This window comes from Eschscholzia californica, unplaced genomic scaffold (assembly GCF_041429995.1).
Source record: "Eschscholzia californica isolate CP2 unplaced genomic scaffold, dmEscCali1.0.p SCAF_4, whole genome shotgun sequence".
NCBI classification, from domain to species: Eukaryota; Viridiplantae; Streptophyta; class Magnoliopsida; order Ranunculales; family Papaveraceae; genus Eschscholzia; species Eschscholzia californica.
In genome coordinates this window covers 44,637,502-44,701,528 of record NW_028238461.1, presented here as the reverse complement: position 1 = coordinate 44,701,528, position 64,027 = coordinate 44,637,502, and the positions used below count along the sequence as shown (strand labels likewise).

The 64,027-nt window shown below is 36.3% G+C and overlaps 6 protein-coding genes and 1 pseudogene across 8 annotated transcripts; 2 read left to right on the top strand and 5 right to left on the bottom strand.

Annotated features, from left to right (window-relative positions):
* Window positions 1-10,854: 10,854 nt before the first annotated feature.
* On the bottom strand, window positions 10,855-12,420 carry LOC147545045 (Putative AT-hook DNA-binding family protein). The gene has a single exon (XM_086637568.1). The coding sequence runs from the start codon at window positions 12,068-12,070 to the stop codon at window positions 11,048-11,050; it is 1,023 nt and encodes a 340-aa protein (XP_086493694.1). The 5' UTR covers window positions 12,071-12,420; the 3' UTR covers window positions 10,855-11,047.
* Window positions 12,421-19,402: 6,982 nt separating this feature from the next.
* Window positions 19,403-20,961, top strand: LOC147545044 (Eukaryotic aspartyl protease family protein). Its single transcript, XM_086638253.1, is given in 2 exon segments — window positions 19,403-20,007; window positions 20,010-20,961. Coding segments are annotated over 2 exon segments (1,290 nt in total). The 5' UTR covers window positions 19,403-19,478; the 3' UTR covers window positions 20,771-20,961.
* A 250-nt stretch (window positions 20,962-21,211) lies between these two features.
* Window positions 21,212-33,101, bottom strand: LOC147545043 (rho GTPase-activating protein REN1-like). 2 transcript variants are annotated; one of them, XM_086638251.1, is made up of 25 exons: window positions 32,841-33,101; window positions 32,594-32,640; window positions 32,432-32,500; window positions 31,927-31,963; window positions 31,188-31,264; window positions 30,377-30,444; window positions 30,194-30,272; window positions 29,463-29,607; window positions 28,899-29,021; window positions 28,223-28,300; window positions 28,073-28,128; window positions 27,905-27,974; window positions 27,017-27,101; window positions 26,543-26,786; window positions 26,133-26,354; window positions 24,899-25,207; window positions 24,534-24,583; window positions 24,245-24,305; window positions 24,072-24,155; window positions 23,841-23,954; window positions 23,596-23,756; window positions 23,297-23,366; window positions 22,706-22,903; window positions 22,355-22,552; window positions 21,212-21,529 (listed from the first exon to the last, which is right to left on the bottom strand). In XM_086638251.1, exons 2-25 carry the CDS (start codon window positions 32,621-32,623, stop codon window positions 21,368-21,370), a joined length of 2,790 nt encoding a protein of 929 aa, XP_086494377.1. In that variant the 5' UTR covers window positions 32,624-32,640; window positions 32,841-33,101; the 3' UTR covers window positions 21,212-21,367. The 2 variants fall into 2 exon arrangements, with proteins under 2 accessions (XP_086494377.1, XP_086494378.1); XM_086638252.1 differs by having other exon boundaries at window positions 30,381-30,444; window positions 32,841-33,031.
* Window positions 33,102-43,617: 10,516 nt separating this feature from the next.
* On the top strand, window positions 43,618-45,995 carry LOC147545042 (uncharacterized). The gene is made up of 5 exons (XM_086637343.1): window positions 43,618-43,783; window positions 44,069-44,781; window positions 45,012-45,171; window positions 45,256-45,611; window positions 45,693-45,995. Exons 1-5 carry the CDS (start codon window positions 43,640-43,642, stop codon window positions 45,880-45,882), a joined length of 1,563 nt encoding a protein of 520 aa, XP_086493469.1. The 5' UTR covers window positions 43,618-43,639; the 3' UTR covers window positions 45,883-45,995.
* Window positions 45,996-46,720: 725 nt separating this feature from the next.
* LOC147545041 (uncharacterized) lies at window positions 46,721-47,455 on the bottom strand. The gene has a single exon (XM_086635784.1). It carries the CDS (start codon window positions 47,453-47,455, stop codon window positions 46,721-46,723), a length of 735 nt encoding a protein of 244 aa, XP_086491910.1.
* Window positions 47,456-55,060: 7,605 nt separating this feature from the next.
* LOC147545040 (protein CYTOSOLIC ABA RECEPTOR KINASE 5 pseudogene) lies at window positions 55,061-55,674 on the bottom strand (annotated as a pseudogene).
* Window positions 55,675-60,381: 4,707 nt separating this feature from the next.
* On the bottom strand, window positions 60,382-63,120 carry LOC147545039 (uncharacterized). 2 transcript variants are annotated; one of them, XM_086635258.1, is made up of 4 exons: window positions 63,026-63,120; window positions 62,837-62,936; window positions 62,261-62,334; window positions 60,382-61,518 (listed from the first exon to the last, which is right to left on the bottom strand). In XM_086635258.1, the coding sequence occupies exon 4, from the start codon at window positions 61,496-61,498 to the stop codon at window positions 60,587-60,589; it is 912 nt and encodes a 303-aa protein (XP_086491384.1). In that variant the 5' UTR covers window positions 61,499-61,518; window positions 62,261-62,334; window positions 62,837-62,936; window positions 63,026-63,120; the 3' UTR covers window positions 60,382-60,586. The 2 variants fall into 2 exon arrangements, with proteins under 2 accessions (XP_086491384.1, XP_086491385.1); XM_086635259.1 differs by having other exon boundaries at window positions 62,837-62,907; window positions 63,026-63,114.
* Window positions 63,121-64,027: the final 907 nt, after the last annotated feature.

Here is a 64,027-nt window from a genome sequence, read left to right as displayed (position 1 = left end):
GATTTTACATTATGGATCTAATCCTTTATATAGGTTTACAAGAAGAGTTTAAGAAAAATAAAACTATATCTAAGTATGTGTTTATCTAAACTACATCAATCTTGGTTGTAATAGGAATCCTAATCCTACTAGGATTACTATAATTGTGTGAGCCTAATCCACTCGGTTTAGCCGAGTGGAGTGAACTCTAACACTCCCCCTCAAGTTAGAGCGGGAATGGAAGTAACGCCTAACTTGCCAATAATGTTCTTGAACGGTTCTACTCCAAGTGGTTTGGTGAAGATATCCGCTAACTGGTTTTCTGAAGTGGTGAAGCGAGTGGCAATGACGTTGTCTTTGATCTTCTCACGAACGATGTGGCAATCTATTTCAATATGTTTCGTACGTTCGTGGAAAACGGGGTTATCAGCGATATGGAGTGCAGCCCGATTGTCACAGTAAACTGTCATCGGGTCAGTGTGATCAATTCCAAAATCAAGTAATAAATACTTGAGCCATTGTAGTTCACAGGTGAGAATGGCCAAAGCTCGATATTCTGCTTCTGCAGATGATTTAGCAACCGTTGGTTGTTTCTTTGATTTCCAAGAGAGTGGACTATCACCCATCATTGTAAAATATCCAGTAGTTGATCTACGGGTTGAAGGGCAGCCAGCCCAATCTGAATCACAGTATCCTGTAATGTGGAGAGAGCTGTCTGCGGATAAGAAGACTCCTTTATCAAGAGTACCCTTCAAGTATCGTAGAACACGATGAGCTGCGTCTAAGTGTACTTGGCTAGGTGTTTGCATGAATTGGCTCAGGTTATTTACGGCGAAAGTGATATCCGGCCGTGTAACCGTTAAGTAAAGTAGTCTGCCTATGAGACGACGGTACACTGACGGATCTGGTAAAGGTGTACCATCGGTGGGACTGAGACGTAATTTTTGTTCCATGGGAAACTCAGAAGGACGTGCAGCGGTGAGTCCAGAATCTTTTAAAATATCAAGAGCATATTTCCTTTGACATAGAAAAATGCCTTGTGATGAGCGAGATACTTCGATACCAAGGAAGTACTGCAGACGACCCAGATCTTTGAGTGAAAAGGCTTTATTCAAAAATATTTTCAACTGGGAGATAGCATGATCATTATTTCCCGTGATAATTATGTCGTCTACGTAGACGAGAACAAAGATTTGAGTGGAGTGAGAACGGAAAGTGAAGAGAGAATAGTCGCTTTTAGACTGAGAAAAACCCCGTTCAATAAGAACGGAGGAGAACTTTGAAAACCATTGACGGGAGGCCTGTTTAAGACCGTATAAGGACTTATGAAGACGACATACTTTAGACTCCCCCTGAGATGAAAAACCGGGAGGGAGTTTCATGTAGACTTCTTCATGGAGATCGCCTTGAAGAAAGGCGTTATTGACATCCAATTGATGGAGATTCCACCCTTTAATGGCGGCAATAGATAATAGAACACGGACAGTAACGAGTTTTGCGACTGGGGCAAAAGTATCGTTATAGTCGAGTCCCTCGATTTGGGTGTAACCTTTAGCTACAAGACGAGCTTTATAGCGTTCGATGGAACCATCGGAATTGAATTTAATTTTGTATACCCATTTGCAACCAATAGGTCGCTTGTCGGGTGGTAGATCAGTGATGGACCATGTCTTGTTTTCTTCCAAAGCAGAGATTTCCTTGGCCATAGCCTCTTTCCAATGAGACGATTTCATTGCTTGAGTGAAGGAGGTAGGCTCGGTAGTAGACAATACAGAGGAGAGGAATTGTTGATGAGATGTGGAGAATGAATTAATGGAGAAGTAGTTTTCAAGTGGGTACTTGACGGAACTTGTGTTGGAACACACATAATCTTTCAAGTGGGACGGTGGTCGGCGCAGTCGTGATGGAGGGCCGGAAATCTCAACCATCTGGTCGGAATTATCCTCGGGCGGTGTTGGGTCCGTCGAGTGAACGTCGGGTATAGGTCTGTCCATGGCTGCTGGAGACACTCCAGAATGGGGAGTGTCACTAGCGGCCGCTGAAGGCACCTCGGGCGATGGTGCCTGGTGTAATGGACCGGGAATGGAACCCGGTCCAGCAGGGGTGTCTGAAGGCACCCCTGAATCGGCAATCTGCCGAACAGCAGCTCCATCGGTGGTCTGCTGGACGTCTGGAACAGCAGCTCCATCGGTGATGGTGCTGTTGTGTGATGCCGAAACAGTGGAGGTCTTGCCGGTCGTTGGGAAGTCGAAGGTGTCATCATCTTCGATGGAAAGGAATGGTTCCGGATCGGAGTGGTTCGGTGTTGCCGAAGAGTATGAGGGAGACATTGGAAATTTGTTTTCAACGAACGTGACGTCTCTAGAAACAAATATTCGTCGTGTGGAGATATCGTAAACACGATAACCCTTTTGTCCATTGGGATATCCAAGGAATATACCGGCGGAAGAGCGGGCGTCCAACTTGGTTTTAACCAAAGGAATTCGAGCATAGCAAAGACATCCAAAGACACGTAGATGTGAAAGGTTAGGAGAAACACCCATGAGGATTTCATGGGGTGATTTTCCATTGAGAATGGGTGTCGGTAATTTATTGATTAAATAAACTGCGGTGAGAACACATTCTCCCCAAAAAGAGAGAGGAAGATGAGCTTGGAGTCGTAATGAACGTGCCACTTCAAGGATGTGGCGATGTTTACGTTCAACTACCCCGTTTTGTTGGGGTGTATAAGTACAACTACGTTGGTGGATAACCCCTTGTTCAACAAACCAACTTTGTAGAGAGGAATTGATAAATTCGGTTCCATTGTCCGATCGAAAAATTTTTATTTTACAATTAAATTGTGTGGAGACATAGGTACAGAAATTCATAATTGTCCTATTTGAATCGGACTTAGAATCCAAAAGAAATATCCAAGTACAACGTGAATAATCGTCTACAAGGGTGAGAAAATATCGACACCCGGAGGTGGATGGAACCGGAAAAGGTCCCCACAAATCCGCATGTACCAACTCAAATATGTGAGAAGAAGAAGTGGTACTAGTTGGAAAAGGTAAACGACATTGCTTAGAAAGTGGACAAACATCGCACGGTACTTTATTAGATAAATATTTAAAATTCAAACAAGGAAGTTTGGAATGGAAATATTGAAAACGACTAAAAGATGGATGGCCTAAACGCCAATGCCATAAAATAAAAGACTCATTACTAGAACTATCTTTAGTAAGACTAGAAATTGAAAAAATTGGAAGCTCCGTGCGAAGGAAATAAAGATCATCATGAAGGCTACCATGCCCAATCTCCGTCTTCGTTGTTCGGTCCTGAAAAAGACACAAATTCCGGTCAAATAAGACGGTACAACGAAGTGATTTAGAGATTTGAGAAATAGAGATAAAATTAAATTGAAAAGATGGAATGTGAAAAACATCTTCAAGATAAAATCTATTTGAAAAATAGACAATACCAATATGTTCAACCTTTACCCGTGAACCGTCCGGTAAACGGATGTATAAATCCGGTGGTGCAAGGGAATAAGAGGAGAATCGAGATATATTCGAACAAATATGCTTGGCGGCTCCCGAGTCAATGACCCAAGGAGGATGAAAAGAAGAGTAATACTTACCGGTAAGGTTGATTAGAGGGTCCTTGTTGGTGTTGCCTTGAGAATTGGTTGTGGACGGTTGCCTATTGCGGTCAAGGAGTGCCAATATGCCTTGGTATTGTTCATTAGTGAAGGATGTTGCTGAAGGCACCTCCTGGCCGGTTTTGTCAGAAACCGAGAGATTGATGGTCTCTTGTCGGGTACGGTTTCGTCCTCTTTGACCATAGTTGGGTGGATACCCATGTATCTTGTAACAAGAGGAAACATCGTGACCATGGATTTTGCAATTTTCACAAAAGGGACGAGGACGTTTTGTACGTTGTCTCTCGGTTCCATTAAAACGAGTTTGTTTAAACTCATTGTTTCCAACGGCAAGGGCCGAGTTGTTGGAGTCAATACTCATAGGAGTGACTAAGTTTTGTTGAACCTCTTCTTGCTTAATAAGTGAATGGATTCTAAGAATCGAAGGAAAGGGTTCAATCAATAAAATTTGACTCCGAATAGATGAAAATCTATCGTTAAGTCCTTGAAGAAATTCCATGGCCCTATCTTGATTTGTTCTTTCAAGTAAGGAACGACCATGTCCACATGTACAAGGCTCGGTTAGAATCAAGGAATTTAGTTCGTCTTGAAGAGCCTTGAGGTTGGTGAAATATGTAGAAACATCGGAGTTGTCTTGTCTAAGACAAGAAATCGCTCTCTTTAATTGGAAAATTTTAGGAGCATTACGTTGATGGAAACGATCATAGAGATTGTGCCATATATCGGAGGCTGTTTCATCATATAAGATGGATGATCGAAGAGGTGGATCAACGGAATTGATGAGCCAACTAGAAACGAGATCATTACATCGTCCCCATTGTTCTAGTTCATTAGGATCGGTTGGTTTTTCGATGCTTCCATCAACAAAACCTAACTTAGCTTTAGCTCTTAAGGCTTTAGTCATTCCTCGTGACCATGAGGGATAGTTATCACCGGTTAGAAGTGGTGTGATAAGAATAGTAGTGGGAGAATCCGAATGGTGGACATCAAACGGCCCACTATTGATGTTGTGATGAACTTGAGAGGTTTCCGAAGTTTCGGGAGTAGTCATCTCTTAAAAAAAATTTGAATTCTAGCTCTTATACCATGTGAAGAGGTACGTACCTCTTGATAATCAACTCGGATGGAGCCGAGGAAGATGAAGAAGGATTGATCCTTCGGTGAAGCCGAGAGGAGCAGCAGGACCTCTCGGGTGAAACAGAGAGGATGATGATGAAGATAATCGGGTGAGACCGAGAGAGAAGGTTAGAGAACTCGGTTGAATCCCGAGAGTTGATCCTAGTCTTCTCGGTTGGAACCAAAGATGATGATAGCGAAGTGTTAATCGTGAGAGAGAGAGAGAGATAGGTAAATACCTTTTCTTTATTCACAATAACATGATTTTACATTATGGATCTAATCCTTTATATAGGTTTACAAGAAGAGTTTAAGAAAAATAAAACTATATCTAAGTATGTGTTTATCTAAACTACATCAATCTTGGTTGTAATAGGAATCCTAATCCTACTAGGATTACTATAATTGTGTGAGCCTAATCCACTCGGTTTAGCCGAGTGGAGTGAACTCTAACATAGGTTGCCTCCTTCTTCATTAATGGTGGTTCCTCATTCATGAAATCTTGAGCCATCACTAAAAGCTTGTAACTAAGACAATAATGAGAATAAATTTATGTTTTTTCGCCAACAACCCTTGGTTCGAGTGGTAAGAGGTTTAGCCTTCCACTTTAGACGTCAAAGATTAGAGGGCCACTGACCATTCAAAAAAAAATTTATCTATCTTGTAGTTTTTTATGCTAATGGTGATGTTGATAGTAGTGATTAATACTAGGTTGACTTGTTTATATCGGACAAAACTACATGAATGAATAAAACATTAAATTTATTATTCAAGTCTTTATATTTGGAGTTATTTGTTACATGATCCTGTTGACTCTCTCCTTGAACTAATTTAGTAAATGAAGAACAAATACATAAATTCACTTTTTTAATGCACACCTGTACCGGATCTTCCTGTACCAAAGACTAGAAACTATTATTAAAATATTAGTTTTATGACCGTGAAAGTTGAAAGACAAGAAGATGGCAATATTACCCAAACGTGGCAACTTATCGTAACCTCTATGCTAGTTAGAATTTTAACTTTTTATTTTTGCCATGGCCTGTTATAACTTCAAGCTACGCTTTAAATAAGTTAAGCTCTAACTAATTGGAAATTCGGTAAAAACTCTATATAAATTTTCGTTTTGGAAAAAAGTGAAAATTCAATTTCTTTAGTCTTTAGTTCCTTAAGTAGTTTCATAATTTGTAACAATTCGCAAAAAAATTACAACTGCTTTAACTTGCAAAAAAATTAGAATTGCTTAAGCTTGCAAAAAAATTGCAATTGTTTGTAAAAGAGCTACAATTGGTTTGCAAAAAAAGTAACAACTACTTACATAACGAATATAACTACTTGCAAAAGGGTTACAAAAATATTAGATTTCTAACAAAACAAATTACAAACATTTGAATTTTTAATTAAACAAAATATAAATGTTAGAGTTTTAACCAAACAAAATACAAATATTTTGCAGGTACCGTTCAGATTGCTTTCTCCATATTTTCGATTATAATGACAAAATTTTGGAAAGTGGGGAGACTAAAGCAATACTGAATACATTTGTCTATGCGACGTCGACATTGTATTAAAATCAATTTCTTTTGGGTAATACTCAAAATTCTAATTTCCCACATCAGATTACTATTTGTGGGTTTTTGTTGATGGATTTAGATTACACAAAAACAGGAAAAAGATATTGATAGATAAATTCACCCTAATCAGGACACACGGTGGCACATTTACCTATTAAGGGAAATTTGATCAAACTTTCCTACAAAACTTGTGCTTTGGTTAAAAATGACTCATTAAAGCTGTGTAGGCTTCAACTCCTTGTGACATTTATTTAATTCTCTAACATGGTGAAAATACATAATTGACCTCCTTAGTCAAATATAAATTATTTTCAAAATTTTCACCCTCTCTCCCTCTAATATCTCTCTCTCTAAAATGGAACTGAAACCTACAAAAATCGAAACGATTATTTCTCATTGTCTAATTTTGATTCTCTTAAGGTGATTAGTTGATTTTCTCCAAAACCTATCGAACGAGAGAACTGAATAACTCAATGTATTCTCACTGTTGTTTCTATTTGATAATGGTATATCTGAAGATAATTTGATTTGCATGAAGGAGCTTGCAAGGAGTTTTCAAACAATTTCTAGCAGATTATAAACTTGTTCTTATTGAATCTCAAAAGAAATTTCAAAATCGTGAAATCTTTTTCAGTTTTATTTCAAACAACTTAAATTTAGTTTTCATTTATTCTCACTGTTATGAATACGACTATTAGGTGTTTGATAAAAGTTCTAGGAGAAGATGGGTCAGTTAATGAGTTTGCAAAGCCTTTGCAAGAATTTCCAAGTAGTTTACAAAGAACTTGCAAGAAGCTTACAATATATCTGAAGTAGTTTTAAAACTAAAGTTAAATGAATATCAACTCAGTTGCAATGTCTTGCAATGAGCTTGCAGAGCCTTGCAATGAGCTTACGGTGCCTTGCGAACAGCTTGCAGAGCCTTGCGAACAGCTTGCAGAGCCTTGCGAACAGCTTGCAGAGCCTTGCAAACGGCTTGCAGTGAGTTTGCAGTGTCTTGCAACTCATTTGAAAAATGTTTTGTCAATGCATTTGATAGAGTTGAAAAAAAAACGAGAGTGCAAGTAGATTGTCCACAACAATGAGAAACTTCGCAAGTATAAATTCATTATTTTTTTTTATCTCAGAAGTAATGTTTCTGCTTATTTATCAACTCGATTACTTGTCTTTTCTTTGCAGAGTCGATTAGCATTATACGTGTTCCAGTTTATTTCTAATATTACAAAGGGCGGTGATATTGAAAAAATAGAGGTTCAACTACTTGAGATGACAAAACTCAGAGGAAAGAAAGTTGTTGAAGTAATTTCATATGATAAAACACTGTTGGTCTAAATCGAAAAAAAAGTATGGATTTGTCTGGATGTGAATAATTTGATGAATGAATGTGTTTGTTAATATTTTGTTGAATGGTTTTTATATGGAAGGTGATTTATGATAATTGCATTTAGATCAGTGTTTGTCTTCTTTTTGTCTTCATGTTTGTCTTTACTTTAGGTTTTGAATAGATTGTAAACTGCTTGCAATGCCTTGCAATGATTTGCAAATTAGTTTTTGAATTGATTTAATAGGGTTGCAAATGATTTAGTCAATTGACTTTTGAATTGATTTGATAGGATAGTAAATGGGTTGCAATAGAATTCCTCTATTTAGGGTTTAGAGTCATTTGGTTCTCAAAATATGAGTATTTTCGTCATTTAAAATTAGACTTGAGAGTCTTTTAGAAAGTTTTTTTTTTTAATGTTCAGCGTGTCTCGAACCCTTGACCTCTAAGGTGGAGGTGTCTAAATAGACAAGAAGTTATTTTGTCTCTTAAACAAAAAAATTCAAGAAATTGGGTTGAATTACTAAATATAGAAAAACTATAAGTTAAATTATGATATTCATAAACGGATCCAAGATTTCAACTTAGGTGATGCGAAATTATATACATAAATAAATAAATAAATAATTTGCAAACACACCACTACAAGAAACATTAATATTAGGGACGGCCAAAACTGTCACTAACAGAGTAAAACTGGTCTGTGCTAGTCACTTGGGACGGCTTAATATTTGTCCCCGATAATAACGTCCCAAAAATTTCTGTTACTAAATTTTTTGGGAGGATCCAGGGGTGCGGTCGCTCACCCTCGCACCCCCTTGGCTCTGTCCCAGATGATATTCATATCAATATGATTGATAAGACAAAAATTGATATACTACGCGATTGGTCCGGGGCAAGCGAGTAAAGCCTCGCTTCGGGTTCAAGTACCAAATAATTTCTCAGGATGACTAAAGAAAAAATATAGCAACTCTCGTTTATTTTATCTTTATTGATAAATTACTTAAAGACATAGGTAGTCTACTTTAGCTCAACCGGTAGAAAACATAATATTAAGTCAAAACAATCCAATTAAGTTCATCTCAAGCAAAAACTTTCTTTTAACATTATATTTGTTTTTAAGGGCCTATTTTTAATTAACACTTCCACCACCACCACGATTACTAATCCTCTACTATTGTACTTCCACTACCACCACCACCACCATCACTAAACATCCACTACCACAACAACCACCAAATATTGACACAAATTTATGTGCTCTATTCTTTACATTCAACATAGTGTGAGTACATTCAACCAACTGGTCAAACAGTTATTGACATATTACTATAATAGCAACTATATATTACTATATAACAATATAATAATACATATTGTTGTTACTGTAATGGTGCAATTAGGGTCAATTGAATTCCGTCAGCATAAACGAGACGGGTTAGAACATGCATCATATATCTTTGAAAGATCAAGATAAATTTTGAAATATCAAGATACTTGTGAAATATTAGTAAAATATTTCATTTCTAGTGATAATAGTACTACTAGTGATATAATTATTATTAATTACCATTATTGGTATTAATTAATTAATTAAACTAGAAACCACCAAAATGTCAATGAAAGTCACACATTTTTTGTTTACAAATTGGCTCTCCTTTTACTCTAGAATCCACCAAAATGTCAATGAAAATCCAAATTCACAAAAGTCCTTGGATTTGCGATTGCCACAGACATTCGCGGACTTTAAAATGTTAGTGATCGAATGCCTCGGGCATTCGCAGACTTTAAATTGTCTGTGATTGAATGTCCTGGACAATTGCGAATTTTAAAAATGTTCGTGATTGAATGACGCGGACATTCGTGGATTTTAGAATCATCCAAGAAGCGCAAAATATGTATATAGAATTCTTAACCTGGTATTGAGTCATGAGAACGTTGAAGCAAGCACCTACTCTCGAAATCTAGTTTCGCTAAAACCTAGTCAATTAAAGGAAATTTCGATGATGCATACTTAAATGGTAATGTCACAGTTGCTGTTGTTTTACAAATGAACAAGGAGAGTTTGTGATGGCTCCAATAACCGACTGTCTATCTTCCTCGCCTTTGGAGGCATAAGCAAGGGCAACAAAGCTAGAACTTTTTCTTGCACTACTATTCCCCAAGTACTGAGTATGGTATTGATGGGGTGCTATGAATTTAATAAATGTATGCTCGAAGGAGTTGAATGAGGTACCACGGAGGATAAGAACCATTGCCATGGATATCTAGCCAGATATTGCTTAAAATCCAATTGAAGCTTATAATGTAGTGCATATGTTAGTAAAGTTATCTAATTTATACTTGAATCGAACTTTGAAGTTTTGTGAGACTCCTAGTTGCATTGTAATTCCCTTGGCGGCAGATTTAACACAACCTTCATTATTATTCTAGTAGCTAATAAAGAAGACAATCCCCTAATTTCTTCAAAATAAAATCTTACAATTAACAGAAATCAGATTGCGCTAACATGTTGATCTTGGTAAATGTATTTAGTTCTTGGTCCCCAAACATGTCTTACAAGGAATGGAAAAGCCAGTTTTGAAGAAAAAAATTCTGTAGAAAATGTGAATTGACAAACAGAGAAAGTATTGTTGTTGAAACTGAGAAACGTTGCGTCCCTAAAACAAAAGCAAGAAAAGTTTCAAACGCAAGCGTTATCATCGTCATTCATCACTGTCGATCCATCATCAATCATCCTACTTTTCTCTCTCTCTCTCTCTCTCTCTCTCTCTCTCTCTCTCTCTCTCTCTCTATAGAGATAGATAGATAGCAGAGGAGAGAAGAGAGACCCCTTTAGTCATGGGGTAATGAATCTTTCCTCACTTACTTTCTCTCTCTAACCACTGTAGAGTCTTGTCTGAATGTTACACTTTTACAGTAGTACTGATAAACTTGCAGGCAAATTCAACCCTAACCACAAAAAACTCTTCTTTCTTTTCTCTCTTTATCCAAAATTCAGAGAAGATGACGACTCTCTCTCTCTCTCTCTATCTGGTCATAATGAAAAATCTGATTCCCCCACTACTCTGTCCCTAGTGCCAGCAGATATGGTGGTCAATTTCAAACTTCAAAGCAAACCCATCTCTCTCTCTCTTCTTCATCTCTTGCCTCTAGTCTCTAGAGAGAGAAACAAAACTAGAGAGAGAGAAAGAAAGAAAGAAACATGAAGAAGAGTAACCTTTTCAGAGATGAACATAAAATTTTGAGCTAAACAAAAAAAACTTCTTCTACATTTCTACAGTCTCTATACTGTATCTCTCTCATCATCAAACAATAAACTACTTAAACAAACTGAACAAAAAGAGTAATTAATTAACATGACATGAAATTTCAGCAAAAACCCTAACTTGAATTTGATTATCACCATAAAAATTAGAAGGGTGGAGGTGGTGGTGGTTGTTGTTGTCTAGGTGTTGGAGCCCAAATTACATCAGAAGGAAGATGATACATTGACATTGAACATGATTGATCTGTTTGTTGAGATGGATGACTACTTTCTCTCTCTTCACTCCCACCACCACCACCACCTGATGTATCTCCTACAGCAACTAAAGAAGTATGACCACCACCACCGCCGCTTGATACTGATTTCCGACCATCATCTTCAATGGGTAAACGATGATAACTAGGGGTATCAAAAGAAGTAGCAACAATAAAAACAGTTCCAGCTGAAACTAAACTACCCACAACTGAACCCCCAAAGATCTGACCTTGTGGACCGGCAAGAGAGATGGTAAACCCATTAACAGATGATGAGAGAGAAGAAGATGGAGGTAAAATAGTTGCAGAGATTGATAAAATTTCAAAATGACCATGAAAAGTAACCGTTGATCCTGGAGTTGTTGAAGGTTGACGAAGAGTAACGTTAGTTACGGTTCCTGAACCAGAAAGTATACACAGGCCAAGATTCTGCCTACGAGTGAATCCAGTAATGGCGGTTACAACATCAACACCAGTGGGTATCTCGAGGACGTGAGGTTTCATTGCAGAATCATCTGTGGTGTTTTGGGTTATGACTAATGGTGGTTTTGGTTTGTTTTTTGAACCAGGTGGTCGCCCTCTTGGTCTTTTCACTACTTCGATGGTGGCTCCGTCGCCACTTCCACCACCACCACCACCACCATAACCACCGCCGGAACTGTTATTGTTAATGATGGGTTCTTCGTCTTTTTTAATTCTCTTATTGGAGAAGACGATTTCGTGGTTGTTGGTCAGTCCTCCTCCGCCGCTGCTTCGGCTTTCATCTTCTTCTGAAGTTTGACATTCTCGACTGAGCTGGTGGTGGTGTTGCTGTTGGTGGTGGTGGTGGTGATGTTGTGGTTGTTGTTGTTGGTGTTGATAGTGGTGAAATTTGGGAAACATGTTAGTATTAAGTGTTTCTTGGTCACCTTTCATTTCTCTCTACTTTTGTTTAGTTTATTGATTTCCTTTCACAAACCAACAAAAACAAGAACTAGAGATTGGGATAAAGAGAGAGAGAAGAGAGATTGGTTTTTGAATAAAGAAATGAAATTTATAGGAGAGAGAAAGTGAGGGGGTTAGAGAGAGAAAATGAAGGTAGATGCTTGAACTTGCAAACAAAGTTACAAGAAGTAGTAATTGTCATGGCCACTTGTTGGTATAGATGGTATGGGGGTTTTTGTGGGGTCCAGTTAACAGTAGGAGATAGAGAAAGAGAGAGCTTTATCCTAGAGAGAGATAGACTGAGGGGTGTTCCATATAGACCAGGAATAGGAGGTTATAGATAGGTGGTTGGTGTGTAGGGGTACCAACTCGGATACTTTCAACCCAAAAAAAAAAGAAATAGTTTTTTTTTTTTTTTTTTTTTTTTTTTTTAAAAAAAATTTAAAAAAAAAAGAAATAGTTAACATACTGACGACCCATTTTCTTATAGGAACAACAATTATTTTATATGGACATCAGTTTTGAAGAGACATAACTCTATTATTTTTCACTCATCATGTCCTCTAAAAATTAGATGTTTTATTTTAGGGTTAATTCCGTTGGCCCCCAATTTGTGACTAATTCACTGTTTTGGCTCCCATAAGTGTCTGGAAGTTCGATTTGGCCCCAAAGGGCCAAATTGTTGACTAAATTATCTTCGGAAGCCAAAAAGGAATTATTTCTGAAAAAACAGGTTAAAGGCATAAAAGCCACATTACCTGATTCTTTCTCCTCGACTTCATCTCATCTCTCCTCCATCACACCACCTCCTCTCCACCTCACCTTCTTCTTCTCCGGTGAATGGTTGTCAGCCAGAGTAAAAATTCTGGCCGACCACCATTAACTTGAAAAAAAAACCTTCTTTCTCTCTTCTTCTTCCATTCTCTGTCTCTCATTTCTCTCTCTAACCTCCGGAGAAGTGGTTCCCTTCGCCGGAGGTTTTCAACAAACCTTCAAGGTCTGTTGAACACACCTTTGAAGGTCTATTGGAGTAAACCTATGGCGAAGGAACCCCTTCGCCAGAGGTTTTAGAGAGACAAAGGAGAGATCGAAGGGAGAGAAGAAGAGAGAGAAAGAAAGAATAAAAGAGAGAAAGGAAGTTTTTTTAAATTAATGGTGGCAGGTCGGAATTTTTACTCCGACCGGCAACCATTCGCCGAAGAAGAAGAAGATGAGGTAGAGAGGAGGTGGTGTGATGGAGGAGAGATGAGATGAAGTCGAGGAGAAAGAATCAGGTAATGTGGCTTTTATGCCTTTAACCTGTTTTTTTAGAAATAATTCTTTTTTGGCCCTGAAGATAATTTCGTCAAAAATTTGACCTTTTGGGACCAAATCGAACTGTCAGACACTTATGGGGACCAAAACGGTGAGTTGGTCACAATTTGGGGGCGAAAACGGAATTAACTCTTTATTTTAAGTCATCATATTTTCTTCCATAAACCTTAGACTTTATTTTATTTCTTCTTCTTCATCACCCACAAATGTATGGACAGAGAAATTTTGGAGAGACATGTTGATCATGACACCAAGAAAATCAAATAAAATTGTTAAAAGATATTTTCAAAGTGAAAATTTAAGTTTGTTCCAACAGAACACTAAGATATGAGATGTTTTTTCTTCAAACTTGTTAGGTTTTTGTTTGAATCTTCCCCAAATATAAGTTGTTGAACAAAACCGACTCAATCCATGGAATATCTGCTCTTTACCTTAAAACCCCTTGAAATGAAAAAAAAAATACAATAAAATCTAGAAAATGATTTTTGGTATCAAACAACAAGCAAGTCTGCTTATGTTTCGTGGTAAACTACAAGAAATTTTCCCATAATTTCGTGAATCTACAAGAAATCTTCTTATAATTTCGTGGTGAAACCTGAGAAACTGAACCAAATTTTCGTAGGGTTTCTATGAAATTCTAGAACCCATCCCTTTCACTTCGAATTTTGCTCATTAAATCTTTTTCGATTCTTCCAAACTACAATGACGAAATACAAAATAAAATAATAAAAGTTAGGATTTTACTCCATTAATATCATCATTATTTCCTTCTATAAGAACGCATGGAAAAACTTCTTTAAGTGGAGATTGAGAGATTTTATCTTCATTATCTATCTAGGGTTTGAGAAATGTGATAGTGAAGTGGTAGAAGTTGTAGTTTACTTGTAGTAGTCGTAAAAGAATAAAAATAGGACTAAGGAAAAGAATAAGATGATAAAGAAGAATAACAGTTAGGTTTTCTGTTTTAATCTAGGGTTAATTCCGTTTTGGCCCCCGATTTGTGACCAACTGGCCGTTTTGGCCCCCAATTGTGTCTGGCAGTTCGTTTTGGCCCCAATTTCCTGTTTGGCCCCAACATATTTTTGTAAGCTTCTCCATTCTACCCTTATGGCAATTTTGTAAATTAAATGTATTTTCTTTCTCTTTGTCCACCTCACTAAGCAATTGCCACGTCATATTCGTCCACATAAGGTCGCGGGAAAATGTCGTCAGAAAATGTTAGTATAAATATATTATTTCATGTAATTAAAAAATAATAATAATATTAAAATAATAAATATCTACCAAATGTCCATCAATGTCCACAAATATTCACAGATGTTTACGAAAGTCGAAAAATATATTTTTGAAATGTTAGTATTAATATATTATTTCATGTGATTAAATAATAATAATAATATTAAAATAATAAATGTCTACCAAATGTCCATCAATGTCCACAAATATTCACAGATGTCTACAAAAGTCGAAAAATATATTTTTGATTAGCACAAATATAATATGCATTACACATTTTGTCAATGGACTCAAGATCTTAAAATGTCCCCAGGACATTTTGTCTATGGATCAAATGTCTTGAAATGTCTATAAAGACATTTTGTCTACAAACTCTCAATGTCTTGAAAATGTCTATGAACACATGTTGTCTATAATAACTCATCTGAAATGTCTTGAAATGTCTACGGGACATTTTGTCTATGAAAGTCTGTGAAAGTCCCGCTCCACTACCCCCTTAAGTTGGAGTAGATGTGGTGATGTTAAAGAACATGAAAGTGAAGGGTGTTTCTTTGAAAATAACAAAGGAGGTTGATGTTAGAGATATATATCCTCATTTGGTATAGAAATATCAAAATCAAAAGACTAATATCATAGGTGTCCTTTTACATCAAAGTTGGGTCCCTATACATGCAACCTAGAGAGAGAGTTTCTTTTCTTTCTCTCTCATGTGTTTTTTTTCTTTTTTGGTGAAATAACTTAGCTTAGATCTCGACCTTCCTCACCCTCTTTTGACCAAATTTATAGCCAGTGGAGGAAGTTTGACATTGTTGAAACAAAGACCTCTCTATTGTCTTTGGTTGGGGATGGAATGGTCTTTTTCAATAGGTTTTTTTCTCTCTCTACCTCAACCCTTTAACTTTCTCTATCTAGATTTTATGAAACATTTGAACTTTTATGTAAATGTTTGTCTGTAGAATGTGGTCGTTCTTCCAATTTAGTGAAAGAAACAAAACTCGCCCACATCCTTTGACGCTAGAAAAATGTAGATGGATTTTGTTCTCATCTTTATCATCATCATAATCATCCTCTTTCTTTTCAGACCGATTAAATTCAAATTTTTGTAGGTGGGGTCAATGAAGATGGGTTTGACATGACAACTCTATCCTATATCCATAACTATCTCCTTAATGGAGGCCATGGAGGTTTCAAATGGTACCTGTAATTCTAAATTGTATTAGATCTTTTAGTCTACATGAAAATCAATCGGTTGAAATTTTAAGTACTAAGATTTGACTATTGGTGGATTTTGTCGTCTTAAAGATATTTTAAGATATTTAGTTCCTATACTAATGGTTATTTCATGACACTGACTCTAAATAAAATGTCTCGTCAACATATTGAAGACATTTCAAGATATTGATTTTATAGACGAAATATTTAGTGGACATATTGTCATTAAAAATATATATTATGGTTCCTAATGAAAATTGACATTGACAAATTATTATCTTATTATATGAAATAGTACAATATTACTAATATTGGGAAATAGACTTTGATAAACATACTATTTGTGTACATGGATGGATAAATTTACACATGTGTTTTAATTGGTTTGCATAAATTTACATAGATAGCACAAGCTTGCATATGGATATGGGTTTGCCCAAAACCCAAGTCTGAAAGGATATAAGGGTGTCTCTTTAATCAACGTGAGCATGAAATCTCAAAAAATTTCTTCCTCATTCTAATCCTCTGGTTTCACACGGGCTTGGAATTTCCATCACAATTGGGTTTTGCAATCTGAGCCCAGTAGTTCTTTCTTTGGGCTGAATTTGGCTACAGCTGATATGGGCCCCCACCTCACTCGAGGGCCGCATGACCCCAAGCAGAAGGCGGATGTTGGGCTTGAAATTTCAAACACAATTTGGTTTGATATCTGAGCCCAATAGTTCTTACCAATATTGGATTGGATTTAGGTGGCCGTTGATCTTGGCTCCCACCTCATCTGACGTCCTCATGACCACAAACCGAAGATGCCAAAAGGATACCACTGAACTGAGTCAAAGATGCTCGTGGGTGTCAATATAACAAGGAAGATTGTAAATGCACTCACCATTGTTGTTATATACACTCACATGTATTTTTTGTTAGAATAAAAGATGTTAGTGTCACAGGTAGAATTGGTAAGGGTATATAACATTTCCCATATAAGAATCCGAGGGGCCTTAGGAATTCTCCACTTACCTAGGTATCACTGGTGCAACAAAAGGGAATTTTGCAAGCGCCTCCTAAAACAGGCAACAGCTAAAGTAGCCTAGTCAAAATTCATAGGGGCGTGGAAGGATGAAGAGCGCCTTTAGCTAATATGTAGGGGCCTTTAAAACTTTACCAATGAAAGGTTTAGTATTTTTGTTGTTGTTGTTGTTGTTGTTGAAATATTAGGGTAACTCAATCAATTTTCAGTACTTAGGATGTATCAAGCTAGTTTCTAGACTTTCAATTGAGCCACCCATGGTACCTATCAGATTCATAGTGTCTCTACTCGCTTTAATGTGTTCCACCAAATCAAAAAGTAAAGTCGGTAAACTGCTGAGACTTCGTGAAGAGACGTTTTTTTATTCTATTTTCGACAATGTAGGTATCAAATATGTATTGGAGGAGCAAAAAAATAAACATATGGGCAGCAAAATAGTGCTAAAGAAGAGAAAATCTTCGAGGAAGAAATTTGCCTACAAGGAATAGAACAATATTCTCTTCCAACTAGGGACAAAATATGGGTGTTAATGGCTATTAACATGTAGTAATGGGACATAATGGTAGAGAATAAATATACTGAGTACTGTGAGATGCTTAATATGAAGTAAGGGAAGTGAAGTAGTCACAAGCCATTTTGGATGTGAATGATCATATCCTATTCAATTATTGTACCGACCCACCAAGTTGTCCAATTACTTTTAGGATGAAACATTACAAGACAGAGAAAGAAGGATATATAGTTTAGAGAGAGAAAGAGAATATCTGATGGAGAATGAGACAAACTGCTGCTTCAATCAATCAATGGACTGATGAACTGAATATAAGAACCCGTGACAGAGTTTCTGCTAAGCTAGGGTCATTTTTTGTAGTTCAAGGACACGCCTCGTGACCTCCAAAAATTCTACCGTCACAGGCCCCCAATTCCTGTGCGCAGCAGCTGGAGTCACATGCATACTTTAGGCTAGTTGCGGGAAAGAAACCCAGAAGACCGCTATTCGATCCATTCAATCGAAACGAAAAGTGTTCATGGGTACCCGTAACGGTCAGTGGCCGACCGGTCCGAAAGAATTGGTGGACGGTCACGACCAAAATGCTATGCCGGCTAACTGACCGACCAATATAGCCCGTCCAAATACCCGACCCGTACTAGTGACCTAATAAATCCGTCCTCATTTTCAAAGGTTATACACAGTCGGATTTTATAGAGTTACGATGGTCGTTGGACATGGAAGACCAAACCGACCTCAAAATCCAACTCTTTATAAAACCGCAAGTAACTCTAACTCTCTTTTCCTCTCTTTTCTTTTAAGGTCCAGGTAAGTAAGTAACCCTAAATTCCTAACCTGAACGTTTGTCGGCTACAACTCTTGAGACTATCTCTCTCTGATTTCTCCATCTAGAATAAAATCTCTGATCATCTTAGTTCTTTTCTCTCTATATTTATATCGTTTTCTCTCTGAATCACTCTATCCATTGGAAGTTTTGCATCGAACATCGTACTACAAAGGTCTGTATAACTTTGCGTTACATTTTTCTTTGAATCTTTAGTCCTTGCTAGTTCAATTCCTACTTTGTTACTTGCTCATTCATTCATACTTACTGGTTCGATTCATATTTGTTGTCTGAGGGTTGCTTCAAGCGGATGAAATGAAGTTATATGTTTCTGTAAATTGTTATTGGAAAGCCCAAACCGAGACCGTTTGGTGTCCGACTTGCCCAATTAAACAAACAGGCTTGACGGTCAATTGGCAAACAATTCTTGAAAGTGACCGTCCGAGACCGCCGAAATAAATAAGTGGTCACCAACATTTTATGTACAAGTCGACCGATCCGTTGAAGTCAGAGCCCGGCCTCGACCGACCCGGACGATTCCCGCCACTACTTTAGGCTCTCTTTTATTTCCAGAGGAAGGCACCCCTGTTTATTTCTATAGGCGCCTCCGTCAGCAATCTTTGGGAGGAGCCTATGGATAAAAAGGGGCGTCTATAACAATAAACTGGGGCGCCTTCGAAACAAAAATAGAATCTTTATACACTCACAAATCATCAACAATAAAACAGTGGCAACTTTTGTAGTTGGAGGAAAAGCAGGGTAGCCCACTTAAAATTATTCCTTTTGGAATAACCAACTTGTCTGATAAGTATGCTGTAAAGGAGTGCAATATGACAAATGATATTTCTCCCATAAAAGGTTACCATGACTTCGACAACATCCGCGAGGAACTGTCTAACTATCAAATTAGAGGAAAAACGGATCACGTCCTTTTTTCTTACTATCCAAATCTAGTCGGTCGAGGATTATGTCGTCAATGTAATGGTAATTTTGTAGGAAACATATCATTTATCGAACAATACACATTCTTTCTTTTTCGCCATGTTATTTCTCGGCCCACCTAATCCGTATCCAATGGATTATCAGTAACAATTTAACACCAAAAATCTTCAAAATATCCTCTCCCACTGATGACATTCCATTAGGGTGTTTTGGTCTTTTTGATCACAAACTTCTCTTATATAATCCATTGAGAGATGGTGGTGTTTCCTAGTCTACACCATTATACTTCATTCAACTCAGTTGTGACCCATTCAATAGAGTTCACTTCTGAGTTATGGCTTCCTCAGCCGTTACTGCATTATTTTTTCTATCTATATTTGCAATTTCAACATGTAATGCTTTTGACCCATGTACTTCTTCGTTTTCATCGGGCGGCACAGAACTCTCTGTCCGTCACATCTACGGTAAATGTTCGCCGTTTTCACCTCCTAAACATGAGTCATGGTTCGATACTGTTCTCAACATGGCAAACAAGGACTCAGAACGAGTCACATACTTGTCAACTCAGAAAACAGTAGCAACCACACCGATTGCATCAGGACAAGTATTAAATATTGGGAATTATGTAGTCCGACTTAAACTCGGTTCACCGGGTCAACTCATGTATATGGTCATAGATACTAGCAATGATGCTGCTTGGGTACCCTGTTCTGGGTGCACAAGTTGCTCATCTACACTATTTTCTCCTAATATGTCCACCACATATGGGTCAATGGACTGCAAAATGGACCAATGTACCCAAGTTCGAGGCCTCCAATGCCCTGATTCTGGAGTGAGCCCGTGCCAATTTAACCGATCATATGGTCTCTCTCGCAAGACACTCTACGATTAGCACTTGGTGTTGTTCCAAACTTTACTTTCGGCTGCATCAACGATGTCTCTGGTCGGTCTGTACCACCTCAAGGATTACTGGGCCTAGGTCGAGGACCCATGTCACTACTCTCACAATCCGGGTCAATCTACTCAGGAGTATTCTCCTACTGCTTACCAAGTTTCAAGTCCTACTACTTTTCAGGTTCACTCAAACTTGGCCCAACAGGTCAACCTAAGAACATTAAAACCACACCACTTCTCCGTAACCCACACCGACCGTCACTATACTACGTTAACCTCACTGGTATTAGCGTGGGTAAGGTTCTAATTTCAGTTGCCCCAGATCTTCTAAGTTTTGACCCGAACACAGGTTCCGGAACCATAATTGATTCGGGTACGGTTATAACCCGTTTTGTTGAACCCCTTTACATTGCACTTAGAGATGAGTATAGAAAACAAGTTGGTAAAGAGATATCATCATTGGGTGCTTTTGATACTTGTTTTGTACCAACAAATGAAGCTCAATTACCCATTGTCACACTGCATTTTACGGATATGGATCTGAAATTACCCACTGAGAATACTCTGATCCATAGTAGTTCCGGGTCATTGGCCTGTTTATCCATGGCTGCTGCTCCAAGTAATGTCAACTCAGTGTTGAATGTTATAGCTAATCTTCAACAACAAAACCTTAGATTCCTTTTCGACGTTACGAATTCAAAGGTGGGTATTGCTCGCGAGCTATGTAACTAGTCTTTCAATCGTTATCAGACGGTTTATTGTGTTTATGCATTTATTGTATGTTTGAGTATCATGTTTTTCTGTTTGGTTTCTCCTTTTCGTATTAATGGTGGAAAAAGGTTTCCATTTCTCATGAAAATGGAGAGTTTAGTTGGTGTATTCAAGGAACAAATGAAGAAAATCTGATCTTGTTTTGCACAAAATTTGATAACTTTTAAGTCATTCCATCCTTATTTCTTGAGTGTGGATTGCACTCAAACTGTGCACCTTTAGACACTTCCAACACATTTATGAACTAAATTCTATTGAATCCATAACTCTCAATCCGAAGTAATAACATGTACGTTCGCTACTGGGGAGATCAGGGTTCAAAATTTACTTTTTCCATTTAGCAGTCGGCAAAAAACACTTGCTACATCTTCTAGTATGGCACTTGGGTTCCTGCCCAAACCCTAAAAAGCAAAAGAGATTATGTATATTTATGTTAATTTGCACTCCTATACAATAAACTAAGCATATAAAAAAATTGTTAAATAAATGAAAGTTGGTGCAACCATTTACATATAAAGAAATACATAAATATTACAACAAAAGATATACACGAAAATATCATGAAGGATTGGTCCTTGGAGGAGCCGCAACAGATTGATTATCGGATCCTCGGCTATTATCAATGTTATGAAGTTCATTTGCAATCTGGGTTCGTCGTTCCTTTAAGAAGTTGAGTCTAGTCGTTATCTTTGATAGTGCAGATGATGTTGTAACAGCCGCCTGTGGTAGCAGCAGGGAAAGATTTAACTCAGTGTTTTCAGATACTATCAACCGAAGCAGAACAATAAACGATACCCAGAAAATTGAGATAATGTTCTTATTATGAAATATTTTGAAGTTCAAACATAAACTCAAATGAATTCTAGCTTAATCATCGAGAACTTAAAGGGTACCATGTTAAAAATGTTGAGACTTGAGAAAGACAATCACGACTAGAAACTCGTTGTAGCGCATGTCTATAAATTTGCATTTTCCCTTTTCGTTGACGATATTAACTCGTACTAAGCATAAGGTAGTGTGATAATTCGAATGGAATAAATTTTGACTAAAAACTAAGGTTTTCTTTTATACCTATATAACATAAGTATAGTGTATTAAGGATTTGTTGTTGAAAAGTGCATGAATATGGGTCGATATCAACCCGAAGTGCAACCCAAAAAAAGATATGACTGGCAATGGGTGAGACTGTTACGTTTACCCTAGTCTTACAAAAGGTGGTTATCCATGTAACGGGAATGAATCTGTTTTTTCAGTTTTGGTGAGAGATATTGGAGGTGTGGGCCGTAGAGTGCAGGGATAGTGAACTCATCGTGCCATTGTTCGTTTTGGAGTAAGGTTTACGACCAAACCACATAACCTCTTGTGTTTCTGAGTGATTTTTTATTTTTATTATTATATTGCTTTTTTTTTGGTTTACTTGTTCTCCGTCATAACATAACTCACTCAAGTGATTTATTGTTTTTATTTCAAATTAGCCCGAACACAAGATTATCACTAAAAGAAATAAAGTGTAATTTCAATAATGCGCTAGATGGATAGACTTACCTCAAGCTTTACACCTGCTTTTTTGGAATTAGAAGCACCTGTCTGGGGCTCCTCAGAAGGCGACGAAGTAACCCCTTCAGTTTTTTTACTGTCTAGGCTTGTTGAGTCTTTTTCTTGCTTCAGAGTTTGTGGTTTCATTAAGCAAGATTGTATTTCTTGTGTCCTTACTTCCTCATTTTCTTCCCTGAATAAAGCATCCTGTTGTACATTAAAAGAAGCATTTATCTGTGGAATTTCTTACCCTTAAAAATGATTATTAGTATCTTCGATATAAGGTCATCAAATCTGTATTTATCATAAAAAGAGGAAGACAAGGCGACATCTCAGTAAATACTTGATAAAGAGACCTACCTCAAGCTTTCCACCTGATGTTTTAGAACTAGTAGCTGCTTCTGTCCGCGGCTCCACAATAGATGAAGTAACCTCTATAGATTTTTTATTGTCTGGAATTGCTGAGCCTATCTGTTGTTTCTGAGCTGCAGCTTTCTTTGGTATAGGTGCTGTGTCCTTTCTTGTCTTTCGCTCATTATCTTCTGTGGGTGGAACATCCTGTATAGTACATACCATTGTTTATAAAAGATGCCTACAACTTTATGGAGTTATCATCATATTGAAAAAAATGATTGTTATAACAATTTTCATCCAAATGAGGTACTGTATAAAGCCAGTTAAAAAGGTTATCAGGGTAATGAAAAGCATTTTTTGTGGCAATTCCTATTTTGTAAGAATATAACATCTATTTAACATAACAAAACGGTGATAATGCAGAAGATTATGGTTATAATGCTAAATTACATAATTTATATTGTAAAGACGTAATACGGCTCAAAGCGTCGTCGTCACTAAAGGGTTATACTTCAAATAGAAATCTTTGGTTTAAATTGTAAAGAGGCCTGCAAATCAAATCGAAGTGAAATAACATTTACATGGAAAAAGACATACCATGCTCTGCTTTAATGCTTCACGAAGAGGGGGAGCCCCTGTAGCTTCAACATCTTCTTTGTGATCTTTCCTGTAATAAGGAAGTATGTCATATATAGCAGTTGGTTGTCTATGAGCAATCTACATCTATGTAACGTAGGTACTCCTTGTTGGTTTTCTCCACTCGTCGTGTCAGATACTGGGATATTCTTGGTGGATGCTCAGAGTCATTCCAAATGGTATAATATGAGATTTGGTATGTACACATACTTGGAATCGGTCATGAAGTACTTATAAAGGAGGGGAGAGAAAGGACTTACTGTCCTGCATGATGATTCGGCAATATTTTTTTCTGCCCACATGATTCACAGAAAGATGCTTCATGTTGTCTATTAAGCAGCTCGCTGAGATCGGTAACCTTCTGCTTTAGATTCATAACATCTGCTTCTGCTTGAGCAATTTCCTCGAGCTCCGCCTTTGTCTTGCGCACATTTATAAAATGCATCAGTGGTAAACAAAATAAAACAATTCAATGCAAGAAATTTGCTTGATATGTCATAAACACCTTCTTATCAATATTAGTAGAGACAGGTAAGTGTCCCGAAGGCGATTTCAACCCAGCTTCCATAGCTGCCCTTAACTCTCTTTCTTTCTGCAACTGTTCTCGCAGTCTTGCCACCTGAACATAAAGTTGGCAACATTATCAACAAGGATAATAGTGTTACTGGTTTATAAGTATGAAACTTTCACTAGAAAAGGGATCAAAGAAACGAAGAATCTATTATAAGTTTTTTACATCTTGTTCGAGATTTAGACGAACTTCAAGCAATTTCTCCTTTCGTTTTCCTAGGCTCTCATGCAGAATGGAGTTTTCTTTTGCCTAGCATGAAGATTGTGTTAGAATTTTTTTTTTTTTATTTTGAAATTAGGAAGAGTTAATTTGGTTGAACTCAAGGCTCGGGACCTTACCTCTTCTGCTATTCTATTCTGCAGCTCAGTTTTGGTATCTTGAAGTCGTTGAATTTCAATCCTGTGTTCGAGAAAATAAATAGTCGTCCCATGATGAAATCATATGAGATTTTTAAATAAATTTGGAGATTTGCTAATTGTACAAGTTATCAATATATTTTCTGAATAAATGAAGATAAAATTTCAAATTATTTAGCTAGCCCTATCATAAAGATGGGAATTTTATAATATTCTCGAAAAAAAGGCCTAAAACGGAAGAAATTTTATAGATCATGGTCGTGCTGCTTACTCGTTGTCAATTTGGTATTCAATGGATTCCATTGGGAGGTTCCTTTTTGCCTGGAAAATCAGATAAAAATACAGTTAAAATTTACAACAGTAAAACACCTATTCGGAAAGAAAAGTGGATGCCTATGACTCAAATTGTTCAAAAAAGAAAATAAGTACTTTTGGCCAAACGAAATGTTGGGCTGGACTTTTGGGCAAACCCAACATAAAAGTTAAGAGTTTTTCGTCATAATTTCACTCTTCACAATTTCACTCTTCACATATTTTAGTTACCCATACTTGCACATGTTATAGAACTAGAATAACATAAATGACTGAAAACAAGCAATATAAAAACAATACAAAATCATGTCTACAAGTACTCACAGGGGTGCGTCCTAAAACAGTTGGGCGCCTAGCAACAGGAGTAGATTCATTTGCTGAGTTTACACTGGGTGAAGGCAGAGGTGATTGGCTTCTTGAAGCAGGAGGCACTGCCACCAATAAGGGGGATTCACAAGCATTAACTTCTAAACTAGTATTCTTCTGATCTTTCGAACTACCATTAGTCTGTATGTCAGCTTTCTGAGAAAGTGAACCTTGATTTTCACTTGGAGTCTTCTGACTGTTCTTATTATCTCGAGATTTTAAAGAGGCTTCAGGAGACCCAGTATCTGCATAGGAACCTTCAGATATCTGCGTTATGAAAGTTTTCGGTTAAGTGTGGTATCAGGAAAGATAAAACAAAAGCAGAAACGTTATCATTCTCTGCAGAAGTAAACTCGAATAATGGCATCACCACCCATCTGATGTATATATATGAGATACAGAACAGGATTATATTCATTTGGTTGTACGTGCTCAGCAAGCCCCCAAAAACAATTAAGCTAGCTGAAGAATGTTATGAAGATCCAAATTTACGTCACATTTTTTATCTTTAGGACAAGCAGCAAATAGTCAGAGCCAGGTCATGGAGTTTAGTTATACTCAGTTTACAAAATAAAATTAATTCAGAAACTTAAAGACCAAATCACGTCTTGGGCTCCTGACCAATATTATTTTTAGACTTGGGCTCCCTCTGCAAACCTACACAAACCAAGTACAGAATATGTGTGGACCTTACTCGTGCAAATCTGTGCAAACCTTACATAGAAGTTGACGCTTAAAAAACGTTTGATCCTTTTTTACAAAAGAAAATTTGGCGACGGGAGTTTTGACCAATTGATTACAAGCTATAGTCCACTGAAGTGAAATTCGACAATTATTCCCAAGAGAAAGAATATAAATGACATTATCACCTACTAAAAGCTAGTACACAAGATATCAAATTGCAAAAATGAATAAGATATTGAATCCCTACTGATATAATAATGATGGCCTACTTTGAGGCTTTTGATAAAATTAGAATCTTGCGATTTAATGATAACAGGAAATGAGAGAACTCGGTCTAATGAATCCTGGACAAACCAGATTCTTCACTTCCCAGTTCGCGTTCTAATTCATAAAGTTGACTAGTTCTCAGCCATGATCTCAAGAAAAAATCATTGTTAACTTTTGAATACTATAAGATATTATCAAACAAGTAAGCATGAAGTATATATATATATATATAATTACAAACCTTATTGTCGTAAACATCCTCCTCGGTGCCACTGCTCTCACTGAATGTTCCACTTAATGCTTCATCAGCATCTTCTTCTGTACCAGCATCCAGGTCATCTTGTGAATCGGTGTAACTACCATCTTCGAGAATCTCATCATCAGAATTTTCATCATCTTCAATGCCACTCTCATCTGTCTCAGAGTACTCTTCTGAACAAAGGGAACCATTAGGGCTATCCTCCTGCAAATGTCACAAGAAAATGGTAAACACACAAAGAAGTACTTATTTTTGTGGGGTGTAGTGATTTACCTTTTCCGTATCACAAGTGCATGAAAATTAGAACATAACCCATTTAAACAGACTAATGAAAGAGTCAAATTATGCTTCTCACTTTCTCATCGTTAAGGAATTCATAAACAAAACCTTACCCCAAATATGTCTTCATACTCCTCTAATAATGTTATAACAATGGCCTGAGCATGGTTAGCAGCTGCAGCGGCTTTCATAAGCTGAGCAGAACCATCGCCGCCTAGAGTAAAATCACCACCAAGCTCACAGTCACCAGCCAGCAGGGGACGTAAAAGTAAAGGTGCCATGCAAGCAGCTACAGCTGATGAGCTCATACGGTTCTCAGATTTGTGAGAAGCAACAACTTGCATCATCTTAAGTATTCTAAGGCCGACCAATATCATAAAAAGAAAATTGGAAGTCAAATAAGGGAACTATTGCTTGCCTTAAAGATGATATCAAGTAAGATGCATATAATTTTGTTATTGCTCATTTTGGCTGGTTATAGTTTTTGAATATGATGGACATTTCATGGAGATAGAAAATCACCAATATACAGGTGAAATAAAAAAACATTCCTCTGTAAAAACCAATATGATTTTGTTTCCAAGTACCTCTGTAGTAAAAGGCGATTTGGCTCTGGGAATGATTCAGATATTGCAGTACGCATAGCATTCACTACACCTCCACGACTCGCTCCTATGATAGTTCCACAACGGAGGAAGTAAATCACATGTAGAGGAAAACAAAGTAAACTGGTCAAAAAGAATTACTGGATAGGTGTACACAATTGTTTGCACAAGGTAATGAAAACCTCCAACTAACAAAGTGCTGCGAGATAAGAAAATTCCCCATTTAAACAATTAACAACTGGAAATCCCGTGAGAAATTAGCATTTCACCAAGCAAATAGGCAGTTAATGGTTTCAAACTCGAAAGAAGTATTTTAGAAATGATTTCAAACAGAGTTTTAAAGTAACTACAACTATAATACTTGGATTTCCCACTACCATACTGGCAACCTCTTCGCATGAGCAATATGATAAGAAACAAGAAGAATATGGATCATCTATCCCTTCAGCTTGATTAGTATTGAAAATGTTGTTTGTACTTTGTAACAAGAAGAACTAAACTTTTCTCTCATATACATTATTTTGAACGGTCTCATGTACATTATTCCCAGCACATTCTCTAAATGAACATTCATAAATTGTACGATATTTAGGAATTCACTTATAAGTTATACCTACACTTTCAAATTGAGACCAAGGTACCTAGCAAGAACTTGGTATCCATCTAGTTCGTAGTCAGAACTTTGTATTTGTATAAAACAACAAAGTTTAAGGTGAAGTTGAGATGCCAAAGTTATTTAAATTCAAATTAGGAATCCTTTTATACATATTAGCTATTCTAGCTCTGTATGAAATTACAAATCCGACTCAATAATCAAGGTACTAGTACGCAGCAACTATCTAGCTTAAATAGTCTACAAGAGATACTTACTACATGCTTCTAATAGGGCATTGCAACAAGATGCAGGTACCGGAGGTGATGGTAACTCCCGCAGGACAAGCTGGAAAAAGTAGCAAGAAGCAAATATATTAGGGAGTCAACCTAAGAGGAGAAAAGTAGATCAGTAATTTTCATTTGCTTGAGAGTGAGACACAAAACCTTGATACAATCAGCGATAACATGTGCATCTTCTTCTGGAGAAAACTCAGTTTTTCCTGCAAGTTCACGCCAGACAGGAACAACTTAAAAATGGGATTTCTCTAATAAAGTGAAATCTAGTGAGAAGTAAATGAACAAAAGCAAGTGTACCATGTTCATATTTCTTGACCCGGTGTTCAACATCATCAACGTCAGCAGCTTGTCGCAAGATACCTTCTACTCTGACCCCTGTTTGATGACACCTTCAAGAAGTTAGGGCCAAAGATAAATTTAGAAGTTTAAGCATTGAAAGTATAATTACTTCACTACATCATATAAAGCAAAATAAAAATGTGGTTCTGCTGATACTATCGACATGCTCAACTACAACAAACACGTACTTCACACTACATATTAAGAAGTCCTTACTCCTCAGTATCCTTCACTATGGATTGTATTCAAAAGCAACTGAAACAGGATTTTTTTTATGCTACATGCCTATGGAAAAGCGAAACAGGAAGAAAAAGGAACATTTCCAGAACTCAACAAGACAGGGTTTTCCAAGTGTTCATAAAACAGACAGGGCTAAGTAAATAAAAGACGGCTCGTGTTTTTTGTCAATTAAGCCGAAATTCTGTAGATAAACTTTTGTGATTACCTCTCTCACCTGAAAACTGTTTCTCTTGGTTACGGACTCACTGTCACAACTAAATCAAATGTGGTCACTACTTCCCAATATTTCTACTTATCTAGACGTACTCAAGAATGAAAACCTTGATATAGTTGATCAGGTAACTCAAGCAGTAGTAACTTATGTTTGAAAGGAAAAGAAAAGAAGAAGTCTTACCGTACTGCTCTATAAACTTGAGGGCTTTCTCCAAAAATGATGGGGTTCCATCGACATCTTCCAGAGCAAGTAAAATCGGCCTACCAACAACGGACGACTTCACTTGTTGCTTATCCCTCTCACCTACAAATGACAATACTAACAGTTATAAAAGGAACAGCTAAAAACAAACTAGCATTTCCAGAAAGAAAATACTTCTATGAATTTTATAGAATGAAGTTAAGAATAACAATATAATGAATGAAGGTAAAGTCCGCTAGGAAGTTCCACTTCTCGATGAAAGGTGGAAGCCACAAGTTTCCCAAATAAGTGTAGGTGCGGTCTTGGGCCTTCCTCGCCCCCAGTGATATTGGGCCTCTCTCACCTTGAAGCTACCTCAAGAGGTGAGGCTTTCCCTCGTACTTATAAAGTGAGTAAGTGACCACCACCACCTCTCACAACCAATGTCGAATAATAAGCTAATTAGTTATGTCTGGTTATGCAAATAGCTTTAATACAACATCGAAAAATAATTAGTGTCAACTCATCTAACATATCCCAAAAACTTGATGAAAAGGAGCATACATTGTTCAAGATCTCCTTCAACTGTATCAGCTTGATCATTGCGAAAGATGCCATTCTGACCCATAACAAGAGCTGCACTTGGTGCCTGTGCCAAAGCCGCCTCAAGTGCAGACTTCCATTCATACAGATCCTCCAAAGTTTCAGCCTGCAACACCATCAAGAAAAATCAACACCATAGGGAGTGGAAAGACTAAATTTTGGCATCTAAAGACTATATTGAGAAAAGAAAAGGAGCTTAATCTTTTATGCGATGCATTGACCCTGTTGATGTTCTTCTAAGTTTTGATTACATGCCATCATTGGATATCAAGTGGAATGCACTACTAAAAAATGTTTCGCTTTATTTAAAAGAACAAACCAAGTTAAACCCAACGTCTCCAAAACATCTAATTTGTCATATATGTTAACTGTTAACCACTGATGAACCTGAAGGACTAAGAAATCTAAAATAGAGCTATGCAACAGTCACAATAAATTTGCCCATAAAATGTTGAGAGAGAGTCAGAAACTGAATTAGCCAAACCAAATAAAAAGGGTAAATAAAGGCATAAGTTGCTGTCTATTCTGGAGCAGTGTCCAGAAATTTATAAAAAAAAAAACATAAAAATTCAAAGTCATTCAAGTGGAGTGAACTGAAACATAAAATGAATATGATGGAAACGTTCAGGACATGAACCAGTCTTAGCTTTAGAAGCCCTTAAGGTAGAGAATGGACACCAATAAGAAAGTACCTTCAGAGTAAAAGCTCTGCCATCACGACCATTAGGAAAAAGCACTGTCAAAAGCTTCTTATCTTCTTTGACAACAACACTGTAATTTCCATCGAAGAAATATCAGTAGGTGGCTACAGATTAATATGATCTCTATTTTAAAGTCACAGTAACACCACGTAAACTTCAATGAAGTGCGCCAACCTGCCTGAGTTGTTAAGATCAATGCCACCAAGGGTTAAATTTGCCTCGCCTCCTTTTTGAATAACACTCTAGAAAATACAACAACAATAAATGCAACTTCTGCTAAAAGAAACAAGTCAAGTTGTTCGTGCATCGGCTTCTATAATGAAATAAAAAAGAGTCCAAGGTAGATACAAAGAGATCCAATAAGAGCTCCAGTTTTGTTCATCTCTTCAATTGTTTATAACCCAAAAGGCTTAAGCTATGGTCCTTGAATAGGTATAAGGCATAGGGCTCTAGTGTATGCAAGAGTTGCACAATTTAAGTCCTACTTTCAGTTAGTAATCTTATTATTATTATTAGTAATACTTTAGTTCAACGAGAATCCTGAGGAAGGTAGCATGTGTGAGAGAGTTACTAAAGGATGGTTTCAGAGAATGTGTGACATACAAGTTATCTATTAAGGAAGGTAGTAATACTTTTGTTCATATTCACTGGAAGCCATTTTTCAATAGGAGCACTTTAAACTGGCACTATATTGCAGGTTTACTATATAAAGAAGAAAAAACGGATGATCTAAGTTATCTATTAAGGAATTCCTTCCAACAGATGCTACACCTGATGCAATATATATAGCTTAGTTAGGTGTTAAACCACCACAAGTAGAAAAGCATCTTATATAAACCATAAATAATAGGTTTCATGAAGAATAAGAGAATAGTCGATAAAAGAACTCATATTATAACTTAGCTGACTACAACATAAGATGTTGAAAGAAGTCAAGAACACCTGAAAACATAAACGTAAGGAGGAACCGGAAAAAATTACTTACTGGGTCACTTCTAAAGAAGACCAACGATGTCTGTGTCAAAATAAACCACCTCTTTTTCCATGACGTCCATCCTATGCCTACATTCCGCAGATGGTAAATATTAATTTCCATAAAAAAAATCCAAAATCCTCGGTTAAATGTAGGAATTTAACCCACAGAGTCTTCCCTGGAAGTCATAAACTATTATAAAAGCAAGAGGGAGACGTGCTTTTCTGAATGATTCAAAACGTCCAACTGGCCTTATTTATAGAGCTTCTGTAAGACTTGTTCGCGCTGCTGTACCTCATTTTCTTATTCCGATAAGCCAAAATACAAATCAAGGTACATTTAACCTAACCTTACACTTCATTATATGGCTCTTCCACTGTCATCAACCACATTAGTTCTCATCCAATCACATTATGCTTTTCTACAGAACTTCATTATTCCATTTAGGAGAGCAGTTTAAGCTTTGAATTTCTTGATATGTAATAGTTCCACATTCGGATTTGAAAATATAATCCAAATACATCCATACTGCCCTTAACATGAATTCGGGATGCATATAGTGAAGCCTTGATATAATTCTTAAAATGTATCACTGCACAGCTTATTTTCAGAAGAAAAACAGATGTTCAAGTTTCATGTGGCAACACTTATAGTCAATGGGTTAGTTAATAAATGAAGACGTAAAAACACATGAAGTATGGAACCATTAGCATAAATCATAGTGTGGGACGCAATATGAAGTAGTACACACCTTTCGACGATATAAAAAGGGGTCCACTCTTAAACACCTGCAGTCACATGAATTTTTTGAGAAAATATAGGTACCGATCACATTAAATAAAATCAAGCATCAGCCCAAACATTTTATATCTTGAAATGCATATGCCGCAAGTTAAGAAACACATGCAGATGAAACAGATATTGGTCTGCTAATTGAAAAGAACTCGATAATTTAATTGAACTAGTTGATCATTTATTAATTAAGTTTAGACTAATTAAACATTCTATGAATTAAATTGGACAAATTGAACATTATGAACATTCGATAATTTAAATTGGAGGAAACAGTCGTTTCTCATTAGTTATTGCATCTAAGTAATATTAGACGCCTAGAAGCTTAGACGGTTGCTAAGGGCTAGAACCCAATCATTTTAAGAAACTCCTAATGGAATCAACATCGAAAGGTTATCATGTAATTAAAACATTTGCTTTATCAGAAAGGATAAATGGAATGGTACAATGAGATGAACAAGTACCGGATTTCCAGCACGTGAGCTTTGTTGTTCCATAGCTGCAGGAGGGGCATTGCTAGCACTACCATCTCCCTGAAATAAACCAGTTTTTTTACAACAAATCAAAATACTTTAGTTGTGCTACATTAATTGATAATGCAAGAAAACCCTATTTCCCTTTCTTACCTGATTATTTTCCGCATTTTTTGTGACCATCCTTAATATCGGATTACCTAAATAAATGATCACAAACTTATATCAGCAATAGACATACTGGAAACCAAAAATTATGAATTCAGTGATTTAGTCATGGATCCGGATAACAAAATCTCAAAGCAAATCATGCCTGGACGAGATTAAAACTTACAAATGAGGAAATTAGGGTTTGTGGCATTCGAAATTAAGAACAAATGAATGAAGGAGGTTTACAAACCTTGCTAGGGCATTCATGCCGGAGAACAGCAAAATCTTTGATCAGAGACAGATTGGAGGAGGGAAGAGAGAGCTAGAGAGAGAGAATGCGTAATCCGGGTTTCTCTCTCCAACATCCCTCTCCATTTGGATCCAGATTTCCAACGGAAATCCATTTTTGAAGCAACTGCTTCCAACGGAAAATCGGTTTAATATGCGCCATAAGTTTAGTTGTTCAATTTTGGTGGGAAAATTTGAGGGGTACACAAATTACAAAGGTGTGGGGCGATCAAATTTGACTCCCACTTGAATGGTGTGTGAGATAATCACGAATTTGTCACAGGGGGGGTCAAGTGGGAGTCCCTGGAGGCGGGTTGAGTATACTTTTTGTAATAGATTAGAGGGCATCATAGTTTAACTTGTTTGATTTTTACGGAGCGAGAGAGATAAATAAATAGTGGTCGAAAGTAGTGGGTTATAGTCAGAGACGAAGACGAGGGTGGTGAAGATGAAGTAAAGGAGGTAAAATGTGTAACACGTTAATCTTAGATCTTAAAATTAGATCGCCTACTAACCAAATGAAGTTTTTTTTTTTTTGAAATTGTCAACGGATTGAAAGATCCTTTACAAAACTAATAAATCAAAAAAATGACGAATAAAACAATAAAACCTTATAAAGAAACATATCAATCAGCAAAATTAAGTATGCCTAATTCTAATTACACCCCTCTGGTCATCTCTCACTATCTTCTTTATTCCTCAGGCATTGCTTCTAGGATCTTCTCGATCATTCCATTTGCGGGCTTCATTTTTGAGAGGTAATCTGCTGCCTGGTTTATTTTCCTATACACGTGCATAATAGAACACTCTTCGAATTGCTCCCATAATAATTTGATTTCTCGGACCAATCATTTGGGCCAAATTGAAATGACCTAGCATTTTCATGCTCCTTAACATTTTCTTGATGCCTCAAACCACCTAATCATCATATATATATATATATATGATGTTTCCAAACACTTCCCAACATGGCATGGGCCATGTCAAGCGTGTCCTGATGTTTCCAAAACATGTTCAGCCCGACCGACACATTAGGCAGGGTTAAACGACACAAGACGTGACACAACAGTGTCCGGTTAACACACAAGTTACTAATACTAATAACTTGTGGCATTTTAGCCCCGGCATGGAATATGAGAGGATCCCATCCGTGCCTAGACTTGAGGAGTAGACCCAGCATGCACATTGACCTCCAGGACACATGGTTGAGAGTGCAAGGAGATCACTACTATATAGATTATATAATGAAGGCCTTTTAGACTACTGAAGCTACTCAATCATAGAAACAGTTGTAGTTTTGGCACAAGTTTATCTAAGAAAACCAATTGTATAATTGTCTCCAGTCAAGGTTTCCCGTTACGTTGACACTGTAGTCACGGTATAAAATGTTCTGAAGTATGTTCTCTAATTCCAACTTAGTAATCGATAAGTAGTTAGAAGACAAAAATACTCTGTGTATAGAAAATTAGAGTAATTTACTATACACTAATATCTCCATGAAGTTGATGTAGAGAATCAAAAGAAAACTTAGAATCTAGCAAATTAAACCGCGCAGTTGCAAGACCTCTGTAAAAATATCAGTAACTTTTAAATTTTCCAGAAGATAATGACGACACAACTTGACAACGGTTACTTTTAACGCTATGGATGATTACCGGAAGTAGAAACCTTTCAACCAGAGGAAATTAACCAAATCGAGATAGGTTTCACTTGGATCAAGACATTGACTCGTACACAGTTTCTACAAGATTAGCATTCAAGCGTTGGCACGTGCATGGTTAGAACATCCGCATTCATAGTTTATGTGAAGAGGGAAATACCTCTTGAATAATAATAGCTTGAACATAGAGAGAGGACAAGAAAGAGAGAGAGATATGTGAGAAGATTTCTCTATGTGTTTTATTCACTGATTTACACAAGTATTTATAGGTTTACAAGGGATTTACATATAGAAGTAATTTAGGAATAATGGGAAACTTCCCTATTCATGAATATTGGGAAACTTGGGAAACTTCCCTATTCATGAATATTGGGAAACTTGGGAAACTTCCCTATTCATGAATATTACAATAATTAACAACTTTACATAATAACAAAACTGCTATATTCTAACACTCCCCCTCAAGTTGGAGCCGAAAGGGACGTGAGGCCCAACTTGCCAATAATCGTCTTGAATGCATCAGCTCCTAGTGGTTTGGTAAGGATATCCGCTAGTTGTTCAGAAGTTGGTGTGAAACGAGGAGCGATGACATTTGCTTTGATCTTTTCCCGAACGAGTGACAATCAATCTTAATATGCTTTGTTCGTTCATGAAAGACTGGATTATCGGCGATATGGAGAGCAGCTTTGTTATCACAGTGAACCGTCATGGGTGAAGAATGTGTGATGCCAAGATCTTTTAGAAGGTACTTCAGCCACTGAAGCTCACTAGTGAGATGTGCTAGCGCACGATACTCTGCTTCAGCAGAAGATTTAGCAATCGTTGGTTGTTTCTTAGATTTCCAAGAGAGAGGGCTAGAACCCAACATAGTGAAGTAACCCGTGGTAGAACGACGAGTGGAGGGGCATCCAGCCCAGTCAGAGTCACAGTATCCAGTGATGTGTAGAGAACTGGAAGAAGAGAGAAGAAGGCCATGGCCAATGGATCCTTTGAGATAACGAAGAACCCGATGAGCAGCATCAAGGTGAGTAGTGCTGGGTTTTTGTAGAAATTGACTAAGATTATTGACCGCATAACACATATCAGGACGTGTTACGGTGAAATAGAGAAGACGACCAATCAGCCGTCTGTAAACGGTGGGATCCGAAAGAGGATCACCATCGGAAGGACTGAGGCGAAGTTTCTGTTCCATTGGGAAAAGAGAAGGACGACATGTCGAAAGACCAGAGTCTTTAATGATGTCAAGGGAATATTTGCGTTGACAAAGGAATATGCCTTTGGAGGATCGGGAGACCTCGATCCCTAAAAAATATTTAAGAGGACCCAAATCCTTGAGAGAGAAAGTGGTGTGGAGAAAGGATTTAAGTTTGGAAATGGCGGATTCATCATTTCTAGTGATGACAATATCATCTACGTAACCTATAACGTATAGATGTACGGAAGATGTGCAGAGAGAAAATAATGAATAGTCAAAGAGGGATTGAGTGAAACCCTTCTTGATAAGGACGGATGAAAATTTTGAGAACCATTGAAGAGATGCCTGTTTAAGGCCATAGAGAGATTTCTGAAGGCGACAGACTTTGGACTCCCCCTGTTTGGAGAAACTGGGAGGTAATTTCATGAAAACCTCTTCATCGAGGTCGCCTTGGAGAAAGGCATTATTTACATCTAGTTGGTGGAGAGACCAACCTTTAATAGACGCGATTGATAGAAGAACGCGTACAGTAACTAACTTTGCGATGGGGGCAAAGGTGTCATGAAAATCGAGACCCTCGATTTGTGTGTATCCTTTTGCTACAAGACGGGCTTTGTAGCGTTAACCATCAGCTTTGAATTTGATTTTGTAGACCCATTTACATCCGATGGCCCTTTTTCCAGAAGGGAGGTCTGTAATGGTCCATGTGTTATTTGATTCTAAAGCGGCAATTTCTTTAGACATTGCCTCACGCCAATGAGGTGATTTGACGGCTTGAGAAAAAGAAGTGGGTTCAACGGTTGTGATTACCGAATTGAGAAAGACTTGATGAGAACCCGAGAATTGTTCAAAATTTAGATATTGAGTAAGAGGGTAGACCACATTAGAATCCGGGTAAGAGTGACAGATGTAGTCATTGAGATGAGTGGGTGGTCGGCGATTGCGGGATGGCCGTGAAGGATGAATTGGACCATCGGGAGGAGGCGTCCTTAGAGATGTGGGTGCGTGATCGATGGAGGAGGGAGCCGGGCTCTGGCTTTGGTCTGTGAGGTGCCCAGGAGTGCCCGAAGAGGAGTCGTTGTCGGGCTGACTCGAAGCAGAAGGGACAGAGCCGAAAAGCCGTGAGGGAGTGCCTATAGGCACATCAGACGCTTCATGAGAGACTTGACGAGGAGTCGATGGTGATGTCCTCGGAAAATTAAAGGAACCATCATCGTGGATGGAGACCATCGGTCGGTAAGGAGGAGGAGAAGAGATCGGATGTTTAGACAACATCGGAAATTTATCTTCGTAAAAAAGGACATCACGAGAGGTGATTATTTTACGAGAATTCAAGTCGAAAACGCGATGTCCTTTTTTATTGTGGGGATAGCCGACGAAACTACCCGGAGATGCTAGGGAATCTAACTTTGTTTTTACCAAAGGACGTCTAGTAAAGCATAGACATCCAAAGACCCGAAGATGGTCAAATTTGGGAGGAGAACCCAAGAGTTTTTCATGAGGAGAAATGCCTTGTAATGTTGGTGTTGGCAATTTGTTGATGAGATATACTGCCGTTAGAACACATTCACCCCAAAAGGAAATTGGGAGATGGGCTTGAAGACGTAAGGAGCGAGCTACTTCCAGAATGTGTCGATGTTTTCTTTCGACGATGCCATTCTGTTGAGGAGTATGAGGGCAACTAGTTTGATGAATAATGCCCTTCTTACGGAACCATGATTGAAGTTCATGATTCATAAATTCCATACCATTATCAGATCGGATTGATTGAATTTTCGGAATAGGAATTGTTCCTTGTCCGGAGTGTAAATTGGAGATGGAAGAACCAAATTGAGTTGATATATAATTAGAAAAATTCTTGAGAAATTGAGTAGTGTCGGATTTATGTGACATTAAAAAAATCCAAGTGCAACGAGTAAAATCGTCCACTAAAGTTAAGAAATAACGACAATCAGAGTTTGAGGGGACGGAGAAAGGTCCCCATAAATCCGCATGAATTAATTCAAAGGGACGAGAAGAAGTTGAATTGCTTAACGGAAAAGATAAACGTGTAAATTTGGACAAGAGACAAATTTCGCACGGATTTTTATTGAATGAAACTGATTTCATACATTGAGTTCTTGAAATTAAAGACTTAAAAATAGAAGAAGAAGGATGTCCGAGGCGCCAGTGCCAAATATCGGAAACATCTTTATTATATAGACTATTACTAGAAATTGAAAAGGAATAAATCCTAATATCCGTGCGGAGAAAGTATAGTCCTTCATGGAGATCACCAAGTCCAATCCTCGTTTTCATCACTGGATCTTGAAAGACACATGAACAAAAATCGAATGTTACTAAACAACGAAGAGAATTGGTGAGTTGGGAGACAGAAATTAAATTGATTATAAATTCCGGAACATGTAAAACGTTTTTGAGAATTAAATTTGAATTGAAAACAATCGTTCCAATGTGACGTACTTGAATACGTTTACCGTCCGGTAAACGGACAAAACATTGAGGTGGAGCATCAACATAATGTGAGAAACGAGATAAAGAATTACATATATGTTTGGCGGCACCGGAATCAATAACCCAAGGAAAAGAGAGGAATTGAATACCTGTAAAGTTAATACCTGCGTCGGTAGATCCTTGAGTAGGATTGGAATTGCCGTTAGAATGGCGTTGGTGGTCGAGAAGTGAAAGAAGACCTTGATATTCCTCTTGAGTTAATGAGGTGGCTAGAGGTGCTCCCGTTGGAGGATCAACCGTCTCGGTTACGGTGGCGGCAAGTGGACCGGTCGGTCGTGGTGGGCGATTTGGCCGAGCACCCGAGTTGGAACAGTTTGGATAACCGTTTAATTGATAACATGTAGCCCGGACGTGGCCATGTTGTTGACAATAGTCACAAAAGGGACGAGCTCGTTTAGGACGTTGAGCGTTTGGTTTCTCCATTCGAAAATTTCGTTGATCATTGTTGTATGTTGCAAGGGTGGCGGCTTCCGGTGGATTGGAAGTAGCGGCCATGATATTTTGTTGGATTTCTTTTTGTTTGACAAGAGAATGAATCTTTAGGATTGAAGGAAAAGGATCCATTAACAAAATTTGACTTCGAATTGCCGAAAAACGGTCATGAAGCCCTTCAAGAAATTCCATAGCACGTTCTTGATTAGTACGATCAAGTAACGATTTCCCTGGATCGATTACCATAAGGGATTGTAACTCATCTTGTAGAGTTTTGAGTTGAGTAAAATAGGAGGAGACATCATGTCCTTGTTTGAAGGATGAAATTGTCCGTTTCAATTGATAAATTTTGGGGGCATTGGTTTGAAAAAACCTTTCATAAAGATTACGCCAAATATCGGCGGCAATTTCATCGTATAAAACGGAAGACCGAATATCCGGAGCAATGGAATTGATAATCCAACTACTAACAAGATCATTACACCTTCCCCATGAGTGTAATTGATTTGGAGAAGTGGGTTTGGGAATGAAACCATCTACAAACCCGAATTTATCTTTTGCCCGAAGAGCGCTCTTGACCAAGAGGCATAGTTATCTCCGGTTAATAATGGAGTGATGAGAATAGTAGTTGGTGAGTCAGAGTGATGAACATCAAACACCGGATTAGGTGGAGAATGAGGAGTATAGTCTCCAGAATCGACTTCAGTAGTAGTCATGATAGAAGAAATTGATTATTAAAAAAAACTGAATTGGCTCTTATACCATGTGAAGAGGGAAATACCTCTTGAATAATAATAGCTTGAACACAGAGAGAGAGGACAAGAAAGAGAGAGAGATATGTGAGAAGATTTCTCTGTGTGTTTTATTCACTGATTTACACAAGTATTTATAGGTTTACAAGGGATTACATATATAAGTAATTTATGAATAATGGGAAACTTCCCTATTCATGAATATTGGGAAACTTCCCTATTCATGAATATTACAATAATTAACAATTTTACATAATAGCAAAACTGCTATATTCTAACAGTTTACAAAAAAAAAATAGAAGAGAAAAAAATTATCGCTTCAATAGCTTAATATAGTGTGCAATTTATATGTCACAAATGGATACATAACCTTAGGTAAATTCAATTTATTGGCATACTAGCCTTATTTCTTAAGACACACCCCGTGGCAAAATTAACTTTCAAAAAAATACTATACCAGGAAACTCTAATATCTGAAATACAACTCAATTCGTACTACCTATATTAACGATTTTGGGGTTACCTAATTTGTCTAATTTCCTTTCATATAGTTGAGTTATTTCCTAATCATATATAACCTCTGTTTCTATCCCTATTTCTATTTTCTCCTCCTCTATATATATATACTGGTGCCTCTGAGAATATACAAGCAATTCTCCTTTGTGATACATTAGCGGAAAGCTGTTAACACATGCCATGCCAATTCGTTTGGAAAAATTTCAAGTAGTTAGATTAGAAGGTGACGGATTAAAAGAAACTCAAGTGTTTATTGAAGTCCAAATTAGATCGAAAATAATTTTTCGTAATAGTTATGGGCGAATACTCAATCGTCCAATGTCAAGTAAAGAAGACGATGAAACATTCATATTACTTAAGATCGATCTGTTTGCTCCAAACCCTTTTGCGAAAGTGAATCTTGATTTCCTTTTGTCTATAAACCTCACTAATGAGTGTGATAGTAGAAGATTTTGGCAGTTCTTTTTGCGGAAAGCATCAAAATTTTGTAAGAAGGTTGCAAAAGGTCCTGTGAACATGAAAATAGATGGGTTGAGTATCGTAGGAGCAATAGATGTTATTGAAATACGAAATTCCGAAGATGAAGAAGATATACCTAACGATTTTGAGGTTTCGGTTGGTAATATCAAACCATACGAGTCACGCACCATATTACGTTTGTTAGACTTGAAGAGCTTTGACAACAATGGTTATGGCCAGGAGAAGGATTGCTCGATCTGTCTTGATGTGCTTAAGAATGGGGCTCACGTTTTTCAGACAAGACATTGTAACCATATATTCCATATCAAGTGTCTTGTTCCTTGGTTGGATATGTCAGATAATTGCCCACTCTGTCGCGGTCTTATATTTTCGTGTTGATTTAATATTCTTCTGAAACACTATCGCTATGTACTCCTGTTTGACTAGTTAAGATTTTTTTTATTTTTATTTCTCACTGTTTGAATCTGATTCATCTTATTAAACGGACCCAAAATTAACTCATATCCATTATTTAGACTAGTTACAAATTTTGAATAGATTTCAATTCAACTTCCACCGGATACGTAAGTGATAGTAAATAGTATATTTGATTGTCTAATAACGGAGCTTTAATGGTATTTCAATAACTAATCTCGTATCTTTTATCTCTCTTTCGATCTCGTAAATCCTCTCTCCTTCTCTGTATTATATGTATATTTGTAAACCCTAATTTTGGATTGTGTCAACACAAACAAGAAAATCCTCATTTTATAAAAGTTGTATGTTGAGAAAGAATCTAATTTTTCCAATATTTTATATTTGACTATCTCATCAAAAGTTTTGTTTTTGAAAAAACTAATTTTTCTATCTATCCAATCTTTCATACGCTAAAAAGTCCTATATGTTCAAGTCTTTCTTCCGTAATTGTTCTTTTCTTCTCTTAAATTCTGAAATTATGTTTTTCAGAAGGAAAAAAAAAAGTCTACAATCAAGAAAAGTTACATAATATGAAAAACGATAAGTCGGTCACATAGCATCATCATACAATAAATTTGGATTTATGCACCCGCAATTTGATATTTTTTTTAAGTTCAATCTTTTGTTAATTACTTTACTTTAGAAAACATTAAGTCACTCATTTTTCGATAATAACTATTTAGGTCAAAAAAAAATGAAAAATAGTTGAAAAGGTTTGAAACATTTGGAAATAATTAAAAAGGTCAAAAAAATCCCGCAGCAATCCCGAAACGTGGATTCTCCTTTCCACCCTCAACAAATTAAAAAATGACGCCCCGTATCCCCCTATATAAAGATTTCTCGGAAATAAAAAAATCAAAACTCTTTTTTTCCCTCGCGAAATTGCAGAGACGCTGACTTCACGACGCTTCATCTTCTTCGACTTCTAGGGTTTCAAATCCATTCGATTTCGCTAAAATATACTTGATCAATACTAAAGTAAGTATAAATTCACTAAATCTTCCATTTCTCAAGATTTTTTTCACTAAAATATACTTCATCTTCTTCGACTTCTGGATTTTTTCGAAATTTTTGGGTTTGTAAATCAGTCAAATTTTACAGAAGCATTTGGTTTGTTAAACATATTTTTTTGTTGTTCGTGGTTGTTTAATGGATTCTGATAACATGATTTTACTCTTACTTGTTATGGTGTTAAATCGAATATGCAAACTCTAGTTTCAGTTATAGATCTGCAACTATGGTTTACATACCAAACGTTATTTGATATTGGTTTTGGTATGTAGAGTGTGCAAACCCTAGTTGCACTGATAGATCTGCAACTGGGGTTTACATACCAAATGTTATTTGATATTAGTTTTGGTATGTAGGGTGTGCAAACCCTAGTTGCACTGATAGATCTGCAACTGGGGCTTACATACCAAATGTTATTTGATATTGGTTTTGGTATGTAGGGTGTGCAAACTCTAGTTGCACTGGTAGATCTGCAACTGGGGCTTACATACCCAATGTTATTTGATATTGGTTTTGGTATGTAGGGTGTGCAAACCCTAGTTGCACTGATAGATCTGCAACTGGGGTTTACATACCAAATGTTATTTGATATTAGTTTTGGTATGTAGGGTGTGCAAACTCTAGTTGCACTGATAGATCTGCAACTGGGGCTTACATACCCAATGCTATTTGATATTAGTTTTGGTATGTAGAGTGTGCAAACTCTAGTTGCACTGGTAGATCTGCAACTGGGGTTTACATACCCAATGTTATTTGATATTGGTTTGGTAGGTAGGGTATGCAAACTCTAGTTGCACTGGTAGATCTGCAACTGGGTATGCAAACACTATTTGCATTAGCTCATATGGAAATTCTACTTGTGCAAAATAGTATTTTCATTAATAGTTTCTCTTTATGTGTGCAGAAATGGCTAAAAAGGGTGAAGAAAAAAAGCAAATAGTCACCTTTAAAAAGGGTGAAGAAAAAAAGGGTGAAGAAAAAAAGGTGTTGAAGAAAAACTATGATACAACATGTTATAGAAGCACTATGAAAAATGGTGCAGTTTTCATGCAAAAAATATATGAGAAATTAAGTTTAAACCAAGTAAAAGCTTTAACAGAATCACCTTTCGGGGCATTATTCAAAGCTTTTTACAATGATGAAATAGAGAAAACAAATTACGAAAGACCAATCTCTATCATATATGAATTGGTCAGTAGATATTCAGTAGAGCGGGGAAAATTTGTTTTTGGAGATGTTGAAATGGAATTTAAAATAGATGATGTGGCTATCCTATTGGGTTTGCCAAAGGAAGGTGTTGCTGTTTCTCCCTTTGAAGGGATAAAAGAAGAAGAATTTGTTAGAACTTATTTTGGAGAAAAAGCTCATAAGGTTTCTACATCATTTATAGAAACTGTTGTTGAAAAGTTCATTGCAGAAAAAAATGAGCATACAGATGATCTTGTTAAATTGATGATAATGCATTTAGCTTCATCATTCCTTTTCGCGACACAAGCTGGAACAACAATTCAAATGTCGTTCACAAATTTAATCAGGTCAATTGAAACCATCAAATCTATTTCATGGCCTACTGTGATTCACAAATACATGATGAAATCAATTGAAGAAAATGTTGATAAACCATCAAAAGCATCAGGATGTCTTCTTCTACTTCCTGTAAGATCAATTATTTGTGTGATTTATTAACTTTGTGTAATTTGATTACTTAGTCTGAACTGTATAACAACTATTCTACTTTTAACTTTATGCAGTTTTGGTTTTGTGAGCATACGAACCTCTATAGAAGAATCCAGCAAAAGAAGGACAAATGTCCTCGAATTCTGAGATGGAGTCTGGATCACATGAAGCTTGATTTTCTTCAAACATTAGAAGAAATATCAGAGAACCAGGTATGTTATAATATTATCCTAAATCTTTATTTGCATACTGTAATCATTTTATTTATGCAACCATATGTTTGCAAACATGGCTTATGCAACCATATGTTTGCAAACATGGCTTATGCAACCATGTGATTGCAAACATGGCTTATGCAACCATGTATTTGCAAACATGTCTTATGCAAACAATTGTTTGTATAACACAGTGGTGCAAACAACATACTGTTAGTTGCATATGATGTTTTCATATGTTTAAAACTTTCTGAAATTTGCAAACATACTGTTCAATTTCAGGTTTCAGATAATTTTATGTTTCCACTCTCTGAAAGTGAAGAAGAGATGATTGCTGGTGGAATATTAACTATTTCAAATGCTGATGATTTGTATTCAAAGCATCTTGAAGAAAAAGTAAAGAAACTTGAAGCTGATTGTGAAGAAAAGGATAGAGCTTTAAAGTTTAAAGATGAAGAAATGGATAAGTTGAAAGAAGAACTGTACTGCATAAGAGAATCAAATTTGATTCTTATCAAAGAAAATGAGCAATTGAAAGCTGCAAAACAAACAAAGTGCAGTGAAGAAGTTGATGAGAACATGTCAAAGATGAAGTCAGCTACAAAGTCAAAAAGTACTGAAAAAAAAGTAGCTTCAAAGTCAAAAAGTACCATCAACATGAAGGGTTTGAATGATGGAGATCAAGTAAGTTCAGAAAAACAAAATCAGGAGGTTGGTACAAAGACTAACCTAAAAAGGAAAGAAAAGGATGAAACTTCGGACTTTGATACATCTGAGAAGAAAGAATCCAAGTCAAAGAAGTTAAAAGTAAAATGCAACATAACAAGGGGTTCTGCAATTGAGAAGGTAGAACTAACTGAAGATACTTCGAAAACTCTAACTGTTGCAAGAGATAATGATGCATTTGCTAAGTGGGAAACTTCGGAAATTTGGAACCTTATCAACAAAGAAGAAATGAATATAGTTAAAGAATTTTATGCATTGGCAAACAAAAGGTAATGACAAATTTACTTCAAAATTTATTTTTAATTCTGTGAGTTGCAACACATTTATTTTATGCAAACATTGATTTGCAACATATGCCATGCAAACAGTTGTTGCATACACTGCCATGCAAACAGTTAGTTGCATACAATGGTCTGCAAACAATGAGTTGCAATAAGTAAAATGCAAACAGTGGGTTGCAATCTATTTTTGAACTAATTACATTGTATATGTTTTGTAGTTCAATTGCATGGAACAGGAATACAAACATAATCATCCTTGGAGAATACATTGAAGCACTGCTTATGAATCAATTTGTTGACAGTCAAATAATAGATTGGTATATATTACATAAACTGAAATTCAACAAATTCACAACTGTTTTCAGTTCAACTATATGGGTAAGTTATTTAAATCATTACTAATTTGTATTTGTTTTAGTTTAGTTTTCATTACTAATTAGATGAACCGCATTATATTTGTAGACATTGATGAAATTTAATGCTTCCAAAGGCACAATTGAAGAGTTGGTAATCAAGAAGTTGAAAGAAGGTTATAGAAAGAGTAGTCCTTGGTTTTTATTTCCATTCAACACAAGTTCTGCAGATGGAAGTAATGAAGGGTTCCATTGGCACCTTGTTGCTTTCGACAGAATGCATCAAAAATGGTTTCATTATGATTCTATGAAGAACACACCAAAGACAACTGCACGATGTACAAAGGATGCAAAGTTATTCGTTAATGCTTTGGTGGACAAAATCAATGAACAAGAATTGACAGATAAACCCCTCAAAAAAAATGTAAAGATCACAAAAGTAAAATGCCCAAAACAGCAAAATTCGTAAGTATAAACTTATTGATTTTTATTTCATTATGTTTGCCATAAAAATTATGAATGCTAATTAATTTATCATGTATGTAGGGTTGATTGTGGAATGTATGTGCTTCTATATGTCGAAAGATTCAAAAGAAGTGAATTCCCAGAGTCTAATGTAGAATGGCCTGAAGATATGGATAAGCTGGCATCCAGAAAGAGAGCTGAAATTGCAGTTTCAATCTTGAGTGATTCTGCAAACAAACCTTGGGTTTCAGGAGCAATTAGTGAAGATTAGAACAGTTATGGGTTTCAATCTTGAGTGATTCTGCATGGTTATGGGTTCCAATGATGCTAACTTTGTTTGTTCAAAAATATTATTTTCTTAATTGGGTTAACTGAATATTGATATGGTATTTTCTTAATTTTGTTTAAAAGATGATGGGAGTGTTTGAACATCAGGTTTAATATAATTAGGTAATATGTTTGTTTAAATCTCAATGCAAATGAATGTTTTTCAAAAGCTAATGTTACACTCAGGTCAATCCCAGATTAGCATAGCATGAAGTTAAGTTATTCATCTATGAATAATGAATGTTTTTCAAAAAATCGGGGGCTTCGCCCCCGAACCCCCATAATGTTATTCATATATATTAAATGTATAATGAATGTTTTTCAAAAAATCGGGGGCTTCGCCCCCGAACCCCCATAATTTATCTTTTGTTTAATGACTGCTTCCAATAAACAAACAAAATGCAAACAACATTTTCAATAAATTTATTTGGAGAAAACTCTCTGAAGGCACTGGCTTGTATGGACATATCGATGCAAACAAATGGTTGCATTTCAAACAGATGCAAACAAATGGTTGCATTTCACACAGATGCATACAAATGGTTGCATTTCAAACAGATGCAAACAAATGGTTGCATTTCACACAGATGCAAACAAATGGTTGCATATCAAATTGTTCCCATCAGGCCTGCAACACAGTAACCTAAAAAATGTATACCTAGAACAGTTACCTGCAACACAATACATTTTCATACATTTAACCAAAACAAACATATCATATTGAAATGTCAAATAATCCTTTACATAGAGTAACAATAAAGAAATGAATGTCAAAATAAATTTTAATTCAATATTGCTGCACACGTTCTTTTGTTGTGATGCGATAACTTGCCACAACGTCCACATTTTCTCTTCTTCTTAAACTTGGCTGCTCCAGCACTCTCAATTCTCACACTCCTTGGCCTACCAGGTGGTCTCTTATTTGATGGTGGATTGATTACCGTCTCATTTGTTGCAAACTCCTTGGGTTCATCAATGTTTGGAATGGGGATAATGGCGTGTTCATAAGTTTTCTTGAAGCTCTCAGTCGTAAAATATTGTTCAACAAATGTATCCATAGGTCGTCCATCATACTTGATAGCTATAATAGCATGCTCACATGGGAGGCATTCTACTTGCCATTTCAAACATGAACAGTAGAACGAACTCAAATCAACTAACTGGCTTGGTGTTGAAAAGATCTCATATACAAATTTCGATGATTTTACAACCTTCCATGTAGAGCCGAACTTACGCCTTTGTCTTATGATTTTATCTATCTCCGGACACAACAAACTAGTCCATTTTCCAGCTAGTTCAAGTCTTGTTTGCATCATTTCCATCATTCGTATACGAATGTTTTCTAACATTAGAACTATCGACATGCCCCTTTCCTCTCTAATCCAGGAATTATAACTCTCACATAAAGATGAACAAACCTCACCATACCTTTTACCAACAAAATAAGAGTTTGCCCATTTTTCAAATGGGCAATTCTTAAAGAAATCTGTCAAACGTCTACCACCTACTAACTCCATCTCTTTAAAATGAATGACAAATTCATCCTTAGTCAACGCACGAGCAGCCCGATATAACAAAGACTCAATGTAATCTGCTCTTTGAGCACCATAACCAATTGCATTAACTAAGTTGTTCCTAATATGCCACACGCAATAACTATGGTGGGCATCTGGAAAAATATCACTAACTCCTTTGATAATACTTGGGTGACGATCAGATAAGAAAGTATATGTACGACTTCTATCAACAACACGAGCCAAATTCTCCAAAAACCAATTCCAATTTGAATTGTTTTCAACACTAACAACAGCTAAAGCAATAGTAAAAAATCCTGAAAAAGAAAACGTAGTTAAATAAATAATTGCAACTAGAAAACTTGTTAAACAAAACTATACAAGTTCATTAACTTAGAAATCATACCTTCATTGCCATTCTTTGCACAAGCTGTTAGCAAAGTCCCCTTATATTTGGATTTAAGATGCGTCCCATCAATCCAAATAACAGGCCTGCAGTACTTAAAGCCATGAATACAAGCCTCGTATGCTATAAAAACCCTTTCAAACTGATAAGTGTCCATATCAAGTTGTAGCTGCACATAACTACCAGGATTCCACTTCATAATGGACTTCGTATACCAATCAAGTTTAGCATATCCAGATTCCTCATCACCAAATGCAGAATCAAGTGCTTTTCTCTTTGCATTATAAGCAATATAATACGGGATTTTAATACCATAATCTGATTGGAAAGTAGTAATAATAGCCTTGTTTTTCTTTTTCGGATCAACCTTTACTTCACTTTCTATCAAATTAGATACAACACGAGAATGAACTGCTGGCTTGTTTATATCAGTAAACCCCCCACCACAAGTGTGCTCAGGAACATATTTCTTCAAATAAAATAACGATGAAATACCAAACCTTGAACAACCATGAACCTTCCACCCACAACCCTCAACCGGACATACTGCTACTACCCGATGAGCATGGTTCCTCTTCATTCTATACCCAAAACCAAATTTGATGCAATATCTATTCAATGCAAACCTAAATTGATCAGCACCTCCTTCAAACTTCTGACCAACTTCAGTAAACACAGATCCCCAAGATTCAGACCGGAGAGGATGTTGGAACAACTTCGATGAAGAATCAGCTTGAGTAAAACAAGATGAAGCACTAGATGACTCAACTAATTCCATTTCCTGAACATCAAATCAAATCTGTTAACAATGCTGCAAATACAAAAGCAATGTTCTACTCAATTGTGCAAACACGAGTTGCAGTTCTACCCAAATTGTGCAAACACAATTTGCAGAACAAAAATCATTAGAAATTGATAATCGTCAGAACCAACAAACAAATGTATGAAAAAAATCAAAACACTAAACATAAAGCAATCTATAATACATAAACAAAACAAAACATATATAGGTTTGAAGAATCATCAAGTATAGGAATATAAACAGAGGAAACCAATCAAAAGATAAATAACAATCTATTATATAAATACAACTAGGTTAAAGATGAAGAAAACTAACTTACAGTGAAGAAGATGAAGACGATGAACTGAGGAAACGAAATCGAATAGTTGATGAACAAATCACGGGACGAATACTAAAACTTCCGCAAGATGAAAAACCCTAATTCTTTGTATAAAAAGAAAACCAAGATAAGAAGAAGAACTAGAACTAAATATGAATCAGTGATGGAAGCAACTTCAAATCATCTTCTTCTCTTCGTCTTCTCCCCAATCAAAATCGAAAATCTGTGCCCTATTTCTCCCGTCGAGTTGCAGTCATGAAGTAGAGAGAGAGAGCAAAATAGACCTAAGGGTATTAATGGAATATTAATAAAATTCTTTTAAACTTTTGACCTGAATAACAATTAACGAAATTATTTTAAACCTAACTTCTAATTAGCCTTAATATTTTGGTAGGAAAGCCCTAATAGTAAAAGATTAGGGCTTTTTTAGCTATTTTGAAATTATTTACTACCTAATGACTCATTTCCCATTCTTATAATTTAGCACGTGCCCTAATTTGCTTGTAATTACTTTACTTTGTTTGTAATTTAGCACGTGCCCTAATTTGCCAGGCATGAGCCTGGTAATAGGATAAATCTAAGGCCCAAAAAAGGAGCCCAAATACGAAATCCAACCCAATAGGGAATAATATCTAAAAAAAAACCCAAAAAGTGATTTTACCTTCCTATCCACCCAAAAGAAATACTTACCTCTTATGTCCCTCACCCATTTCCCGCCCAAACATCCTTCCTCTCTGTCATTGCGTCAGCCAAACACATGCCTCTCTCTTTCTCTCTCTAGTCTGAGTGATTAGACACTAAAACCCTAAGACTCTCTCTTTCTTCATTCAAAACGTCCTTCCTCTCACAACTCTCTCTCTCTCTCTACAGCCTTGATTAGAAACTAAAACCCTCTTTATCTCTCTTCATTCAAAACGTTTTGGTGCCTCTCTCTCTCTCTATCTCGATCAAACGAAACCAAATCCGGTGATTCTCTCTCTTGTTCGAGCATCTTGATCATCTCATCTCTCTCTCTTTCAACAAGCAACTTGATCTTCTCATCTCTCTCTATTTCGCTCTCTTTCAACAAATCCGGTGATTCTCTCTCTTGTTCGAGCATCATCAAACCCTAATTTCTGTTCGTCAGAGTTTAACACACAGGTACGTCTCTGTTCTTCCTCTAAATCTTCTTCCTCTCTCTGTTGTTGGTAAAGTTTTAGGGTTGTTTGAACATTTTGGGTTGTTTTCAAAAAATTAGGGTTTTGTCTTTCAGATTTAGTATTTTGATCTTGATTTTTGGGGTTTAACTTGCTCTAAAGTTGTTGTTCTTCGTGATTGCTGTGGACATTTTGGTTTGTGATAAAACATTTATGGATCTTGTTTGTGATTTCGGAAGCATGCATCTTCACAGAAGGTAATTTTGGGGTTTATGGTTCTTCATCAAGTTTCTAGGTTAGGTTTGTTGTAACATTTTGGGTTGTAATCAGAAAATTAGGTTTCTGTCGAGACATTTAGTACTTTGTTTTCGATTTTCGGGTGTTTGTCTTTCTTGATGAAATGAATGGTTTGTTTTAAAATTCTGGGTTGTGTTAAAGAAATTAGGGTTATGTTGAGAGATTTTGGGTTCTGTTCTTGGTAAATATTGGAGAGGTTTTTAAAAAAAAAAAAAACAATTTGGTTGGGTGTTGATGCATTTTGTGGTTTTTACCCCCTGAAACTTGATATGATGTAACATCTTGGTCAAGTTTTAGGGTTTTTGATGGTGAAATTATGAGTTTGTTTTGACATTTTGGGTTGTTTTCAAAAAATTAGGGTTTCGTTTCACACCTTTAGTACTTTGATTCTGATTTTTGGGGTTTAACTTGCTCTTAAGTTGTTGTTCTTCGTGATTGTTGAAAATATTTTGGTTTGTGATAAAACATTTATGGATTTTGTTTTTGATTTCGGAATCATGCATCTTCACAGAAGGTAATTTTGGGGTTTATGGTTCTTCATCAAGTTTTTAGGTTAGGTTAGTTGTTGAAATTATGGGTTTGTTGTTACATTTTGGGTTGTGATCAGAAAATTAGGTTTCTGTGGAGACATTTAGTACTTTAGGTTTCTGTGGAGACATTTAGTCTTTGTTGATGAAATGAATGGTTTGTTTTAGATTTCTGGGTTCTGTTAAAGAAATTAGGGTTATGTTGAGACATTTTGGGTTCTGTTCTTGGTAAATATTGGAGACATTTTATTTTTTTATAAAAATTTTGTTGGGGGTTGATGCATTTGGTGGTTTTTACCCCTGAAACTTAATATGATGTAACATTTTGGGTTGTGTAGAAACATTTTTGGTTTGTTTCAAACATGTGGGGGTATCTTACAAACATTTCAATTTGTGCAGAAAACATATAAAAGATAGTGAAGAGCCAACCACCGCTAGGCCTAGTAAAAAAGGCAAGAAAATGATGAATGTGACATCATCACAGACAAAGGTATGATATTCTATAAATATTTCAAACAATTTTTAAGCATTTTACATAATTTCGAGACATTTTGGAGTTTGTCCTCCCAGTATTGTTTGTGGTCTCGCATTTCGTATAATGTTTTGCCATAATTGCTAGTGTGTTGTCATTCTGTAAAATGGTGCTTCACTTATTCATACTCTTATTCCTAGGGTTTTGTGAAAAGTTCTGAAAACCATTGGCATCAGCTTACAGTGTTGTAGCATTTGTAGTCGTGTTGGACCATTTTGCTGAATGATCTAACATATCTATTACTGTGTGTTTGAAGGATCAATCTGCGACATCCAAATCGAAAGAGCAGATGGTGGAGGCTCAACGTACAGAGCCAAGGGAGCAAAAGAAGAAAAATTCTTTAAATTACAAATGTAATTTGAAAGCAGTTCACAAGGTAGTAAGGGACAATTTGGAAGCATTTGTAGTCCAGTTTTTGTTCTCTGAAATGTTGATGAAATGAATGGTTTGTTTTAACATTTTGAGTTGTGTTCCAGAAATTGGGGTTATGTTGAGACATTTAGTACTTTGTTTATGATTTTTGGGAGTTTTACTTGATTATTACAGTGATGTTATTGGTCAATGTCAGACAATTTGGTTTATGTTTTAACATTTAGTGGGGTGTTGATGTATTTTGTGGTTATTAATGAGTAAAAATTGATATGTTTTTGACATTTTGGGTTGTGTAGAAACATTTTGGTTTTGTTATCAACATTTTTGAGTCTTACAAACATATCATTTTGTGCAAAACATTTAAAAAGGAGAAGCAGCAAGACAATAGGTTGTACAAAGAGCTAGCTTTAGAAAGAGGGCTAGTGAAGAGACAACAATTGCAGGGCCTAGTAAAAAAGGCAAAAAAATATTAAAGGTGACTGAATCACAGACCAAGGTAAGATGCATTCCTAAACATTTTGCATAATGTTTAGGAATGCATACGAAATGACATAAGTTTCTGTGAAAAAAGTTAAAATTTGGGGAAAACAGTGGCATAAAATTTTTGAAATGTCCTCTCATTATTGATTGTGGTCTAACATTAAGTATAATGTTTTCGCATTATTGGTATTGTCCCGGCATTTTGACAGTTTTCTAGCATTGTAAATAATGTTTAGGTGCGTAAGGTAATAACAACAATTGTTTCTCAAACGATTCGAATAATGTTAAAGAAATATTAATAATGTTGGAACATTTTCAAGAATGTTTAAGAATTGCAGAAATTGTTCCTCAAGCATTATGTATAATGTAGCATGCAAGTTACATAATCCTCATCCATTTCAGAATATATTTGTACATTAATGGTGGTGGTGGTATGACATTTTACAGATTGTTTGCGTAAGTCTTACAGTGTTTGCAAGTAATATATAGAAATACTAACATATGTATTACTGTGTTTTTGAAGCATCGGGCGGTGTCATCAATATTGAAGGAAAATAAAAGATTGTGGAGATTAAACCTCAATTGAAAGTGTGGTTGATATTTTGTGCTTTGAGAAAGAAGTTCTAAGCAATAGTGAAGTTGTTTTTGAGAAATAGTGTTATGTTCACATTCGTAAACCCGCAACGACTTCAATTTTGCTTAGAGGACAAACAAAAAATGATTATAAATTATTTTGTGTGGTATTGTACTGTTTTTGTTTGTTGTGGGATCTTGATGTTGAAAGAATATGGAGTACATTTGTTTATTTTTGTTCTTCAAAATATATGAGATGCATAGACAATAAATAGTTTGTCTGAGGAAGTAAACAAAATGTGAAGACACAATCAAAGATGTGAAGACACAATCAAAGATGTATAGACACAATCAAAGATGTATAGACATTTTGTGAAGATGTATAGACACAATCAAAGATGTATAGACACAATCAAAGATGTCGGCAAAATGTGAAGACACAATCAAAGATGTATAGACACAATCAAAGATGTATAGACATTTTAAGAGTAACTCACGTCTCGGCAAACTCCAAAAATAAGTGGGCCTGCCTCGACGTAACTCACGTCTCGGCAACTTTGGATTTTCCATCCTGAACATCATTAATGGAGGGGCACATAAATGTGTTCCATCCAATAGCGGCGTCTCTGTGCTTTGTCATCTTGTTCATAATCTTCTGTCGAATGACATCCAAGAGTGTTGTTACAACATCTAGATGAATGTCACAACATTATACGGAATGTTTAGTTTGTTTGTGTAGTGGCCAGACAAATTAACAAATGTTAAGGCAAATTTGGAAATGTTACACAACGGCGGAGTATGCCCGTTTCAAAATCGAAAGTTCTCTCATCAGCGGAGAAGTGTAGGTATTTTAAATTGAATTCTGCTTTGCAATTTAACAAATGTTTGGGCACTGCTTAAAATGCTTAGAAAATGTTAGACTGATCTGAACATCTTTAATACAAAATTGTGGTGAACATTTTTCAAAATGTTCACACATCCTTTAAAATGTTAACACAAATTGTAAAGTGTTTTTAACAAAACGAGAACCAGTTGCTACTGTTAACATAACTGTATGGAATAGTGTTAACACATCCCGTAAAATGTTTAGACAAACTGTAAAGTGTTGCTTACAAAACGAGAAGTGGTTGCTAATATTAACAAATCTGTACGGAACAACAATGTAAACACCATGAAAATACCCTAAAACCAAGAACAACCTCACCAATGGAGCTTCAAATAAGTAGATCTACAAATCTAGATATTTAACTCTCTACAAAACTATGAAAACACCATGAAAACAACCTAAAATCAGATTTGAAGTTTTTTTTGACCTCCATTAAGATGATTGAAGATATAAGATGATGAAGGTTGATCAAACGAAGAAGATGACGAAGGTCGCTCAAACAAAAAAGATGATGGCTGAAGATGATGATTGAAGATAATGATTGGAGATGATTGAAAATAAAGGAAGATAATGAATGTTCTTGAAGAGGGTTTAGGTTTATGTAGAGATACAAATCTGGAAAAAAATTTAGAGAGAGAAAGAGATAATGAAGAGGGTTGAAGATGATGAAGTTGATGGTTGAAAACGATGAAGTTGATGGTTGAAGATGATGAAGCTGGAAATGTAGAGAGAGGGAAAGCTGAAAAAAATTTAGAGAGGGAGAGAGAGAGAGATTCGGTTTTTAAAGAGTGAGAGGGTGTTGATTTAGGTTACATATATATAAGAGGGCAAAAGAGGGAATATGAAAATAAATAAAGTCTTAGAGATAAGAGTTGGGCCCGGATTGCACATTGGGATGTGTATTTGGGTTTGATATGAGTTATTATTTGATTATTGGGTTTTGGATGAGATAATAAACCTTGTTGGGTTTTTTTTTGTATTTGGGCCCAAAATTTGGGCCTTTCATCAAAATTTTCTAAGCAAAACATTCCATTTTGTTATTTTTTTTTTGACATGTAACAGAATATATAACTTCAAATAATAGATACATACCAGAGGCAGTAGGTTTTTATGGAGTTTTATCGATAAATTAGGTTAATTCCAGTTTCAACAATGAATTATCTAACAAAGGTTCAAATATATAAAAATGACTATAACCCATTCAATCATGTTAATAAGATGGAGATATATACCCCCAAACTTGTGATACTGAAATGAATACTTGAACTACATTCGTACTTAGATGAGAACTCGTGGGGTTGCTGCCTTCACCACGATCGACATGTTTGGTCGAAATTCAGATTCATACTGCACGCACAGTGCTGCTACAGCGGCCAGCTTAGCAAGTACTTCCAGAGAATATTCTTTCAGCCTTGGATCTACACATTGTGAAACTTTGTCCTCGCTCAGTCTCGGAGTTACCCAAGTTACAAGACTTTGTTGTCCACGAGGCATTGTGTGATCAACAGGTTTCCTACCTGTGAGGAGTTCAAGAAGAACGACACCAAAACAATAAAGGTCGTTGTTTTGTGTCAATTGACTAGTCATTGCATGCTCGGGAGCGTGATAGCCGAAGGTTCCCAAAACTCGAGTAGAATGAAGACTGGCAGCCATATCAGGAGCTTGATTTGAAAGATCGAAGTCGGCAATTTTGGCTTTAAAGTCATCGAATATGAGAATATTAATTACTTGATCGGACCTTGCCACCTTGGACACCTTTTCTCCCCTGCAAAATATCATGAAGAGAACCCATGGTTGGTTGCAAACTCATATGCTAAGACGCGGGAATTGCCTTGTGCACAATAACCTTGCAACTCGACAAAGTTGTCATTTTTCAATCTTGTTGAAACCATGGATACCTGGTTAAGAAACTCTGTGGTTGGTTCAGGTTCACATGAAACATCAAGTTTTTTTTTTTTTTTTTTATCGCGACGGACTTTCCGTTAGCCAAGGTTGCAAAATATACTCTACCATAAGAACCCTCACCAGTCAATGATTTTGACCCGAAGTTGTTAGTCTTTTCTTTCAATTCATTTATAGAAATGAAAGGCACTTCCACATGTGGTGGTGGCGTGCTTCTTCAGGCTTTTTTTTTTATTACATTCTCCATATATAGGTCTGATGGCTGTTTGCGACCTCACTTTCTCAGCTATTAGCATCTTCTACTCGAGTACAGCATAACCACTTAGGCATCTTCCTTAATTATATAAACTAGGTTCCTTAATCAGTACATGATTTCAAATGACAGGTACCCGCGTGACGCCAAAAGATGTGAAAATGAGTACCACTGTATATGCACGCACGCGTGTAAACTCGATCCAACGTGACGTTAGACGACAGGAGTATAGACAAACCACGGTATACGCACTGGAAGAATACTGAAAACACCTTAGCCGTAAAACCGAGAGCCGACCTACCACAACGGCGTTAGCCAAGAGGGATCTACCGCGCCCGTAGGGCGCGATGGGAACCTAGTTTCATGTGTTTCATTGTAAAAAAACAATAAGGAATAATGAAGTTCAAAAGAAAAACCAAAGTCATTGAGACATTTCTTCAAACCCCAACTCTCAAAGTATTTAACTAAACTTAAACTGAAAATAATAATCTGGAAAGCCAAGTAAGAAGGTTACCATTTTTTTTTTTGTTAAAATAGTAAGAGATTACTTGAAGCCGTGTTTCGTTTTTATGAGAGAAAAGTATGGTTTTAGAGACTGAATTTAGATTTAGTATAATTTGAAGGTAGTTCCCATTGTGGAGACTTCTCTTATATACACAAACAAAGTTCACGTTGAAATACATAGTGCATTACTACATAAAAATTTTGTATTCTCATTGCCACATGGAAACAATTTGAAATCTTATTGCTATATCACAAATAGGAAAAACAGGCGAAAATACATGAAATAGTTCAAATTCTGACTGAACCATGTATATCAACTTAAATCAATGCAGAGGAATATCTGGGCAATATCAAGGAGCTATTCTCATGGCCACATCTTGCTTCCACCCAAAATTGTTGGTCCATTTTGCTTTATTTTATTTTTTGTTGAAAAAGTCCATTTTGCTTTATATTAAGAGTAATGATTTCTTGAGGAGGAAGATTTCCATCATACATATGAGTATGACAAAAGGCAAATAACACCTTCAAATAAGATAACCAAATTTGGATGAGTTGAAGACAAATCATCCAACTAAAGAAAAACAAATATATAAACTTGGTTTCAGAATACAACAAATTAAACGAACTTGAGTCATGCATTTCAACTCCAACTAATAGTGTAGTTTAAGAATATATACAACAATAAGAATTTTCTTATTGGCCTACAAAGATTGAAGTCAATATCTATATCATAAATCAGTGTGACAAAACAAATAAATATTTGGGATAAACTCTTAATTTCATCAAACTCATTACTTTTAACCTCTACAACTGAACAACAAAACATGACACATTATGGATAACAAATAAATAATTTATCATCAATGGAACTTCCATTAAAACAAGCTTCACGTTATGATTTTCTCCTTCGCTTATTGTGACCTGCTAAACGTCTACGATAACTTCTTTTTCCTTCATCAAACTCTTGAAGAAGATGAAATCTGCACTCAATTAAGAAACTCCTTTAATCTATGTAAGCATACTTTGCTTATGAGGGGATTTAAGGTAAACTCATAAAAGCTAAAAAAAAAAAAATCAACTTTGTGAAAGGCTAATTTTAGTAGGTATGCAATCTTAATTTGCAGATTCACTGAAGCTAAGGAGAAGCCGCACTAATGATAGTGTGATACATAACAAAAGATGGGAGAATAGACAGTTCGAATGCAAGCACTTCATATTCCATTACTGGTTTTGAATTGAGAGTTGAATAAGCAACAACAAAGCAAATTGTAAGATAACCCACCCACATTTTACCAAAAAAGTCAAATGACAATAAGAAAAAAAAATTAGTTAGTAGTTACTCTATCTACCACAAAAAAAAAACTGGAACCCCTTAAGCTGCTTGGATAATTATGTTAGCAACTTGTGTTTGATAACCCCTACAAATGGAACGTATCACAATGATAGAGTCAGCCGAATAGAGAGAGAAGATTCAACAGGCCTGTAACGATCAAGATAAAGACGAATCAGCTAACTTGAGATTTTGGCATTATCATCACAAAGAAATACTTCAGGGTGCTAACGGTTCAATCTTATTTTCATGAAATAGGCTAGTTTTCATTGTTTGGTTGCAATTTTATTTTCATGAAACTATGAAAGTGTAGCCCGTATGAGCTCATTATCTCAAACCCGTTTCAAAAGGCGTGGTTTTGGAGTACATTTATTTGCCTCCCCCAACAACGGAATCAGTTTCATGAAACTCGTGAAATGAATACACTTCATAGAACACATTTTCTTGTTATCACAGTGTCTTTGTAATCTCACTTTCATACCACTAAACAACACAAAAATATTGAACTTTGTAGAGAATCCGCAAAGAAAATGACGTAATTGTGCCGGTCTAACAAATTTAACCACATTTATTTGAAAAATTAATACTCACCTATTGCTTGCTGACAGAACCCCCTGCATGACATTGCCTACAACAGCCTGAGTAGACTTCAAATGCGTTTCACAAACCTTATGTCGTCTATGGTAATCCCTAGCATTGCTCAGATCAGCTCCACAATCCTCCACTTGGCAAACAACTCGATTCCTGCAAAGAGAAGAAGATTAGCATAAAGTAAATCAACAGAAGCAAAGTAACAAAGAGAAACTCAAACTTACAAAAATAACTAAAACTGTGAGAAAGAATGAAAGAAATAAAAAATTACGACTGAACAATTAAAACTACAACTATTATAAATTTTAAGATCATTCAAGCATACAACTGTTTTAAATTTTAAAATCTTCGGACAGAGGCTGCAATCTTCAAATCTCTAAAAAGTATTTACTCAAACAACCGGTGCACAACTAAAACAACAAAAGTAGAGTTTAAACGGTTGCATCCCTTCTCTAGATACTTCGAGAATTATCATAAATTGTATAAAGTAATTTCTCTTCTCTGCAATTAGCAAATCAGTTTTAGAATGACATTACCAAGATCTCTTTCGACCACTAATGACAGTTCGCTACAGACCTGATGCCAAACTTAAATCCCCTCTCTCCGGCCTCTGTGCACATTTTTTCAACCCTTCCTACAGACCTGAGGACTGACGACTTACCACACAATCCACCTCCATAATGCACAACACTTGGGATTCTGAGACAACACCATTGTGAAAATACAACTCGTAATGCATGTAATCACTTTCAACTTTCTGAAGGAATCACCAAATTAACATATAACACAAACACACGCATTCATAACCAAAGTATATACACATAAAAATAACCAATTCAGTCAACCATACTCAAAGTGGTGCTAGAATTAAGAGAAAAAAAACAAAACATTGGTTACCTTTCAAATCCAGACAGCCAAAAAATATTTAACAGCATAAGCTACAAAACTAAAAGAGATAGTACCATTATCAATGAGTTAGAAAAGGATTAAGAAGGAAAAACATGTAGTTGTTGAATTTGCTACGGAAAAGACACCAAAAATTAGAAAGAGACACAAAAACAAAATAACCCCTCTATGTCGTGGCATCCAACATGTTGAGTGTGTTGATTTTGCTCTAACAATCTTAATAAACACATCAGAGTTGAATGAGAGCAAATACCTGGACAATATATGGGCATTGACAAAAGAACAACTAATTAAAAAATATAAATCAAAGTATTACATTCTTTGACTCAAGAGTTCAGGAAACTCGAATAGACAACGCAAAAATTATAATAGGTCAATCCTTCACATCTGTAACAACCAGCCTGCATTCTTTGTCATTTACGATTATCAGACTTTTGGGGGATCAATGAAGGAAGAGATGAAGTGAATAGAGAAAACCATTAGCTTAGGGGTTAGAGATTTTCGGTCTCTCTCTTAGAAATGGCTAGTCTTTTCCCGCAGACAAATTTGACTTCAATTGTTTTGAATGTCCTTCACATAATCTACAAAATTATATGCTAACGCTTAGTAATGTCAAACCAGCCTTACATGGGTTGGGATTGCCCGAGATAATACATATTATCATGATACTATTATTACTTTTTAGTTATTTTTGTTTTTATTTATTATTATTGTTTTTGATATGGGCTCGTATCATTTTCATTGTCTGTTCTTGAAGTATACAATCCACCAAAATGTCTACAGTTAATTATATATTGGTTGAAAAAATTGGCTCTTTTTTTACACTAGAATTCACTAAAATGTCAATGAAAGTCCAAATCCACTAAAGTCTATGGATTTGCGAATGCCCCTGATGTTCACGGACTTCAAAATACTTATGATTGAATATTTCAGACATTCACAGACTTTAAATTATTTGTGCTTGAACACCATAGACATTTATAGACTTTGAAATGTCTGTGATTGAATGTTGCAGATATTCACAGACTTAATGTCAACCAAAATCCCCCATTGACTACACCTCTTAGTATCTTATAAGCAATTAATATAAGAATTTAATTTGAAACATAGATGTTAGCAAAAGAATCTTTCCATTTAATTCAAAGAAAATTAAAATTCAATCAATGAATCATCTGAGAGTTCAACTCATCAAAACCATCCATTTTAAGTCATGGATGGCCGAAGCGCTCGAAAATACCACAACTGAAGGTTACAGAGATTATAAATTATACATCGAGTAAAACTAACCCAAGAGAGTGGCTGAGATGTGAAATTGACGTCAATATGTTCCTCTCCAGGCGTTCCATTTGAGCTTTAACTGAAACCATAACGGAGAAACACCCAAAACCCCTCTTGTCAACCTTGGATCAAACACATCAAAATGCACTTTTCGTAGTGAATCTAACATAACTTCGGCAGGGATAGAAGGAAGCAACACAGGAAGAGCCTCGGAAGGTACGGTTTTAGCCAACTCTCGAGCCTTTTGCAAATGAACATTAGCAACAGAAGCCATCTCAAAAACTGCATTTGGTAAACCATCACGGTTATCCATCCGGATATGAGTTTGGCCTCCTTCTCTCACTAACAACCCGTGTTTCGATGCTACTTCAACTGGTATATATGGAATCTGAGGATTACGATTAAAATGGTAAGGTAGAGATCTAAGAAGTAAAAGAATACCACTTGCTTTCCCAATATGTGAGGCTGCATGATCAGCTGCTGTTGACCTTATTCCTCCGGCTTGAAGTGTCATATACAAGATGGTGGATACTGTGTCTTCTGCATATTTTTCGAGTTCTTCGATTGTTTTGGGAATGTCATTTACCTCTCTTCTTGCGTCGTTAATCCGAGCTTCAACGGATCTCTTTAGCCAACTTTTGCTGATTTTGTGTTCGACGATTATAGATGAGAGAGCCTGAGCTGTGGGATGTTCGATTTTCTTGTGAGAGAAGATTTTGTCAATGGCTTCTTGCCACCAAAGGAGACGCATAAGAACGATTCTTGGATCAGAAGCAACATCCATTGCTTTGGCAGTTTCTACATTGAAAGCACGGAGAGCAAATGCAGCTTTCCGCATATGAGGGGCGAGTTGGAGGAGACAAAGGTAATGGTGGTAATCGTAGGTTCGTACTTGTTGTACACAGTGAGAAAAAGCTGCTCGGATCCCACTCGATGTCGAAACGCCATTCATCAAATTCTATTTGGTTCTTTCTGATATACAAAATAAGGGAAGAATAAAACCAATGTGTCCTATATCTGAAAGAAATTGTATTACGGCAGAATCCACAACATGAATAATAAGAATATACTGAATAGCCGAGACCCTGATGACAAATCTGAGTCCCACGAAACCAAAAGAACCCCAAAATTTTTAAATTTGAATGAATATATCGAAGAAGAAAACTACACAAATGGCGACTAGGTTTTCTAAGAGAGAGACCGAAAATCTCTAACCCCTAAGCTAATGCTGCCATCCTAACTCCTGAACATAAGAGAATACCAGTGAAGGATGAATATGAGAGTTCAGCGGATACTACAGTTTCCCCAATCTCATGCTCTAATATCTGTATCGAGATCGATTAGGGCATAACTTCCAGTAATTCAAGCTATGATATTCTGATAACTCAACCCCATTTGAAATTTGAACCGCCCAATTGAGGCGGATTGGGTTGATTCATATTACACATTTTAGGTCAATAATGTGAAACAAATTTTTAAGACAAACCAATAAAATACGGCCAGGGAAATATATAAACAAGAATAAGCTAATTCCTCATTCACTTCAAAAATTTAATTGGATTTTGACAAACACAATATAGTATTTTCAATGAACTAAAATGATTAGAAACCCTAGAAATCATAGATCAGAATTAGTGTATTGAATATAAGAATATTAAATGGAGGGCATTTCAATAGAGAATTCTAGAAAGAACTAGATTGATTGAAATCTCACCTGTTTAAAACGACGATGAGTTGCCGGAGAAATGATAAATCGGTGAGTTCACTTTCAAGAATGATAAATCTCACCTGTTCCAAATTAAGGTACTTTAATACTCAATACTTGCACTCTTCCAATTTGACATACAAATCTTATACAAATACAGATACCATTAACAACCCAACTACAGACTTTGGTAAAATACTTAACCTCAGCAGAAATTACTCGTCGGGTAATACTTAATGAAATTTGTCGATAATGGCTCTAATTATCTGAGGATCTCTACTACTATGCTCTCACTTGAGTTTTTCCAAAGAAAACAAATTCCAACCAACAGATTCTGACAGGAGACCAAATGTTAAATAAACTACTAGATAGACTAATATTTTCGACAAAATATTTGATAGCACAAACCTAATTGATTAATCTTTAATTAGATTGTTAATGACAACCCCAAAGATTTGAATCATATTAGGGCAAAATCATAAAAATTTCTCCAAAATTTCATCAAGACAGACAAATAAAATCAATTTAGGGCAAAACCATAAAAAGTTCTCAAAAATTAGAGTTGAAAAGATAACAACAAAGTACCTTCAAACCAAGATGTTGTTAGGAAGTGGCGGGATGCCAACACCAAGCTCGAAATCGAACCTAAGATGAAGCTTGGGTTCGTAGAGAGAGAGAGAGAGATCTATAGAATTAGAAATTTGTAAAGAGAGTTAGCAAAGAGAAAGAGGTAAGAGAGATAGATGATGATAGAATAAGAGATTTGAATCTTACCTTTGTTAATGAAAGAAGGAAGAATGATGAAAAACCCTAGATGTTTTTCTCCCAAAAAGTTTCGCTCTCTTAACCGGTTGAAATTTGCCCTAGGAGTCTAGGACTGAAAGAAGGAAGATAATGATAGAAGAAGAGATTTGACCCTGTTTTGACTAAAAGGACTGATTTTCAAAGAAGCTAAATTCGGGGGATCCAAAATGAAATAAAAACTCAAATGCCCAAAAACACAACCCACGTCATGTTGCTATGCCCGGTTGGACTGCCAACTCACCCGGCCGGGATTGGGGTCGGGATTCAACCGGGCATAGCATCATTTTTTTTTTTTTTTTGAAAAAAAGCCTAATAGCATTAATAACCATCAAGAAGATGAGAGTTTTACATGTGCACAATAAAAAGACTAAAAAGTCACTAATTCAACATATCGGTACTTAAAGCTAATTTAGCCAAATCATGAGGAGCAGAATTCACTTCTCTATAACAGTGCGAAATCGACACATCTCTTTGATTTACTTCGTCACGTAGCTTGGTTAGATCATGGACAAGACGCCAAGGGCATGAATCTTGACCGTCGGTTATTAGGTTAACCATAATCAGAGAGTCTCCTTCCAAGTCGAAGGAATTTATCCCCAATTTGTCTGCTAGAATTGGGCATAGCATCATTTTTGATAAAAGTAATCAAGAAAGTAATAAACGTAAGATGCATTAACCATTAAGGAAAGGCCAGCGCTTTGGGGAAAGCTAAATAGTTTTCGGGGTGTGAAGACTTGGTCAAAAATTGGTCAATTTTGTTTGACAATTTTATTTAGGGGGAAAGCAGAATAGCTTCTCCACCTCAGCTCTCTCTCTCCACCTCACTTCTCTCCCTCCACCTCTTCTTCTCTCTCCACCTCATCTTCTCTCTCCACCTCATCTTCTCTCTCTCTTCTCCGATAGGTCGCCGGCCGGAAAATTTTCCAGCCGGCGACCATGAAAAAAAAAAAATTCTCTCACATCTCTCTCTCT

Bases quoted from the DNA above. Each gene is read 5' to 3' on its own strand.
- LOC147545045 (XM_086637568.1), bottom strand. From the start codon at position 12,070: ATGAAAGGTGACCAAGAAACACTTAATACTAACATGTTTCCCAAATTT.
- LOC147545043 (XM_086638251.1), bottom strand. From the start codon at position 32,623: ATGGTCACAAAAAATGCGGAAAATAATCAG. The intron at 26,355-26,542 runs GTAAGGTTTTGT...TGACATTTGCAG, and splicing joins AGTATGAAGACATATTTGGG to GAGGATAGCCCTAATGGTTC. The intron at 25,208-26,132 runs GTTTGTAATTAT...TTCATAACGCAG, and splicing joins AGGATGTTTACGACAATAAG to ATATCTGAAGGTTCCTATGC.
- LOC147545042 (XM_086637343.1), top strand. From the start codon at position 43,640: ATGCAGTTTTGGTTTTGTGAGCATACGAACCTCTATAGAAGAATCCAG. The intron at 43,784-44,068 runs GTATGTTATAAT...GTTCAATTTCAG, and splicing joins AAGAAATATCAGAGAACCAG to GTTTCAGATAATTTTATGTT. The intron at 44,782-45,011 runs GTAATGACAAAT...TATGTTTTGTAG, and splicing joins TATGCATTGGCAAACAAAAG to TTCAATTGCATGGAACAGGA.
- LOC147545041 (XM_086635784.1), bottom strand. From the start codon at position 47,455: ATGGAGTTAGTAGGTGGTAGACGTTTGACAGATTTCTTTAAGAATTGC.
- LOC147545039 (XM_086635258.1), bottom strand. From the start codon at position 61,498: ATGAATGGCGTTTCGACATCGAGTGGGATCCGAGCAGCTTTTTCTCAC.